Here is a 60948-nt window from a genome sequence, read left to right on the forward strand (position 1 = left end):
AATTTTAGTCTTCTCAAATAATCTTTACCCGTTTTGAATGATCTGGCTCTCGATTCCAGGATAAAAACTCGATGTATCCGGTATTGATAGTTTGAGTCTTCTCAAACATTCTCTACCCGTTTTGTATCCGGTATTGATAGTTTGAGTCTTCTCAAACATTGTCTACCCGTTTTGTAATCCGGTATCGAAAGTTTGAGTCTTCTCAAACATTCTTTACCCATTTTGAACTCCGGTATTGAAAGTTTGAGTCTTCTCAAACATTCTCTACCTGTTTTGTAATCCGGTATCGAAAATTTGAGTCTTCTCAAATAATCTTTACCCGTCTTGAATGATCTGGCTCTCGATTCCAGGATAAAAACTCGATGTATCTGGTATTGATAGTTTGAGTCTTCTCAAACATTCTCTACCCATTTTGTAATCCGGTATCGAAAGTTTGTGTAGACACCCCATTTTGACCGGACCCAAGTTCGCTATGCTTGGGAGAAACCCCATCCGATCATTTCCGCCATGTTTCGCATTTTTCCGTTTAGTGTTGAGAGGTTGAGAGAGATTATTCATAAGAATCCAAGCGAGGGAGAATTTGGACCCGTTTGGTGGGCCCGCATTGAACATTTGTTTAAAATTCGAATCAACCGAGGGCCCACATTGTGGGGCCCACGTTGTGGGGCCCGCGTTGTGGGGCCCACATTGTGGGGCCTCAGTAGGGCCTCTTGTGAGGCCTCTTATGAAGAACAATAATGATGGATTCTCCACTAAAGAAACATGATGGGCCCTCCACTAAGAAGAATGATGATGGATTCTCCACTAAGAAACATGATGGGCCCTCCACTAAGAAGAATGATGATGGATTCTCCACTAAGAAACATGATGGGCCCTCCACTAAGAAGAATGATGATGGATTCTCCACTAAGAAACATGATGGGCCCTCCACTAAGAAGAATGATGATGGATTCTCCACTAAGAAACATGATGGGCCCTCCACTAAGAAGAATGATGATGGATTCTCCACTAAGAAACATGATGGGCCCTCCACTAAGAAGAATGATGATGGATTCTCCACTAAGAGGGACAACATGATGAGCTCTCCACCAACACATCTCTCTCTCTCTCTTTCTCTCCCTATATATATCTTCCTTCCCATCCATAAGAAAAGAGGAGAAAGAGGAGGAGATTTACCTTCCATTATCTCTTTCTCTTCCATTATCTCTTCCAATCACTCCCTCAAATCCCTTTCCCTATATTCTTCTTCCATTATCTCTCCCAATCACCTCCCAATCCTTCCCTCTAAGAGAAAGCGAAAGACGGCGGATCGGATCGGCGGCGGCAAGATCTTCACCACAGGTAGGTGCATTTTTCTCAAAATATTTCTGTATTTTTCCGAATTTTTCTGATTTTTTCCGCAAATTGTGTTTTAAAAATAGAAAACTCTTCAAAAAAACATCTTTTGACGAAGAAAAATTAAATTATATACCAAACAGATTCCAAATTTAATGCAATTTCGTGGGAAATTAATATGGTACTGATTCATTTTACCATGAATTTTTAAGGATTTTTGGAGTTTATTTGGTATATTATTTAATGCTTTCTTTGAAAATTATCAGATTTTGTGAGACTTGTTACTGACATCAAATCACCCTTAAAATACTTAAAATTTTTACAGTAGTCTTATCTTCCATATTTCTTGTTACTGTAAAATTTTCGAGTGATTTGGATCTGTTTTCATATGGGATGTAGTGTTAATTCTTAATCTGGTCTGAAAATTGTAAAATCCGAAATCGGTAGTAAATAGTCTTTATAATTTATGAAATTCTCACCGTATGCTCATTTTATTGATATCTTATTTCTGTAGAAATTTCATAGAATTTATATGTCTATTTCTTGTAGTTTCTGTGTTAATTTGGCAATCTGGTCATTTAATTGTTAAATCAAGATTAAATATGAATTTAATGTAAAAATCTGCAAAACTCATCTATTAAGCTACATACATTCCCATCTTGCTGCTGTAGAAATTTCAACTCATTTCGAATTCGTTTGCAATAATTTCACTTGTAAAATCATTCATATGCTTAAAATTGATACAATCCATTGAAAATTTGAAATTAATTACTACCAAGTGATTTTCAACATTCGAAATTCGAAATTAAAATTGATAAAATCCATTGATAAAATCACATTTACTCAAACTTAATCTAACAAAACCTGAAGGTATCATAGATTGCGCGAACTTATTGCACACACTTACATCACTTGCATCTAAACCCCTGCATCTCACATGCACACACGTCCTATTTTAGGAACCCGGAGTGTTATCTAGCATGGTTGACTGGGATTTCATCACCTGGTGCCTCTGTGCTAGAGAAGCATTCCACCCTTAGCCTAGTACCTTTATGGTACGTAAACGGATCTCTTGTTCACGTACTGATACGCCGGACACTGGTACAGTATATCGAACATGGATTCGCGCTAAGGGAACTCTTGGCCTTACCCCTAGATTAACCCACACATGCATGTAGTATACGAACACATGTGCATCACGTGTGTGAGCCTAGTTTAGGATATCCTACCCATTTGTGTCTAGATTAGGCCGTAGTCCATCTTCCAATGGCTACGATCGGTCCTAGGTACACAAACAAAGTCATGAGTCGAGATCCTTTCTCCACTCCGCTAGATTAGGGTTAGGGTTGATGCCTTCAGGTAACACTGATAAAATGTGCGAAGATTAAAAAACTTTTCCTTTGGGGTTAGGATGTAAATCCCATTCATTTCCAAAGATCTCATAGGATTAGTCATTCATGATCCATCCGTTGAAAGCAATCTTATGCTATCTCATTTCATCTTGATCACAGATTTTCAAGCTTATATTATCTGATTTGACTCGTGTTTTCATTTCCTTTAGAGAGTCTTTGACTCATTTATCCTTTAGTTGGTGTTAGTGGAGTCTTTGACTCGTGTTTCTTTTCCTTTAGAGAGTCTTTGACTCATATATCCTTTAGTTGGTGTTAGTAGAGTCTTTGACTCGTGTTTTCATCTCTTTTAGAGAGTCTTTGACTCATTTATCCTTTAGTTGGTGTTAGTAGAGTCGTTGACTCATGTTTCTTTTCCTTTAGAGAGTCTTTGACTCATTTAGCCTTTAGTTGGTGTTAGTAGAGTCTTTGACTCGTGTTTCTTTTCCTTTAGAGAGTCTTTGACTCATATATCCTTTAGTTGGTGTTAGTGGAGTCTTTGACTCGTATTTTCATCTCTTTTAGAGAGTCTTTGACTCATTTATCCTTTAGTTGGTGTTAGTGGAGTCTTTGACTCGTATTTCTTTTCCTTTAGAGAGTCTTTGACTCATATATCCTTTAGTTGGTGTTAGTGGAGTCTTTGACTCGTATTTTCATCTCTTTTAGAGAGTCTTTGACTCATTTATCCTTTAGTTGGTGTTAGTGGAGTCTTTGACTCGTATTTCTTTTCCTTTAGAGAGTCTTTGACTCATATATCCTTTAGTTGGTGTTAGTGGAGTCTTTGACTCGTGTTTTTCATCTCTTTTAGAGAGTCTTTACTCATTAATCCTTTAGTTAATGTTAGTGGAGTCTTTGACTCGTATTTCTTTTCCTTTAGAGAGTCTTTGACTCATTTATCTTTTAGTCGGTGTCATTGGAGTCTTTGACTCGTGTTTCCGTTTTTAGAGAGTCTTTGACTCATCTGTTTTATTTGCAGTATTATTAGAGAGTCTTTGACTTCGTTATCTCATTTCAGTGTTATCAGTTGCTCTTATTAGAGAGTCTTTGACTCGTTTATCCTTTAGTCGCTTTTATTAGAGAGTCTTTGACTCATTTATTCTCCAGTTACTGTCATTAGAGAGTCTTTGACTCATTTGCTCTTATAATAGTATTATTAGAGCATAGTTGATTTGCCGTAAGTGTTTGATAGGTAGAGAGTTCGTTTCGAACTACGTTGGCTTGATCCTCTTCCACGAGGTACGTAGTGCAGCTTGGGATCCACATCCCAAGTCCAGCCAAACTTTTAAAAATAAACATTTTAAACCTTTGAAAATTACAAAAATATTCAAACCATTTTCGAAAAGATCTTCCTTTAGAGTTAGGAGTGTGTCCTAGCTGTTTAGGTTGTGTTCTAGAGTTAGGAGTTTGTCTTGATTTGTATTGATATGGTATGTCCTGTCGTGTGAGTGTCCCTAGAGTTAGGAGGCCTCGAGTCGATCGGTTAGACATTTAGTCGAACCGATGGCTAGACTAGGCATATAGTCAGCCCGTGGTTTTCATTAGGTTGCACAGCCTAGTTACACATAGGATTGTAGGAACCACCTGCATTAGCCTAAGGCTAATCAACTTGCATTAGTTAGGGCATATAGGGTGTCCTAAAATCCACAATTCACTGGAATTTTAATAATCATACAAGAAGCTTTAATAACTGGTTCGGTCTTTTAGATCGAGTCTAGGATAGAGGGCTAGATGTCTTAGGCATCATAATTTAGAATAGGGCATCGAACTACGTGGGCTCCGATTCTTCCCGAGGCCGGGATACGTAGCGCAGCTAGAATGGATGGTCATTCTGGTCCGAGTCCAGTCCTGCATTAGAGTTAGGACTTGTCTTGTCCCGTCATACATAGCATAGATTTGTGTCTCATGTTTTGATATGTTTTCTTACTTTCTTGTACTGATACTATACCTTTGGTTGTAGCTTGCATGTGCGTGTCCACCAGAAACTTAGACACCCATTAGGCATGTCACTCATAACCTAGCTTTGCTTAGGTGACACATTTTTCATTTCATTTTACGTGTTTATTTCTCCATTCTCAGGAAATGCATGCTTAGGTAGACGATTCCTGAGGATTGTTCCCATTTCACATGATTTTTACTCAAACTTCTTTGGAATTAATGAAAATGGCATAAGAGACCAAGTGCTTGCACTCGGGCGAATTGGGGGTGCTCTCAGACCTTCCCCATTCGTAACCAGGCACGAACCCATATATATTTCTGGTTATCCATTGCACAGAGGATTTGATTTTAGGGTTCCATGGCCTATCCATGGATGGCGACTCTGAGTTCTTTTTAGGTACATCTCGGTTTCGAGCCCCGGCTCCTGATCAGGATGTATCTCATTCGTTTTGTATCGCCACTCGTGCTATGCTGTGAGGGTGGCATCCGTTTCGAGAGTTCCTTGGCAGAGCTCTCCTTCACATTGTGGAGATCTTAGAGGATTGCTGTGGGGACCTCGCGTCCCTCGCCGCACTCGTCCTCTCCGGATCGGGGTCCACAGGCTGGCGACTCTGCTGGGGAGTTCTTGAAACATTGCCTAACTCTTTAAAAATGCCATTTTTATTAACTTTGGAGAAATTTGAGCTAAAATCATTTTAAATGGGAACTCTATCGTTAGAATCCAGGGGCACCAGGTAGGTGCGTAATTAAAACAAAGGATTCACACACTGCACATCATGCATTGTCATATTTTTTTATTTCTTTTATTGTTTTTCATTGTTTTTCATTATTGGCTCCATGGGATAGATTCAATGCGTGCCTGACTGGGATGTTATTACATCCTGATGGTACTGTTGAATCTATTTCCAAGCTATGCGCCAGCGCTACATATTAAGTATGTTTCATATGCATAGCACCCATTAGATTGAGTCCGGAGCCCTACTTTGTTTTATATATATATACTTACTGACCTAGTGAAGCCCAACTAGGGAGTACCCGTGTGTATATTGCATTCATATAGGGTCGAACATGTGTTGCTTACACATGTGAAGCCTAGAGTTAGGAGCTTTGCCCCATTTGTAGACTAGGGTAGTTCATTTTACATGACTACAGTACGGTCCTAGTACACTCATTAGTCTGTCTTGAGTCGAGATTTTCTCGACTCCGCTAAATTAGAATTAGGGCTGGTGCCCCTGGTTAGGATTTGTGTGTATGTGTATTTACTTATATATACTGATTATGTATATTATGGTTCTCCTCTTAGTCAGAGATTCCTTATTCCTTTCAGTCGGTTATATCCATTCCGAATTTAGATCTAGATCTAGTCAGTGGATTTTGACCGTCATTACCTTGGCCGGGTTTAGCCCTTGATCTGTTGATTATAGGGTTTGACCCATTGTTGTATATTCTCACCTTTGGTTAGTCCATCTGTTGATCACCCTTCTCTAGTAACCGTTATTCATACCTTTCGATTGAGCTAGGGTGATCCCTTGTATAGTCGTTATGCTGCCGGATTTTATCCAGAACATTTTGAGCATGACGGCTACTCTTTAGAGTCAGTTTACTTAGTCTGGACCTTGACCTCCTCGTATAGCCGTTATGCTGCTGGATTTTATCCAAAAGCATGTTAAGCATGATTGCTATCCTTTGGAGTCAGTCTGCCTTATCTTGATTCTCATATATACATCACTCAGTGGGATTAGATCCTTGTCTTTGTCTACCTGTTTTATCTTGAGACCTGGCCGATGGCTCTTTTGCTGTCCTTATGACCATGGTCTATCATTTCTGATCATATTGATCGTACAGTTGTTGATATCCATCATTCAGATTTTAGATCTGGTCTTTGACCCTACTTTTGTCATTCTTATGGCCATGGTCTATTATCTGAACCATTGATTTTCCATTTGATCCATGTTCATCTATCATGTATCCTTTTACCCTTGGATCATATCGAAAGCATTAATGGGAAAGTTTGATCTTACCTGTATTCTTTGAGTGCATGATCATTGCTGAGATCGAAATTTATTTTGATTAGGGATGTTTATCGTTCCTGACTCTTTCATTCCCAAAAAGAAGAGCAGTTATACTCAAATGAGACTTCAAGGTGTGGATTGAGAATTCATTGAAACCCTGTTGATGTAGGTCATATTATCACTGTCTATTTTTCCTTGACCTTCATAGACAATATTTCTTTGATTTTCATAATAAAATACCCTTTGGTGTATTTCAAGATTACTCTTTTCTCTATTTGTTCAGAATCTTTATCCCATGACTATTGATCTAGTGTGTGTGCTTCCAAGTCAAGAGTCTGTGTTTAGCGAAAGGCCATTCTTTCTAAAGACTGACAATTTCCAATCATACTTGATCTAGGCAGTCTATTATTTTACCCACATTGTCAACATAAGCCTTTTGTTGCCCCATTTAACCAAGACCTTGTGGAGTTGCTTTTTCTGGGATTTCTACTCCGGGATTGAACTTTATAGTTATCATTATCATGAGGAAAGGTGTATCACCTATAAGCTTTCAGTGTCAGTTCACTACCTTTGAAGAAGTGTCCTGTATCTTTAGATTTGTCTTTGAGCGTACATCAACTTTCTTCTCTCTAAGTTGAAAAAGTTCAGTCATGTGGATGTTAAAAGAAAAAAAAAGAAGTCATGTCTGTCAATCTTTCTTATATGGAGTCAGTATTCTGTTTTCTATCAGAACTGATGAAGAGCCCAATGAGGTGTGTCAAAAATCATCAATGTACTTACAGTCTTCAATTCAATAAAATTGTTGATTTCATATCTTTGATACTCTATGATTCACTCTTAGATCTAATGTTTAAACAACTAAAGACCCCCTTCTCAGATGAGAATGCAAACGAAATTCACCTCGAGATCTGAAAGATGGTCGAACGAGAGGAAGCGCGTCGAGCATAGCCACTTAAAGAAGAAATCAAAGCCATTGATAGTGGTATCGAAATCCGAAACTCGGGATGGATGGATTGGAAAAACTTTATCTCCTAAGGAGCGCAAAGAATTGATAAACCTGTTTAGAGGGATTTGAGGTAGTTTTGCTTGATCCTATAAGGATAAACCAGGGGACTGCCCTGTCGTTGAGCAAAGCAAGACTTCATCTGCTTTAGACATCCAGTTGAAGAGTAAAATTTTAAAGAGATACGCGTCAGGCATCCTGTGGAGCTGATGAGATATTGAGAGAAGATTTTCAGACAGAGTTGTGGAATCTTGAGCATAAATTCAAGATCTTTGAGACGGGAGTGGAGCACAGTGGTTGAAGTTTTGCCAGAAAACCACCAGACTCCTCAAAAAAAAAAAAAAATTCAAAGGCTTTGAACCTTAAACAAAAGGGCTTGTACATCAAATACATCAGGAGGCCATCCTTGATCGTTTGAGCTTTTATAGCCAAAATCCTAATATTTTAAAATCCATTTGTAAACCCTTTGGGCCAAAAGCAAAATTAAAACAACTTCTTTTCAAACACATTATAAACCCGGGGCATTTATGCACCCGAACTACGTCGGACCTGATCCCCACCTCTTCAGGGGTACGTAGGCAACTTGATTAATTCAAGTTCGGTCAAACATTGGGATAAAATCCCCTTTGAAAATTTTGAAGCTAAATGCTAAACCATTCTTTGAAAAATCCCAAAGCGAACTACGCGGATCTGATCCTCCATCTTTGGGGTACGTAGGTAGTCTGGCTAGACCAGATTCGGTTCAAATCTTTAGAACCTTAGGTATTCAACCCTTTCGAACCCAAGCCCACCTAGAAAGTCCTTCTGGTGAAACAAGCAAAGGTTCGAGGCGAATGAAAAGAAAAACAGAAAGAAAAGAATGAGAGTCTGAAGACCCACTAGGTTGAAAACCCGAAAGGGCGGCCTAGAGATATACATTTGCTAAGTTAACAGCCAAAAGAGTTAGCTTATGCAAAAAGTCAGGGTAGTGGTCTGCTGGATTGAAAACTTGAAGAGGTAATCCAGTCAAGGGCAAAGACTTCCCATGAACAGTTGAGTTGAATAGAAGCAGAAGGAGTTCCTCAGTTACGTAGAATTCCCAAGTTTGAGTACAAGCAAAAGTTGAGATAAGTGGTCTTTCAGACTGAAAGCTTAGAAAGCAAAAGTTACGACTTCTTTTGAAGAGAGAAATCAGGGAGACGGAGAAGCCACCTCTGCACAGGGCAGAATCCTGGAATCCGAGTAGTGTCAGCGAGACTTATTTTGACACCTTTTTAAACTAGGGGCATTAAGACCGAGCAATCCGAAAGGGGTAATAACCATGACGGAGATCCCGATGGAGGAAATTAGGCCATCTTGACATAGTTTTTTAGACTACTCTGAGAGTGGCTGACCTTACCATTAAAAAATGATACATTTGATTTAAGAGTGAATCAAAATTTAGTCAAATCATTTGAATATTGTAAGTCTTCTTTGAAAGAGTCTTCAGGAGTCTGTTCCTTGTTTATCATTGTTTTCTTTTAGAATCAAAAGTGTTTGGCACTGGAGAGAATGGGTGTATACCTTCCAAAGTGAAAAGAAAATTCAAAGTAGATCCTGGTTTAAGAATCAAAGAAGGGCAAGAGATTTTTTATTCTGACCTGCCTGAAACATCAAAGCCTCAAACACTGAGCAAAATGAAGAATTCTTACGTTCAGCCTTTGTAGAGTTGGTTTTACCACTATACCAAAGAAAGAACCCATGCAAACTCAAATTTTTTCTACTTACCTTGGTTCTGCCTTCTTAAGACTTTGTCATGGAAGCACATCATACTAGGGGCATCTTTTATGACTTACGTCATAAAAGATATTACACAATGATAACTGGGATATCTATTCTTAGCAAATAGAAAGCAGAGAAGCTTGAACATGCTCTTTGAGTTGAATTCCTTGATCCAATTGTTTCTTTTGGAGTCAGTTTCAGAAACTTTAATTCCCAGCGGAGTATAAAATCTACTCCTGCATCCTTCAAACCTCATCAAAATGCTTCTCACCTGTTAAAGAGAGTCAGCACCTGAAAATCTCATCAATCTATTTGAGTTTTGCTTTCAGCAAAGATCATGCGCTCCTAGTTATTCTTGGTAAGAGATGACTGGCCCATTAGTGAAATCGATCAAAGATGGTAAATTCTTCATTCCTTTTGAAAGATTTTAACAGAGTTTGAAATTACCGAACTTGCGTTACGCGGTTTGGTCTTTTTGAAAGATTTTAACAGAGTTTGAAATTACCGAACCTGTGTTACACAGTTTGGTCGTTTTGAAAGTTTTTAACAGAGATAGAAATTACCGAACCTGTGTTACACGGTTTGGTCCTTTTGAAAGATTTTAATAGAGATGGAAATTATCGAACCTGTGTTACACGGTTTGGTCTTTTTGAAATGTTTTAATAAGGAAAATATTTCCGATCCTGTGTTACACGGATTGGTCTTTTCTTCCTTCTCCCGGGTATTTAGTACCCCGATGATTAGTAGTGTAATGTCAAGTAGTGACTTACCTAATCATCGTTCCGCAATGTGCAGCTTCTTAACGAGTTAGGAGTCATGTGTATCTGCGAAGAGGTTTGTAGGGGACTGTTTAGCAGGACCTACGAATTTGGGTTTATGTGGAACTGTTTAGCAGAACCGCGTGATCCGGAGTGATTCGCTACCTTGAAAGAGAGGAGTCAGAGTTACTCGGATAGTTAAACAGATTTATTTTCAGTAATGATCTGTATAACTATCGCTAGGCTTGAGACTTAGTCTCGCCTCTGGTACTTAGTACCCAGATGATTAGTAGTGTAATGTCAAGTGGTGACTTACCTAATCATCGTCCCGCAATGTGCAGCTTCCTAACGTGTTAGGAGTCATGTGTATCTGCGAAGAGGTTTGTAGGGGACTGTTTAGCAGGACCTACGAATTTGGATTTACGTGGAACTGTTTAGCAGAACCGCATGATCCGGAGTGATTCGCTACCTTGAAAGAGAGGAGTCAGAGTTACTCGGATAGTTACACAGATTTATTTTCAGCAATGATCTGTATAACTATCGCTGGGCTTGAGACTTAGTCTCGCCTCGGGTATTAGAAGTTTGAGTTTAGCTTGAATATTCGATTACCCTAATAATTGGTCGAGTCTTTGACTGATCGGCATGATTTAAAAAAAAAAAAAAAACTCTTTGAGTGTTTGGTTTTGAACTTGTTTTGGACGAGTTTCAATACATTGGTCTTTGGCCTATTTTTGCAGGTTTCTAAAAAGAAAAAAAAACTCTTTGAGTGTTTGGTTTTGAACTTGTTTTGGACGAGTTTCAATACATTGGTCTTTGGCCTATTTTTGCAGGTTTCTAAAAAGGAAAAACTCTTTGAGTGTTTGGTTTTGAACTTGTTTTGGACGAGTTTCAATACATTGGTCTTTGGCCTATTTTTGCAGGTTTCTAAAAAGGAAAAACTCTTTGAGTGTTTGGTTTTGAACTTGTTTTGGACGAGTTTCAATACATTGGTCTTTGGCCTATTTTTGCAGGTTTCTAAAAAGGAAAAACTCTTTAAGTGTTTGAGTTTGTGCTTGTCTTAGACAAATTGCAACGTGGTTTCTAAGAAAAAAAAATGAAAGCTCTTTGAGTAATTGAAGTGATTGGTTTGTTTGTTTGGTTTGTGCTCTTTGAGCAATTGTTATGTGTACTTTGGCTTAGCCTGATATATAAAAAAAAAGAAAAAGAAAAAATGTTTGTGTTTTTGTAATCGTTCGTTCGTTTTTTATTAATTAGTCGAGTCATGAGTATTAGGGAGAGACTATCTCTTTGAGATGTCTTAGTTGCCGAGTTAAGAGTCGGTGAGAGACTATCTCCCTATTGTTAGTAGAGTTTTATCTTTGTGAATATCGTTTTAAAACTGAAAACCCAAAAATTTGCTTTGTTTTGGTTTCGGGTCAGTCAAAATGTGTCGTCTGTTCAGCTTTGCCATTCGCGTGTTACACACGCTCTGCCAAAGAGGGGCATCTGTAGACACCCCATTTTGACCGGACCCAAGTTCGCTATGCTTGGGAGAAACCCCATCCGATCATTTCCGCCATGTTTCGCATTTTTCCGTTTAGTGTTGAGAGGTTGAGAGAGATTATTCATAAGAATCCAAGCGAGGGAGAATTTGGACCCGTTTGGTGGGCCCGCATTGAACATTTGTTTAAAATTCGAATCAACCGAGGGCCCACATTGTGGGGCCCACGTTGTGGGGCCCGCGTTGTGGGGCCCACATTGTGGGGCCTCAGTAGGGCCTCTTGTGAGGCCTCTTATGAAGAACAATAATGATGGATTCTCCACTAAAGAAACATGATGGGCCCTCCACTAAGAAGAATGATGATGGATTCTCCACTAAGAAACATGATGGGCCCTCCACTAAGAAGAATGATGATGGATTCTCCACTAAGAAACATGATGGGCCCTCCACTAAGAAGAATGATGATGGATTCTCCACTAAGAAACATGATGGGCCCTCCACTAAGAAGAATGATGATGGATTCTCCACTAAGAAACATGATGGGCCCTCCACTAAGAAGAATGATGATGGATTCTCCACTAAGAAACATGATGGGCCCTCCACTAAGAAGAATGATGATGGATTCTCCACTAAGAGGGACAACATGATGAGCTCTCCACCAACACATCTCTCTCTCTCTCTTTCTCTCCCTATATATATCTTCCTTCCCATCCATAAGAAAAGAGGAGAAAGAGGAGGAGATTTACCTTCCATTATCTCTTTCTCTTCCATTATCTCTTCCAATCACTCCCTCAAATCCCTTTCCCTATATTCTTCTTCCATTATCTCTCCCAATCACCTCCCAATCCTTCCCTCTAAGAGAAAGCGAAAGACGGCGGATCGGATCGGCGGCGGCAAGATCTTCACCACAGGTAGGTGCATTTTTCTCAAAATATTTCTGTATTTTTCCGAATTTTTCTGATTTTTTCCGCAAATTGTGTTTTAAAAATAGAAAACTCTTCAAAAAAACATCTTTTGACGAAGAAAAATTAAATTATATACCAAACAGATTCCAAATTTAATGCAATTTCGTGGGAAATTAATATGGTACTGATTCATTTTACCATGAATTTTTAAGGATTTTTGGAGTTTATTTGGTATATTATTTAATGCTTTCTTTGAAAATTATCAGATTGTGTGAGACTTGTTACTGACATCAAATCACCCTTAAAATTCTTAAAATTTTTACAGTAGTCTTATCTTCCATATTTCTTGTTACTGTAAAATTTTCGAGTGATTTGGATCTGTTTTCATATGGGATGTAGTGTTAATTCTTAATCTGGTCTGAAAATTGTAAAATCCGAAATCGGTAGTAAATAGTCTTTATAATTTATGAAATTCTCACCGTATGCTCATTTTATTGATATCTTATTTCTGTAGAAATTTCATAGAATTTATATGTCTATTTCTTGTAGTTTCTGTGTTAATTTGGCAATCTGGTCATTTAATTGTTAAATCAAGATTAAATATGAATTTAATGTAAAAATCTGCAAAACTCATCTATTAAGCTACATACATTCCCATCTTGCTGCTGTAGAAATTTCAACTCATTTCGAATTCGTTTGCAATAATTTCACTTGTAAAATCATTCATATGCTTAAAATTGATACAATCCATTGAAAATTTGAAATTAATTACTACCAAGTGATTTTCAACATTCGAAATTCGAAATTAAAATTGATAAAATCCATTGATAAAATCACATTTACTCAAACTTAATCTAACAAAACCTGAAGGTATCATAGATTGCGCGAACTTATTGCACACACTTACATCACTTGCATCTAAACCCCTGCATCTCACATGCACACACGTCCTATTTTAGGAACCCGGAGTGTTATCTAGCATGGTTGACTGGGATTTCATCACCTGGTGCCTCTGTGCTAGAGAAGCATTCCACCCTTAGCCTAGTACCTTTATGGTACGTAAACGGATCTCTTGTTCACGTACTGATACGCCGGACACTGGTACAGTATATCGAACATGGATTCGCGCTAAGGGAACTCTTGGCCTTACCCCTAGATTAACCCACACATGCATGTAGTATACGAACACATGTGCATCACGTGTGTGAGCCTAGTTTAGGATATCCTACCCATTTGTGTCTAGATTAGGCCGTAGTCCATCTTCCAATGGCTACGATCGGTCCTAGGTACACAAACAAAGTCATGAGTCGAGATCCTTTCTCCACTCCGCTAGATTAGGGTTAGGGTTGATGCCTTCAGGTAACACTGATAAAATGTGCGAAGATTAAAAAACTTTTCCTTTGGGGTTAGGATGTAAATCCCATTCATTTCCAAAGATCTCATAGGATTAGTCATTCATGATCCATCCGTTGAAAGCAATCTTATGCTATCTCATTTCATCTTGATCACAGATTTTCAAGCTTATATTATCTGATTTGACTCGTGTTTTCATTTCCTTTAGAGAGTCTTTGACTCATTTATCCTTTAGTTGGTGTTAGTGGAGTCTTTGACTCGTGTTTCTTTTCCTTTAGAGAGTCTTTGACTCATATATCCTTTAGTTGGTGTTAGTAGAGTCTTTGACTCGTGTTTTCATCTCTTTTAGAGAGTCTTTGACTCATTTATCCTTTAGTTGGTGTTAGTAGAGTCGTTGACTCATGTTTCTTTTCCTTTAGAGAGTCTTTGACTCATTTAGCCTTTAGTTGGTGTTAGTAGAGTCTTTGACTCGTGTTTCTTTTCCTTTAGAGAGTCTTTGACTCATATATCCTTTAGTTGGTGTTAGTGGAGTCTTTGACTCGTATTTTCATCTCTTTTAGAGAGTCTTTGACTCATTTATCCTTTAGTTGGTGTTAGTGGAGTCTTTGACTCGTATTTCTTTTCCTTTAGAGAGTCTTTGACTCATATATCCTTTAGTTGGTGTTAGTGGAGTCTTTGACTCGTATTTTCATCTCTTTTAGAGAGTCTTTGACTCATTTATCCTTTAGTTGGTGTTAGTGGAGTCTTTGACTCGTATTTCTTTTCCTTTAGAGAGTCTTTGACTCATATATCCTTTAGTTGGTGTTAGTGGAGTCTTTGACTCGTGTTTTTCATCTCTTTTAGAGAGTCTTTACTCATTAATCCTTTAGTTAATGTTAGTGGAGTCTTTGACTCGTATTTCTTTTCCTTTAGAGAGTCTTTGACTCATTTATCTTTTAGTCGGTGTCATTGGAGTCTTTGACTCGTGTTTCCGTTTTTAGAGAGTCTTTGACTCATCTGTTTTATTTGCAGTATTATTAGAGAGTCTTTGACTTCGTTATCTCATTTCAGTGTTATCAGTTGCTCTTATTAGAGAGTCTTTGACTCGTTTATCCTTTAGTCGCTTTTATTAGAGAGTCTTTGACTCATTTATTCTCCAGTTACTGTCATTAGAGAGTCTTTGACTCATTTGCTCTTATAATAGTATTATTAGAGCATAGTTGATTTGCCGTAAGTGTTTGATAGGTAGAGAGTTCGTTTCGAACTACGTTGGCTTGATCCTCTTCCACGAGGTACGTAGTGCAGCTTGGGATCCACATCCCAAGTCCAGCCAAACTTTTAAAAATAAACATTTTAAACCTTTGAAAATTACAAAAATATTCAAACCATTTTCGAAAAGATCTTCCTTTAGAGTTAGGAGTGTGTCCTAGCTGTTTAGGTTGTGTTCTAGAGTTAGGAGTTTGTCTTGATTTGTATTGATATGGTATGTCCTGTCGTGTGAGTGTCCCTAGAGTTAGGAGGCCTCGAGTCGATCGGTTAGACATTTAGTCGAACCGATGGCTAGACTAGGCATATAGTCAGCCCGTGGTTTTCATTAGGTTGCACAGCCTAGTTACACATAGGATTGTAGGAACCACCTGCATTAGCCTAAGGCTAATCAACTTGCATTAGTTAGGGCATATAGGGTGTCCTAAAATCCACAATTCACTGGAATTTTAATAATCATACAAGAAGCTTTAATAACTGGTTCGGTCTTTTAGATCGAGTCTAGGATAGAGGGCTAGATGTCTTAGGCATCATAATTTAGAATAGGGCATCGAACTACGTGGGCTCCGATTCTTCCCGAGGCCGGGATACGTAGCGCAGCTAGAATGGATGGTCATTCTGGTCCGAGTCCAGTCCTGCATTAGAGTTAGGACTTGTCTTGTCCCGTCATACATAGCATAGATTTGTGTCTCATGTTTTGATATGTTTTCTTACTTTCTTGTACTGATACTATACCTTTGGTTGTAGCTTGCATGTGCGTGTCCACCAGAAACTTAGACACCCATTAGGCATGTCACTCATAACCTAGCTTTGCTTAGGTGACACATTTTTCATTTCATTTTACGTGTTTATTTCTCCATTCTCAGGAAATGCATGCTTAGGTAGACGATTCCTGAGGATTGTTCCCATTTCACATGATTTTTACTCAAACTTCTTTGGAATTAATGAAAATGGCATAAGAGACCAAGTGCTTGCACTCGGGCGAATTGGGGGTGCTCTCAGACCTTCCCCATTCGTAACCAGGCACGAACCCATATATATTTCTGGTTATCCATTGCACAGAGGATTTGATTTTAGGGTTCCATGGCCTATCCATGGATGGCGACTCTGAGTTCTTTTTAGGTACATCTCGGTTTCGAGCCCCGGCTCCTGATCAGGATGTATCTCATTCGTTTTGTATCGCCACTCGTGCTATGCTGTGAGGGTGGCATCCGTTTCGAGAGTTCCTTGGCAGAGCTCTCCTTCACATTGTGGAGATCTTAGAGGATTGCTGTGGGGACCTCGCGTCCCTCGCCGCACTCGTCCTCTCCGGATCGGGGTCCACAGGCTGGCGACTCTGCTGGGGAGTTCTTGAAACATTGCCTAACTCTTTAAAAATGCCATTTTTATTAACTTTGGAGAAATTTGAGCTAAAATCATTTTAAATGGGAACTCTATTGTTAGAATCCAGGGGCACCAGGTAGGTGCGTAATTAAAACAAAGGATTCACACACTGCACATCATGCATTGTCATATTTTTTTATTTCTTTTATTGTTTTTCATTGTTTTTCATTATTGGCTCCATGGGATAGATTCAATGCGTGCCTGACTGGGATGTTATTACATCCTGATGGTACTGTTGAATCTATTTCCAAGCTATGCGCCAGCGCTACATATTAAGTATGTTTCATATGCATAGCACCCATTAGATTGAGTCCGGAGCCCTACTTTGTTTTATATATATATACTTACTGACCTAGTGAAGCCCAACTAGGGAGTACCCGTGTGTATATTGCATTCATATAGGGTCGAACATGTGTTGCTTACACATGTGAAGCCTAGAGTTAGGAGCTTTGCCCCATTTGTAGACTAGGGTAGTTCATTTTACATGACTACAGTACGGTCCTAGTACACTCATTAGTCTGTCTTGAGTCGAGATTTTCTCGACTCCGCTAAATTAGAATTAGGGCTGGTGCCCCTGGTTAGGATTTGTGTGTATGTGTATTTACTTATATATACTGATTATGTATATTATGGTTCTCCTCTTAGTCAGAGATTCCTTATTCCTTTCAGTCGGTTATATCCATTCCGAATTTAGATCTAGATCTAGTCAGTGGATTTTGACCGTCATTACCTTGGCCGGGTTTAGCCCTTGATCTGTTGATTATAGGGTTTGACCCATTGTTGTATATTCTCACCTTTGGTTAGTCCATCTGTTGATCACCCTTCTCTAGTAACCGTTATTCATACCTTTCGATTGAGCTAGGGTGATCCCTTGTATAGTCGTTATGCTGCCGGATTTTATCCAGAACATTTTGAGCATGACGGCTACTCTTTAGAGTCAGTTTACTTAGTCTGGACCTTGACCTCCTCGTATAGCCGTTATGCTGCTGGATTTTATCCAAAAGCATGTTAAGCATGATTGCTATCCTTTGGAGTCAGTCTGCCTTATCTTGATTCTCATATATACATCACTCAGTGGGATTAGATCCTTGTCTTTGTCTACCTGTTTTATCTTGAGACCTGGCCGATGGCTCTTTTGCTGTCCTTATGACCATGGTCTATCATTTCTGATCATATTGATCGTACAGTTGTTGATATCCATCATTCAGATTTTAGATCTGGTCTTTGACCCTACTTTTGTCATTCTTATGGCCATGGTCTATTATCTGAACCATTGATTTTCCATTTGATCCATGTTCATCTATCATGTATCCTTTTACCCTTGGATCATATCGAAAGCATTAATGGGAAAGTTTGATCTTACCTGTATTCTTTGAGTGCATGATCATTGCTGAGATCGAAATTTATTTTGATTAGGGATGTTTATCGTTCCTGACTCTTTCATTCCCAAAAAGAAGAGCAGTTATACTCAAATGAGACTTCAAGGTGTGGATTGAGAATTCATTGAAACCCTGTTGATGTAGGTCATATTATCACTGTCTATTTTTCCTTGACCTTCATAGACAATATTTCTTTGATTTTCAGAATAAAATACCCTTTGGTGTATTTCAAGATTACTCTTTTCTCTATTTGTTCAGAATCTTTATCCCATGACTATTGATCTAGTGTGTGTGCTTCCAAGTCAAGAGTCTGTGTTTAGCGAAAGGCCATTCTTTCTAAAGACTGACAATTTCCAATCATACTTGATCTAGGCAGTCTATTATTTTACCCACATTGTCAACATAAGCCTTTTGTTGCCCCATTTAACCAAGACCTTGTGGAGTTGCTTTTTCTGGGATTTCTACTCCGGGATTGAACTTTATAGTTATCATTATCATGAGGAAAGGTGTATCACCTATAAGCTTTCAGTGTCAGTTCACTACCTTTGAAGAAGTGTCCTGTATCTTTAGATTTGTCTTTGAGCGTACATCAACTTTCTTCTCTCTAAGTTGAAAAAGTTCAGTCATGTGGATGTTAAAAGAAAAAAAAAGAAGTCATGTCTGTCAATCTTTCTTATATGGAGTCAGTATTCTGTTTTCTATCAGAACTGATGAAGAGCCCAATGAGGTGTGTCAAAAATCATCAATGTACTTACAGTCTTCAATTCAATAAAATTGTTGATTTCATATCTTTGATACTCTATGATTCACTCTTAGATCTAATGTTTAAACAACTAAAGACCCCCTTCTCAGATGAGAATGCAAACGAAATTCACCTCGAGATCTGAAAGATGGTCGAACGAGAGGAAGCGCGTCGAGCATAGCCACTTAAAGAAGAAATCAAAGCCATTGATAGTGGTATCGAAATCCGAAACTCGGGATGGATGGATTGGAAAAACTTTATCTCCTAAGGAGCGCAAAGAATTGATAAACCTGTTTAGAGGGATTTGAGGTAGTTTTGCTTGATCCTATAAGGATAAACCAGGGGACTGCCCTGTCGTTGAGCAAAGCAAGACTTCATCTGCTTTAGACATCCAGTTGAAGAGTAAAATTTTAAAGAGATACGCGTCAGGCATCCTGTGGAGCTGATGAGATATTGAGAGAAGATTTTCAGACAGAGTTGTGGAATCTTGAGCATAAATTCAAGATCTTTGAGACGGGAGTGGAGCACAGTGGTTGAAGTTTTGCCAGAAAACCACCAGACTCCTCAAAAAAAAAAAAAAATTCAAAGGCTTTGAACCTTAAACAAAAGGGCTTGTACATCAAATACATCAGGAGGCCATCCTTGATCGTTTGAGCTTTTATAGCCAAAATCCTAATATTTTAAAATCCATTTGTAAACCCTTTGGGCCAAAAGCAAAATTAAAACAACTTCTTTTCAAACACATTATAAACCCGGGGCATTTATGCACCCGAACTACGTCGGACCTGATCCCCACCTCTTCAGGGGTACGTAGGCAACTTGATTAATTCAAGTTCGGTCAAACATTGGGATAAAATCCCCTTTGAAAATTTTGAAGCTAAATGCTAAACCATTCTTTGAAAAATCCCAAAGCGAACTACGCGGATCTGATCCTCCATCTTTGGGGTACGTAGGTAGTCTGGCTAGACCAGATTCGGTTCAAATCTTTAGAACCTTAGGTATTCAACCCTTTCGAACCCAAGCCCACCTAGAAAGTCCTTCTGGTGAAACAAGCAAAGGTTCGAGGCGAATGAAAAGAAAAACAGAAAGAAAAGAATGAGAGTCTGAAGACCCACTAGGTTGAAAACCCGAAAGGGCGGCCTAGAGATATACATTTGCTAAGTTAACAGCCAAAAGAGTTAGCTTATGCAAAAAGTCAGGGTAGTGGTCTGCTGGATTGAAAACTTGAAGAGGTAATCCAGTCAAGGGCAAAGACTTCCCATGAACAGTTGAGTTGAATAGAAGCAGAAGGAGTTCCTCAGTTACGTAGAATTCCCAAGTTTGAGTACAAGCAAAAGTTGAGATAAGTGGTCTTTCAGACTGAAAGCTTAGAAAGCAAAAGTTACGACTTCTTTTGAAGAGAGAAATCAGGGAGACGGAGAAGCCACCTCTGCACAGGGCAGAATCCTGGAATCCGAGTAGTGTCAGCGAGACTTATTTTGACACCTTTTTAAACTAGGGGCATTAAGACCGAGCAATCCGAAAGGGGTAATAACCATGACGGAGATCCCGATGGAGGAAATTAGGCCATCTTGACATAGTTTTTTAGACTACTCTGAGAGTGGCTGACCTTACCATTAAAAAATGATACATTTGATTTAAGAGTGAATCAAAATTTAGTCAAATCATTTGAATATTGTAAGTCTTCTTTGAAAGAGTCTTCAGGAGTCTGTTCCTTGTTTATCATTGTTTTCTTTTAGAATCAAAAGTGTTTGGCACTGGAGAGAATGGGTGTATACCTTCCAAAGTGAAAAGAAAATTCAAAGTAGATCCTGGTTTAAGAATCAAAGAAGGGCAAGAGATTTTTTATTCTGACCTGCCTGAAACATCAAAGCCTCAAACACTGAGCAAAATGAAGAATTCTTACGTTCAGCCTTTGTAGAGTTGGTTTTACCACTATACCAAAGAAAGAACCCATGCAAACTCAAATTTTTTCTACTTACCTTGGTTCTGCCTTCTTAAGACTTTGTCATGGAAGCACATCATACTAGGGGCATCTTTTATGACTTACGTCATAAAAGATATTACACAATGATAACTGGGATATCTATTCTTAGCAAATAGAAAGCAGAGAAGCTTGAACATGCTCTTTGAGTTGAATTCCTTGATCCAATTGTTTCTTTTGGAGTCAGTTTCAGAAACTTTAATTCCCAGCGGAGTATAAAATCTACTCCTGCATCCTTCAAACCTCATCAAAATGCTTCTCACCTGTTAAAGAGAGTCAGCACCTGAAAATCTCATCAATCTATTTGAGTTTTGCTTTCAGCAAAGATCATGCGCTCCTAGTTATTCTTGGTAAGAGATGACTGGCCCATTAGTGAAATCGATCAAAGATGGTAAATTCTTCATTCCTTTTGAAAGATTTTAACAGAGTTTGAAATTACCGAACTTGCGTTACGCGGTTTGGTCTTTTTGAAAGATTTTAACAGAGTTTGAAATTACCGAACCTGTGTTACACAGTTTGGTCGTTTTGAAAGTTTTTAACAGAGATAGAAATTACCGAACCTGTGTTACACGGTTTGGTCCTTTTGAAAGATTTTAATAGAGATGGAAATTATCGAACCTGTGTTACACGGTTTGGTCTTTTTGAAATGTTTTAATAAGGAAAATATTTCCGATCCTGTGTTACACGGATTGGTCTTTTCTTCCTTCTCCCGGGTATTTAGTACCCCGATGATTAGTAGTGTAATGTCAAGTAGTGACTTACCTAATCATCGTTCCGCAATGTGCAGCTTCTTAACGAGTTAGGAGTCATGTGTATCTGCGAAGAGGTTTGTAGGGGACTGTTTAGCAGGACCTACGAATTTGGGTTTATGTGGAACTGTTTAGCAGAACCGCGTGATCCGGAGTGATTCGCTACCTTGAAAGAGAGGAGTCAGAGTTACTCGGATAGTTAAACAGATTTATTTTCAGTAATGATCTGTATAACTATCGCTAGGCTTGAGACTTAGTCTCGCCTCTGGTACTTAGTACCCAGATGATTAGTAGTGTAATGTCAAGTGGTGACTTACCTAATCATCGTCCCGCAATGTGCAGCTTCCTAACGTGTTAGGAGTCATGTGTATCTGCGAAGAGGTTTGTAGGGGACTGTTTAGCAGGACCTACGAATTTGGATTTACGTGGAACTGTTTAGCAGAACCGCATGATCCGGAGTGATTCGCTACCTTGAAAGAGAGGAGTCAGAGTTACTCGGATAGTTACACAGATTTATTTTCAGCAATGATCTGTATAACTATCGCTGGGCTTGAGACTTAGTCTCGCCTCGGGTATTAGAAGTTTGAGTTTAGCTTGAATATTCGATTACCCTAATAATTGGTCGAGTCTTTGACTGATCGGCATGATTTAAAAAAAAAAAAAAAACTCTTTGAGTGTTTGGTTTTGAACTTGTTTTGGACGAGTTTCAATACATTGGTCTTTGGCCTATTTTTGCAGGTTTCTAAAAAGAAAAAAAACTCTTTGAGTGTTTGGTTTTGAACTTGTTTTGGACGAGTTTCAATACATTGGTCTTTGGCCTATTTTTGCAGGTTTCTAAAAAGGAAAAACTCTTTGAGTGTTTGGTTTTGAACTTGTTTTGGACGAGTTTCAATACATTGGTCTTTGGCCTATTTTTGCAGGTTTCTAAAAAGGAAAAACTCTTTGAGTGTTTGGTTTTGAACTTGTTTTGGACGAGTTTCAATACATTGGTCTTTGGCCTATTTTTGCAGGTTTCTAAAAAGGAAAAACTCTTTAAGTGTTTGAGTTTGTGCTTGTCTTAGACAAATTGCAACGTGGTTTCTAAGAAAAAAAAATGAAAGCTCTTTGAGTAATTGAAGTGATTGGTTTGTTTGTTTGGTTTGTGCTCTTTGAGCAATTGTTATGTGTACTTTGGCTTAGCCTGATATATAAAAAAAAAGAAAAAGAAAAAATGTTTGTGTTTTTGTAATCGTTCGTTCGTTTTTTATTAATTAGTCGAGTCATGAGTATTAGGGAGAGACTATCTCTTTGAGATGTCTTAGTTGCCGAGTTAAGAGTCGGTGAGAGACTATCTCCCTATTGTTAGTAGAGTTTTATCTTTGTGAATATCGTTTTAAAACTGAAAACCCAAAAATTTGCTTTGTTTTGGTTTCGGGTCAGTCAAAATGTGTCGTCTGTTCAGCTTTGCCATTCGCGTGTTACACACGCTCTGCCAAAGAGGGGCATCTGTAGACACCCCATTTTGACCGGACCCAAGTTCGCTATGCTTGGGAGAAACCCCATCCGATCATTTCCGCCATGTTTCGCATTTTTCCGTTTAGTGTTGAGAGGTTGAGAGAGATTATTCATAAGAATCCAAGCGAGGGAGAATTTGGACCCGTTTGGTGGGCCCGCATTGAACATTTGTTTAAAATTCGAATCAACCGAGGGCCCACATTGTGGGGCCCACGTTGTGGGGCCCGCGTTGTGGGGCCCACATTGTGGGGCCTCAGTAGGGCCTCTTGTGAGGCCTCTTATGAAGAACAATAATGATGGATTCTCCACTAAAGAAACATGATGGGCCCTCCACTAAGAAGAATGATGATGGATTCTCCACTAAGAAACATGATGGGCCCTCCACTAAGAAGAATGATGATGGATTCTCCACTAAGAAACATGATGGGCCCTCCACTAAGAAGAATGATGATGGATTCTCCACTAAGAAACATGATGGGCCCTCCACTAAGAAGAATGATGATGGATTCTCCACTAAGAAACATGATGGGCCCTCCACTAAGAAGAATGATGATGGATTCTCCACTAAGAAACATGATGGGCCCTCCACTAAGAAGAATGATGATGGATTCTCCACTAAGAGGGACAACATGATGAGCTCTCCACCAACACATCTCTCTCTCTCTCTTTCTCTCCCTATATATATCTTCCTTCCCATCCATAAGAAAAGAGGAGAAAGAGGAGGAGATTTACCTTCCATTATCTCTTTCTCTTCCATTATCTCTTCCAATCACTCCCTCAAATCCCTTTCCCTATATTCTTCTTCCATTATCTCTCCCAATCACCTCCCAATCCTTCCCTCTAAGAGAAAGCGAAAGACGGCGGATCGGATCGGCGGCGGCAAGATCTTCACCACAGGTAGGTGCATTTTTCTCAAAATATTTCTGTATTTTTCCGAATTTTTCTGATTTTTTCCGCAAATTGTGTTTTAAAAATAGAAAACTCTTCAAAAAAACATCTTTTGACGAAGAAAAATTAAATTATATACCAAACAGATTCCAAATTTAATGCAATTTCGTGGGAAATTAATATGGTACTGATTCATTTTACCATGAATTTTTAAGGATTTTTGGAGTTTATTTGGTATATTATTTAATGCTTTCTTTGAAAATTATCAGATTGTGTGAGACTTGTTACTGACATCAAATCACCCTTAAAATTCTTAAAATTTTTACAGTAGTCTTATCTTCCATATTTCTTGTTACTGTAAAATTTTCGAGTGATTTGGATCTGTTTTCATATGGGATGTAGTGTTAATTCTTAATCTGGTCTGAAAATTGTAAAATCCGAAATCGGTAGTAAATAGTCTTTATAATTTATGAAATTCTCACCGTATGCTCATTTTATTGATATCTTATTTCTGTAGAAATTTCATAGAATTTATATGTCTATTTCTTGTAGTTTCTGTGTTAATTTGGCAATCTGGTCATTTAATTGTTAAATCAAGATTAAATATGAATTTAATGTAAAAATCTGCAAAACTCATCTATTAAGCTACATACATTCCCATCTTGCTGCTGTAGAAATTTCAACTCATTTCGAATTCGTTTGCAATAATTTCACTTGTAAAATCATTCATATGCTTAAAATTGATACAATCCATTGAAAATTTGAAATTAATTACTACCAAGTGATTTTCAACATTCGAAATTCGAAATTAAAATTGATAAAATCCATTGATAAAATCACATTTACTCAAACTTAATCTAACAAAACCTGAAGGTATCATAGATTGCGCGAACTTATTGCACACACTTACATCACTTGCATCTAAACCCCTGCATCTCACATGCACACACGTCCTATTTTAGGAACCCGGAGTGTTATCTAGCATGGTTGACTGGGATTTCATCACCTGGTGCCTCTGTGCTAGAGAAGCATTCCACCCTTAGCCTAGTACCTTTATGGTACGTAAACGGATCTCTTGTTCACGTACTGATACGCCGGACACTGGTACAGTATATCGAACATGGATTCGCGCTAAGGGAACTCTTGGCCTTACCCCTAGATTAACCCACACATGCATGTAGTATACGAACACATGTGCATCACGTGTGTGAGCCTAGTTTAGGATATCCTACCCATTTGTGTCTAGATTAGGCCGTAGTCCATCTTCCAATGGCTACGATCGGTCCTAGGTACACAAACAAAGTCATGAGTCGAGATCCTTTCTCCACTCCGCTAGATTAGGGTTAGGGTTGATGCCTTCAGGTAACACTGATAAAATGTGCGAAGATTAAAAAACTTTTCCTTTGGGGTTAGGATGTAAATCCCATTCATTTCCAAAGATCTCATAGGATTAGTCATTCATGATCCATCCGTTGAAAGCAATCTTATGCTATCTCATTTCATCTTGATCACAGATTTTCAAGCTTATATTATCTGATTTGACTCGTGTTTTCATTTCCTTTAGAGAGTCTTTGACTCATTTATCCTTTAGTTGGTGTTAGTGGAGTCTTTGACTCGTGTTTCTTTTCCTTTAGAGAGTCTTTGACTCATATATCCTTTAGTTGGTGTTAGTAGAGTCTTTGACTCGTGTTTTCATCTCTTTTAGAGAGTCTTTGACTCATTTATCCTTTAGTTGGTGTTAGTAGAGTCGTTGACTCATGTTTCTTTTCCTTTAGAGAGTCTTTGACTCATTTAGCCTTTAGTTGGTGTTAGTAGAGTCTTTGACTCGTGTTTCTTTTCCTTTAGAGAGTCTTTGACTCATATATCCTTTAGTTGGTGTTAGTGGAGTCTTTGACTCGTATTTTCATCTCTTTTAGAGAGTCTTTGACTCATTTATCCTTTAGTTGGTGTTAGTGGAGTCTTTGACTCGTATTTCTTTTCCTTTAGAGAGTCTTTGACTCATATATCCTTTAGTTGGTGTTAGTGGAGTCTTTGACTCGTATTTTCATCTCTTTTAGAGAGTCTTTGACTCATTTATCCTTTAGTTGGTGTTAGTGGAGTCTTTGACTCGTATTTCTTTTCCTTTAGAGAGTCTTTGACTCATATATCCTTTAGTTGGTGTTAGTGGAGTCTTTGACTCGTGTTTTTCATCTCTTTTAGAGAGTCTTTACTCATTAATCCTTTAGTTAATGTTAGTGGAGTCTTTGACTCGTATTTCTTTTCCTTTAGAGAGTCTTTGACTCATTTATCTTTTAGTCGGTGTCATTGGAGTCTTTGACTCGTGTTTCCGTTTTTAGAGAGTCTTTGACTCATCTGTTTTATTTGCAGTATTATTAGAGAGTCTTTGACTTCGTTATCTCATTTCAGTGTTATCAGTTGCTCTTATTAGAGAGTCTTTGACTCGTTTATCCTTTAGTCGCTTTTATTAGAGAGTCTTTGACTCATTTATTCTCCAGTTACTGTCATTAGAGAGTCTTTGACTCATTTGCTCTTATAATAGTATTATTAGAGCATAGTTGATTTGCCGTAAGTGTTTGATAGGTAGAGAGTTCGTTCCGAACTACGTTGGCTTGATCCTCTTCCACGAGGTACGTAGTGCAGCTTGGGATCCACATCCCAAGTCCAGCCAAACTTTTAAAAATAAACATTTTAAACCTTTGAAAATTACAAAAATATTCAAACCATTTTCGAAAAGATCTTCCTTTAGAGTTAGGAGTGTGTCCTAGCTGTTTAGGTTGTGTTCTAGAGTTAGGAGTTTGTCTTGATTTGTATTGATATGGTATGTCCTGTCGTGTGAGTGTCCCTAGAGTTAGGAGGCCTCGAGTCGATCGGTTAGACATTTAGTCGAACCGATGGCTAGACTAGGCATATAGTCAGCCCGTGGTTTTCATTAGGTTGCACAGCCTAGTTACACATAGGATTGTAGGAACCACCTGCATTAGCCTAAGGCTAATCAACTTGCATTAGTTAGGGCATATAGGGTGTCCTAAAATCCACAATTCACTGGAATTTTAATAATCATACAAGAAGCTTTAATAACTGGTTCGGTCTTTTAGATCGAGTCTAGGATAGAGGGCTAGATGTCTTAGGCATCATAATTTAGAATAGGGCATCGAACTACGTGGGCTCCGATTCTTCCCGAGGCCGGGATACGTAGCGCAGCTAGAATGGATGGTCATTCTGGTCCGAGTCCAGTCCTGCATTAGAGTTAGGACTTGTCTTGTCCCGTCATACATAGCATAGATTTGTGTCTCATGTTTTGATATGTTTTCTTACTTTCTTGTACTGATACTATACCTTTGGTTGTAGCTTGCATGTGCGTGTCCACCAGAAACTTAGACACCCATTAGGCATGTCACTCATAACCTAGCTTTGCTTAGGTGACACATTTTTCATTTCATTTTACGTGTTTATTTCTCCATTCTCAGGAAATGCATGCTTAGGTAGACGATTCCTGAGGATTGTTCCCATTTCACATGATTTTTACTCAAACTTCTTTGGAATTAATGAAAATGGCATAAGAGACCAAGTGCTTGCACTCGGGCGAATTGGGGGTGCTCTCAGACCTTCCCCATTCGTAACCAGGCACGAACCCATATATATTTCTGGTTATCCATTGCACAGAGGATTTGATTTTAGGGTTCCATGGCCTATCCATGGATGGCGACTCTGAGTTCTTTTTAGGTACATCTCGGTTTCGAGCCCCGGCTCCTGATCAGGATGTATCTCATTCGTTTTGTATCGCCACTCGTGCTATGCTGTGAGGGTGGCATCCGTTTCGAGAGTTCCTTGGCAGAGCTCTCCTTCACATTGTGGAGATCTTAGAGGATTGCTGTGGGGACCTCGCGTCCCTCGCCGCACTCGTCCTCTCCGGATCGGGGTCCACAGTTTGAGTCTTCTCAAACATTCTTTACCCGTTTTGAAATCCGGTATTGAAAGTTTGAGTCTTCTCAAACATTCTCTACCCGTTTTGTAATCCGGTATCGAAAATTTGAGTCTTCTCAAACATTCTCTACCCATTTTATAATCCGGTAGAGAAAGTTTGAGTCTTCTCAAACATTCTTTACCCGTTTTGAAATCCGATATGGAAAGTTTGAGTCTTCTCAAACATTCTCTACCCGTTTTGTAATCCGGTATCGAAAGTTTGAGTCTTCTCAAACATTCTTTACCCGTTTTGAAATCCGGTATTGAAAGTTTGAGTCTTCTCAAACATTCTCTAGCTGTTTTGTAATCCGGTATCGAAAATTTGTGTCTTCTCAAATAATCTCTACCCGTCTTGAATGATCTGGCTCTCGATTCCAGGATAAAAACTCGATGAATCTGGTATGGATAGTTTGAGTCTTCTCAAACATTCTCAACCCGTTTTGTAATCCGGTATCAAAAGTTTGAGTCTTCTCCAACATTCTTTACCCGTTTTGAAATCCGGTATTGAAAGTTTGAGTCTTCTCAAACATTCTCTACCCGTTTTGTAATCCGGTATCGAAAATTTGAGTTTTCTCAAATAATCTTTACCCGTTTTGAATGATCTGGATCTCGATTCCAGGATAAAAACTTGATGTATCCGGTATTGATAGTTTGAGTCTTCTCAAACATTCTCTACCCGTTTTGTATCCGGTATTGATAGTTTGAGTCTTCTCAAACATTGTCTACCCGTTTTGTAATCCGGTATCGAAAGTTTGAGTCTTCTCAAACATTCTTTACCCGTTTTGAAATCCGGTATTGACAGTTTGAGTCTTCTCAAACATTCTCTACCCATTTTGTAATCCGGTATCGAAAATTTTAGTCTTCTCAAATAATCTTTACCCGTTTTGAATGATCTGGCTCTCGATTCCAGGATAAAAACTCGATGTATCCGGTATTGATAGTTTGAGTCTTCTCAAACATTCTCTACCCGTTTTGTATCCGGTATTGATAGTTTGAGTCTTCTCAAACGTTGTCTACCCGTTTTGTAATCCGGTATCGAAAGTTTGAGTCTTCTCAAACATTCTTTACCCATTTTGAAATCCGGTATTGAAAGTTTGAGTCTTCTCAAACATTCTCTACCTGTTTTGTAATCCGGTATCAAAAATTTGAGTCTTCTCAAATAATCTTTACCCGTCTTGAATGATCTGGCTCTCGATTCCAGGATAAAAACTCGATGTATCTGGTATTGATAGTTTGAGTCTTCTCAAACATTCTCTACCCATTTTGTAATCCGGTATCGAAAGTTTGAGTCTTCTCAAACATTCTTTACCCGTTTTGAAATCCGGTATTGAAAGTTTGAGTCTTCTCAAACATTCTCTACCCGTTTTGTAATCCGGTATCGAAAATTTGAGTCTTCTCAAATAATCTTTACCCGTTTTGAATGATCTGGCTCTCGATTCCAGGATAAAAACTCGATGTATCCGGTATTGATAGTTTGAGTCTTCTCAAACCTTCTCTACTTGTTTTGTATCCGGTATTGATAGTTTGAGTATTCTCAAACATTCTCTACCCATTTTATAATCCGGTAGAGAAAGTTTGAGTCTTCTCAAACATTCTTTACCCGTTTTGAAATCCGATATGGAAAGTTTGAGTCTTCTCAAACATTCTCTACCCGTTTTGTAATCCGGTATCGAAAGTTTGAGTCTTCTCAAACATTCTTTACCCGTTTTGAAATCCGGTATTGAAAATTTGAGTCATCTCAAAATTCTCTACCCGTTTTGTAATCCGGTATCAAAAATTTGAGTCTTCTCAAATAATCTTTACTCGTTTTGAATGATCTGGCTCTCGATTCCAGGATAAAAACTCGATGTATCCGATATTGATAGTTTGAGTCTTCTCAAACATTCTCTACCCGTTTTGTATCCGGTATTGATAGTTTGAGTCTTCTCAAACATTGTCTACCCGTTTAGTAATCCGGTATCGAAAGTTTGAGTCTTCTCAAACATTCTTTACCCGTTTTGAAATCCGATATTGAAAGTTTGAGTCTTCTCAAACATTCTCTACCCGTTTTGTAATCCGGTATCGAAAGTTTGAGTCTTCTCAAACATTCTTTACCCGTTTTGAAATCCGGTATTGAAAGTTTGAGTCTTCTCAAACATTCTCTACCCGTTTTGTAATCCGGTATCGAAAATTTGAGTCTTCTCAAATAATCTTTACCCGTTTTGAATGATCTGGCTCTCGATTCCAGGATAGAAACTCGATGTATCCGGTATTGATAGTTTGAGTCTTCTCAAACATTCTCTACCCATTTTGTATCCGGTATTGATAGTTTGAGTCTTCTCAAACATTGTCTACCCGTTTTGTAAACCGGTATCGAAAGTTTGAGTCTTCTCAAACATTCTTTACCCGTTTTGAATGATCTGGCTCTCGATTCCAGGATAAAAACTCGATGTATCCGGTATTGATAGTTTGAGTCTTCTCAAACCTTCTCTACCTGTTTTGTATCCGGTATTGATAGTTTGAGTCTTCTCAAACCTTCTCTACCTGTTTTGTATCCGGTATTGATAGTTTGAGTCTTCTCAAACATTCTCTACCCATTTTATAATCCGGTATCAAAAATTTGAGTCTTCTCAAATAATCTTTACTCGTTTTGAATGATCTGGCTCTCGATTCCAGGATAAAAACTCGATGTATCCGGTATTGATAGTTTGAATCTTCTCAAACCTTCTCTACCTGTTTTGTATCCGGTATTGATAGTTTGAGTCTTCTCAAACATTCTCTACCCATTTTATAATCCGGTAGAGAAAGTTTGAGTCTTCTCAAACATTCTTTACCCGTTTTGAAATCCGATATTGAAAGTTTGAGTCTTCTCAAACATTCTCTACCCGTTTTGTAATCCGGTATCGAAAGTTTGAGTCTTCTCAAACATTCTTTACCCGTTTTGAAATCCGGTATTGAAAGTTTGAGTCTTCTCAAACATTCTCTACCCGTTTTGTAATCCGGTATCGAAAATTTGAGTCTTCTCAAACATTCTTTACCCGTTTTGAAATCCGGTATTGAAAATTTGAGTCTTCTCAAAATTCTCTACCCGTTTTGTAATCCGGTATCAAAAATTTGAGTCTTCTCAAATAATCTTTACTCGTTTTGAATGATCTGGCTCTCGATTCCAGGATAAAAACTCGATGTATCCGGTATTGATAGTTTGAGTCTTCTCAAACATTCTCTACCCGTTTTGTATCCGGTATTGATAGTTTGAGTCTTCTCAAACATTGTCTACCCGTTTAGTAATCCGGTATCGAAAGTTTGAGTCTTCTCAAACATTCTTTACCCGTTTTGAAATCCGATATTGAAAGTTTGAGTCTTCTCAAACATTCTCTACCCGTTTTGTAATCCGGTATCGAAAGTTTGAGTCTTCTCAAACATTCTTTACCCGTTTTGAAATCCGGTATTGAAAGTTTGAGTCTTCTCAAACATTCTCTACCCGTTTTGTAATCCGGTATCGAAAATTTGAGTCTTCTCAAATAATCTTTACCCGTTTTGAATGATCTGGCTCTCGATTCCAGGATAGAAACTCAATGTATCCGGTATTGATAGTTTGAGTCTTCTCAAACATTCTCTACCTGTTTTGTATCCGGTATTGATAGTTTGAGTCTTCTCAAACATTGTCTACCCGTTTTGTAAACCGGTATCGAAAGTTTGAGTCTTCTCAAACATTCTTTACCCGTTTTGAATGATCTGGCTCTCGATTCCAGGATAAAAACTCGATGTATCCGGTATTGATAGTTTGAGTCTTCTCAAACCTTCTCTACCTGTTTTGTATCCGGTATTGATAGTTTGAGTCTTCTCAAACATTCTCTACCCATTTTATAATCCGGTATCAAAAATTTGAGTCTTCTCAAATAATCTTTACTCGTTTTGAATGATCTGGCTCTCGATTCCAGGATAAAAACTCGATGTATCCGGTATTGATAGTTTGAGTCTTCTCAAACCTTCTCTACCTGTTTTGTATCCGGTATTGATAGTTTGAGTCTTCTCAAACATTCTCTACCCATTTTATAATCCGGTAGAGTAAGTTTGAGTCTTCTCAAACATTCTTTACCCGTTTTGAAATCCGATATTGAAAGTTTGAGTCTTCTCAAACATTCTCTACCCGTTTTGTAATCCGGTATCGAAAGTTTGAGTCTTCTCAAACATTGTTTACCCGTTTTGAAATCCGGTATTGAAAGTTTGAGTCTTCTCAAACATTCTCTACCCGTTTTGTGATCCGGTATCGAAAATTTGAGTCTTCTCAAATAATCTTTACCCGTTTTGAATGATCTGGCTCTCGATTACAGGATAGAAACTCGATGTATCCGGTATTGATAGTTTGAGTCTTCTCAAACATTCTCTACCCGTTTTGTATCCGGTATTGATAGTTTGAGTCTTCTCAACCATTGTCTACCCGTTTTGTAATCCGGTATCGAAAGTTTGAGTCTTCTCAAACATTCTTTACCCGTTTTGAAATTCGGTATTGAAAGTTTGAGTCTTCTCAAACATTCTCTACCTGTTTTGTAATCCGGTATCGAAAATTTGAGTCTTCTCAAATAATCTTTACCCGTCTTGAATGATCTGGCTCTCGATTCCAGGATAAAAACTCGATGTATCTGATATTGATAGTTTGAGTCTTCTCAAACATTCTCTACCCATTTTGTAATCCGGTATCGAAAGTTTGAGTCTTCTCAAACATTCTTTACCCGTTTTGAAATCCGGTATTGAAAGTTTGAGTGTTCTCCAACATTCTCTACCCATTTTGTAATCCGGTATCGAAAATTTGAGTCTTCTCAAATAATCTTTACCCGTTTTGAATGATCTGGCTCTCGATTCCAGGATAAAAACTCGATGTATCCGGTATTGATAGTTTGAGTCTTCTCAAACATTCTCTACCTGTTTTGTATTCGGTATTAATCGTTTGAGTCTTCTCAAACATTCTCTACCCGTTTTATAATCCGGTAGAGAAAGTTTGAGTCTTCTCAAACATTCTTTACCCGTTTTGAAATCCGGTATGGATAGTTTGAGTCTTCTCAAACATTCTCTACCCGTTTTGTAATTCGGTATCGAAAGTTTGATTCTTTTCAAACATTCTTTACCCGTTTTGAAATCCAGTATTGAAAATTTGAGTCTTCTCAAACATTCTCTACCCGTTTTGTATTCCGGTATCAAAAATTTGAGTCTTCTCAAATAATCTTTACCCGTTTTTAATAATCTGGCTCTCGATTCCAGGATAAAAACTCGATGTATCCGGTATTGATAGTTTGAGTCTTCTCAAACATTCTCTACCTGTTTTGTATCCGGTATTGATAGTTTGAGTCTTCTCAAAACATTCTCTACCCGTTTTGAAATCCGGTATCGAAAGTTTGAGTGTTCTCAAACATTCTTTACCCGTTTTGAAATCCGGTATTGAAAGTTTGAGTCTTCTCAAACATTCTCTACCCATTTTGTAATCCGGTATCGAAAATTTGAGTATTCTCAAATAATCTTTACCCGTTTTGAAGGATCTGGCTCTCGATTCCAGGATAAAAACTCGATGTATCCGGTATTAATAGTTTGAGTCTTCTCAAACATTCTCTACCCATTTTGTATCCTGTATTGATAGTTTGAGTCTTCTCAAACATTGTTTACCCGTTTTGTAATCCGGTATCGAAAGTTTGAGTCTTCTCAAACATTCTTTACCCGTTTTGAAATCCGGTATTGAAAGTTTGAGTCTTCTCAAACATTCTCTACCCGTTTTGTAATCCGGTATCGAAAGTTTGAGTCTTCTCAAACATTCTTTACCCGTTTTGAATGATCTGGCTCTCGATTCTAGGATAAAAACTCGATGTATCCGGTATTGATAGTTTGAGTCTTCTCAAACCTTCTCTACCTGTTTTGTATCCGGTATTGATAGTTTGAGTCTTCTCAAACATTCTCTACCCATTTTATAATCCGGTATCAAAAATTTGAGTCTTCTCAAATAATCTTTACTCGTTTTGAATGATCTGGCTCTCGATTCCAGGATAAAAACTCGATGTATCCGGTATTGATAGTTTGAGTCTTCTCAAACCTTCTCTACCTGTTTTGTATCCGGTATTGATAGTTTGAGTCTTCTCAAACATTCTCTACCCATTTTATAATCCGGTAGAGAAAGTTTGAGTCTTCTCAAACATTCTTTACCCGTTTTGAAATCCGATATTGAAAGTTTGAGTCTTCTCAAACATTCTCTACCCGTTTTGTAATCCGGTATCGAAAGTTTGAGTCTTCTCAAACATTCTTTACCCGTTTTGAAATCCGGTATTGAAAGTTTGAGTCTTCTCCAACATTCTCTACCCATTTTCTAATCCGGTATCGAAAATTTGAGTCTTCTCAAATAATCTTTACCCGTTTTGAATGATCTGGCTCTCGATTCCAGGATAAAAACTCGATGTATCCGGTATTGATAGTTTGAGTCTTCTCAAACATTCTCTACCTGTTTTGTATTCGGTATTAATCGTTTCAGTCTTCTCAAACATTCTTTACCCGTTTTATAATCCGGTAGAGAAAGTTTGAGTCTTCTCAAACATTCTTTACCCGTTTTGAAATCCGGTATGGATAGTTTGAGTCTTCTCAAACATTCTCTACCCGTTTTGTAATCCGGTATCGAAAGATTGATTCTTCTCAAACATTCTTTACCCGTTTTGAAATCCGGTATTGAAAATTTGAGTCTTCTCAAACATTCTCTACCCGTTTTGTATTCCGGTATCAAAAATTTGAGTCTTCTCAAATAATCTTTACCCGTTTTTAATGATCTGGCTCTCGATTCCAGGATAAAAACTCGATGTATCCGGTATTGATAGTTTGAGTCTTCTCAAACATTCTCTACCTGTTTTGTATCCGGTATTGATAGTTTGAGTCTTCTCAAACATTCTCTACCCGTTTTGAAATCCGGTATCGAAAGTTTGAGTGTTCTCAAACATTCTTTACCCGTTTTGAAATCCGGTATTGAAAGTTTGAGTCTTCTCAAACATTCTCTACCCATTTTGTAATCCGGTATCGAAAATTTGAGTCTTCTCAAATAATCTTTACCCGTTTTGAAGGATCTGGCTCTCGATTCCAGGATAAAAACTCGATGTATCCGGTATTAATAGTTTGATTCTTCTCGAACATTCTCTACCCATTTTGTATCCTGTATTGATAGTTTGAGTCTTCTCAAACATTGTTTACCCGTTTTGTAATCCGGTATCGAAAGTTTGAGTCTTCTCAAACATTCTTTACCCGTTTTGAAATCCGGTATTGAAAGTTTGAGTCTTCTCAAACATTCTCTACCCGTTTTGTAATCCGGTATCGAAAGTTTGAGTCTTCTCAAACATTCTTTACCCGTTTTGAATGATCTGGCTCTCGATTCCAGGATAAAAACTCGATGTATCCGGTATTGATAGTTTGAGTCTTCTCAAACCTTCTCTACCTGTTTTGTATCCGGTATTGATAGTTTGAGTCTTCTCAAACATTCTCTACCCATTTTATAATCCGGTATCAAAAATTTGAGTCTTCTCAAATAATCTTTACTCGTTTTGAATGATCTGGCTCTCGATTCCAGGATAAAAACTCGATGTATCCGGTATTGATAGTTTGAGCCTTCTCAAACCTTCTCTACCTGTTTTGTATCCGGTATTGATAGTTTGAGTCTTCTCAAACATTCTCTACCCATTTTATAATCCGGTAGAGAAAGTTTGAGTCTTCTCAAACATTCTTTACCCGTTTTGAAATCCGATATTGAAAGTTTGAGTCTTCTCAAACATTCTCTACCCGTTTTGTAATCCGGTATCGAAAGTTTGAGTCTTCTCAAACATTCTTTACCCGTTTTGAAATCCGGTATTGAAAGTTTGAGTCTTCTCCAACATTCTCTACCCATTTTGTAATCCGGTATCGAAAATTTGAGTCTTCTCAAATAATCTTTACCCGTTTTGAATGATCTGGCTCTCGATTCCAGGATAAAAACTCGATGTATCCGGTATTGATAGTTTGAGTCTTCTCAAACATTCTCTACCTGTTTTGTATTCGGTATTAATCGTTTCAGTCTTCTCAAACATTCTCTACCCGTTTTATAATCCGGTAGAGAAAGTTTGAGTCTTCTCAAACATTCTTTACCCGTTTTGAAATCCGGTATGGATAGTTTGAGTCTTCTCAAACATTCTCTACCCGTTTTGTAATCCGGTATCGAAAGTTTGATTCTTCTCAAACATTCTTTACCCGTTTTGAAATCCGGTATTGAAAATTTGAGTCTTCTCAAACATTCTCTACCCGTTTTGTATTCCGGTATAAAAAATTTGAGTCTTCTCAAATAATCTTTACCCGTTTTTAATGATCTGGCTCTCGATTCCAGGATAAAAACTCGATGTATCCGGTATTGATAGTTTGAGTCTTCTCAAGCATTCTCTACCTGTTTTGTATCCGGTATTGATAGTTTGAGTCTTCTCAAACATTCTCTACCCGTTTTGAAATCCGGTATCGAAAGTTTGAGTGTTCTCAAACATTCTTTACCCGTTTTGAAATCCGATATTGAAAGTTTGAGTCTTCTCAAACATTCTCTACCCATTTTGTAATCCGGTATCGAAAATTTGAGTCTTCTCAAATAATCTTTACCCGTTTTGAAGGATCTGGCTCTCGATTCCAGGATAAAAACTCGATGTATCCGGTATTAATAGTTTGAGTCTTCTCAAACATTCTCTACCCATTTTGTATCCTGTATTGATAGTTTGAGTCTTCTCAAACATTGTTTACCCGTTTTGTAATCCGGTATCGAAAGTTTGAGTCTTCTCAAACATTCTTTACCCGTTTTGAAATCCGGTTTGAAAGTTTGAGTCTTCTCAAACATTCTCTACCCGTTTTGTAATCCGGTATCGAAAGTTTGAGTCTTCTCAAACATTCTTTACCCGTTTTGAATGATCTGGCTCTCGATTCCAGGATAAAAACTCGATGTATCCGGTATTGATAGTTTGAGTCTTCTCAAACCTTCTCTACCTGTTTTGTATCCGGTATTGATAGTTTGAGTCTTCTCAAACATTCTCTACCCATTTTATAATCCGGTATCAAAAATTTGAGTCTTCTCAAATAATCTTTACTCGTTTTGAATGATCTGGCTATCGATTCCAGGATAAAAACTCGATGTATCCGGTATTGATAGTTTGAGTCTTCTCAAACCTTCTCTACCTGTTTTGTATCCGGTATTGATAGTTTGAGTCTTCTCAAACATTCTCTACCCATTTTATAATCCGGTAGAGAAAGTTTGAGTCTTCTCAAACATTCTTTACCCGTTTTGAAATCCGATATTGAAAGTTTGAGTCTTCTCAAACATTCTCTACCCGTTTTGTAATCCGGTATCGAAAGTTTGAGTCTTCTCAAACATTCTTTACCCGTTTTGAAATCCGGTATTGAAAGTTTGAGTGTTCTCAAACATTCTCTACCCGTTTTGTAATCCGGTATCGAAAATTTGAGTCTTCTCAAACATTCTTTACCCGTTTTGAAATCCGGTATTGAAAATTTGAGTCTTCTCAAAATTCTCTACCCGTTTTGTAATCCGGTATCAAAAATTTGAGTCTTCTCAAATAATCTTTACTCGTTTTGAATGATCTGGCTCTCGATTCCAGGATAAAAACTCGATGTATCCGGTATTGATAGTTTGAGTCTTCTCAAACATTCTCTACCCGTTTTGTATCCGGTATTGATAGTTTGAGTCTTCTCAAACATTGTCTACCCGTTTAGTAATCCGGTATCGAAAGTTTGAGTCTTCTCAAACATTCTTTACCCGTTTTGAAATCCGATATTGAAAGTTTGAGTCTTCTCAAACATTCTCTACCCGTTTTGTAATCCGGTATCGAAAGTTTGAGTCTTCTCAAACATTCTTTACCCGTTTTGAAATCCGGTATTGAAAGTTTGAGTCTTCTCAAACATTCTCTACCCGTTTTGTAATCCGGTATCGAAAATTTGAGTCTTCTCAAATAATCTTTACCCGTTTTGAATGATCTGGCTCTCGATTCCAGGATAGAAACTCGATGTATCCGGTATTGATAGTTTGAGTCTTCTCAAACATTCTCTACCCGTTTTGTATCCGGTATTGATAGTTTGAGTCTTCTCAAACATTGTCTACCCGTTTTGTAAACCGGTATCGAAAATTTGAGTCTTCTCAAACATTCTTTACCCGTTTTGAATGATCTGGCTCTCGATTCCAGGATAAAAACTCGATGTATCCGGTATTGATAGTTTGAGTCTTCTCAAACCTTCTCTACCTGTTTTGTATCCGGTATTGTTAGTTTGAGTCTTCTCAAACATTCTCTACCCATTTTATAATCCGGTATCAAAAATTTGAGTCTTCTCAAATAATCTTTACTCGTTTTGAATGATCTGGCTCTCGATTCCAGGATAAAAACTCGATGTATCCGGTATTGATAGTTTGAGTCTTCTCAAACCTTCTCTACCTGTTTTGTATCCGGTATTGATAGTTTGAGTCTTCTCAAACATTCTCTACCCATTTTATAATCCGGTAGAGAAAGTTTAAGTCTTCTCAAACATTCTTTACCCGTTTTGAAATCCGATATTGAAAGTTTGAGTCTTCTCAAACATTCTCTACCCGTTTTGTAATCCGGTATCGAAAGTTTGAGTCTTCTCAAACATTCTTTACCCGTTTTGAAATCCGGTATTGAAAGTTTGAGTCTTCTCAAACATTCTCTACCCGTTTTGTAATCCGGTATCGAAAATTTGAGTCTTCTCAAATAATCTTTACCCATTTTGAATGATCTGGCTCTCGATTCCAGGATAGAAACTCGATGTATCCGGTATTGATAGTTTGAGTCTTCTCAAACATTCTCTACCCGTTTTGTATCCGGTATTGATAGTTTGAGTCTTCTCAAACATTGTCTACCCGTTTTGTAATCCGGTATCGAAAGTTTGAGTCTTCTCAAACATTCTTTACCCGTTTTGAAATTCGGTATTGAAAGTTTGAGTCTTCTCAAACATTCTCGACCTGTTTTGTAATCCGGTATCGAAAATTTGAGTCTTCTCAAATAATCTTTACCCGTCTTGAATGATCTGGCTCTCGATTCCAGGATAAAAACTCGATGTATCTGGTATTGATAGTTTGAGTCTTCTCAAACATTCTCTACCCATTTTGTAATCCGGTATCGAAAGTTTGAGTCTTCTCAAACATTCTTTACCCGTTTTGAAATCCGGTATTGAAAGTTTGAGTCTTCTCCAACATTCTCTACCCATTTTGTAATCCGGTATCGAAAATTTGAGTCTTCTCAGATAATCTTTACCCGTTTTGAATGATCTGGCTCTCGATTCCAGGATAAAAACTCGATGTATCCGGTATTGATAGTTTGAGTCTTCTCAAACATTCTCTACCTGTTTTGTATTCGGTATTAATCGTTTGAGTCTTCTCAAACATTCTCTACCCGTTTTATAATCCGGTAGAGAAAGTTTGAGTCTTCTCAAACATTCTTTACCCGTTTTGAAATCCGGTATGGATAGTTTGAGTCTTCTCAAACATTCTCTACCCGTTTTGTAATCCGGTATCGAAAGTTTGATTCTTTTCAAACATTCTTTACCCGTTTTGAAATCCAGTATTGAAAATTTGAGTCTTCTCAAACATTCTCTACCCGTTTTGTATTCCGGTATCAAAAATTTGAGTCTTCTCAAATAATCTTTACCCGTTTTTAATGATCTGGCTCTCGATTCCAGGATAAAAACTCGATGTATCCGGTATTGATAGTTTGAGTCTTCTCAAACATTCTCTACCTGTTTTGTATCCGGTATTGATAGTTTGAGTCTTCTCAAACGTTCTCTACCCGTTTTGTAATCCGGTATCGAAAGTTTGAGTGTTCTCAAACATTCTTTACCCGTTTTGAAATCTGGTATTGAAAGTTTGAGTCTTCTCAAACATTCTCTACCCATTTTGTAATCCGGTATCGAAAATTTGAGTCTTCTCAAATAATCTTTACCCGTTTTGAAGGATCTGGCTCTCGATTCCAGGATAAAAACTCGATGTATCCGGTATTAATAGTTTGAGTCTTCTCAAACATTCTCTACCCATTTTGTATCCTGTATTGATAGTTTGAGTCTTCTCAAACATTGTTTACCCGTTTTGTAATCCGGTATCGAAAGTTTGAGTCTTCTCAAACATTCTTTACCCGTTTTGAAATCCGGTATTGAAAGTTTGAGTCTTCTCAAACATTCTCTACCTGTTTTGTAATCCGGTATTGAAAATTTGAGTCTTCTCAAATAATCTTTACCCGTCTTGAATGATCTGGCTCTCGATTCTGTAGACACCCCATTTTGACCGGGCCCTAAAGTCCGTAAAATAGAGTTGAGGCCTCAGAGTTAAAAAAAAAAAATTTCCAGAGAGAGTGGGCCCAAAATGAGAGGAAAGCTTTAGTTTCCATCAGCTTATGGCCCACATTTGTGGGTACAAATTCCCCAGGAAGTCGCTAGTGATCCCAAGGATCCCCCTGCAAAATTTCAAGTGATGGGGTTGAGAAATGGAAAATAAGACAATCGGAGTGTGTGCAATAATCAAAGATGGATGTGTTGGGATGAATTGTCAAAGCTTGGGTGTGCAAATATCCCCCCCCTTTTACCATAAAAGTCAAAGGCTTTGTAGGGATTTGCTATGTTTAGAAGGGTGTTTGAGTAATCCCCATGTTGCTTTTGCTTTAAGCAACCCCTAATAACCCTTGGATCGAATCAGGGGTTGGGATCATTTAGAGAGAAGAGATTCTTTGCCCCCTTTTTTTACATGGACCACCCCATATATGCCAAATGAACAACCATATATACCCTAAGAGGGGCTGTCCCAGTAAATAAAAGGGTTGGAATATATCACTTCCCTTAGAATAAAAGGGCTAGGCTAGGATTTTCCCGAAGGAGAAAAGAAAAACCACTTTCACAAGAGAGAGAGAGAGAGACCCACCTCCTCCGGCCGGCCAACCACCTTCTCCGGCATCCTCCTGGCCAGCCACCTTCTCCGGCTACTCCCCTCGCCGCCGGCCAACCATCATCTCCACCATCGACCTCCAGCCACCATTTCTAACACCCAATCCACCATCCTCTATCTTCTTCAAACCCCATCTCCTCATCACCTTGCCGGAATCCGGCCAAAACCCCACCGGAATCCGAGCCACCACCTCCCTCATCTCTTCTTCTCCACCGGAACTCCACCTCCTACCTCCCATCTCCACTACAACCGAAACCCATTATCATCTCCACTGTTTGTTTCCTTCTCCACCTTTCCCTTCCCACCACCATCTTCTCCGGTGAGAAATCCCCAACTCCGGCCGGCCATCTCTCTCCACCACTACCACAGCCACACCAAAAACCCCTTTCTCCTAACAGCCACCTCCTCCGACCACCATTACCACCAACACCACCACCACCACCTCCCTTTTTCACAAACCCCCCAAATCCAAAACCATCTCAGCCATCGGCCAATATCCCCATTTCCGGCTGATATCTCCTCCACCTCAATCCCATCTCTCTCTCCATCGCCAATCCCATCTTCTCCGGCCGGATTGCCGGAATCCGGCTGGCCACCTTCCATCACAACCACCAAACCCACCTCTGGCCTTTCCACCACCCAAACCCATTTTATTTCTACATCTCCATCTCAGATCTAACCTAAACCCTCAGCCACTATCTCTGCACATACCACTAAACCCCTTCCTAATTTTCTCAAACCCACTTGGATTCTCCTCCATTTTCAGCCACCATCACCCTATCCCCTGTTTCTGCCCTTAATCCAACCCATTGCTAACCCGAATCCGACCCTACCACCACCATTGCTTTTATCTTCTCCAGGTATCTGGCCGGAATCTGGCGAAAACCCCCAAAAAAAATCTGACCCAAACCCACTTCATCTCATCTTCTATCTCCACCTCCAAGCCATCCACCTCTGTAATTTCGCTCGAACCCTCCTCCATAGAAGACCATTTCGTTTTCTTGACCAAAATCCATTTTCAACTCCACCCTCACCACCACTCCTTCGTCTTCTCCGGCTGGAATCGCCGGAGCTCCGGCCAGCACCACTATCCTTCCATTTGCAGGTAATCTCAATCTCTCTCTCTTTATTCAATTCGTAATTTGAATGGAAATTTTGCTTGTCATGAGGGTGATGGACTTGCAATTCATCTTTATGGCCTTCAATATGAATTTCTTTGTATCTAAGTTTTCATGGCAAAAATTCCAAGGGTCGAAAGTTTGAACATTTTTTTTTCTTGTATGTATGTCAGCTTGCTCGGCTCCATTTTGTCCTTCAAAATCCCATCTATTTTTTACAAAATGAAGGCAAGCTTCGGTTTTAAAGTTTGATTTTCATATGGGCCTTTTTACTTTTCATCTGCATGCCAATGAGGGGAATTTCTGCTGTTGATGTTGGTTGTGGTTGTAGATATTTTTCCTGAGATTTGGGTTCCCTCTCGGATTCATTTGCTTCTCTATAGTGATTGGTATTTGTGGCAGGCCATGGTTATTTCATAAATAAAATAGGTACAAGGCCTTGATTTCAACCCTTATTTAGTTTTAATCTTGCGTTTCGAAATGTGCTGAAATGATAGTTTAATATTGTTTGGTCTTTATCTTACACCCATCCCATTTCAGTTGGCGTGTCATTACTGTTGTGCAAAAAGGAAAAAAAAGGAAAGAAGAAATAGGAGAATCATAAGATATGCTCCTTTTCATTTAGAGGATGAACTCTCGGGCATGATGTGATTTGGATGAGCAATGAGTTCTTATGAAAATTTTGCCAGAATATGACCACCATTGCCTTGATGTTTCATTTTCTTATTCTTTGGCAGTGGTATCATGGGCGATGAAGGCGCTAGCCCAAGCCCATCTTTAGGGGACTCGCTCAATCCAAGTAGCGCTCCCTTCTTTTGTTTAGTAGGCCTACCCAACCTTTTGGATTTCTTTTAACCATTTTTTAAAAAAAAAAAACCCTTCTTTGGGCAATGATAAGGTTACTTGGAGCCCGTCTTTATGTTTTATGGCTCACCGCTTCACACTTGGATCTGCACAAGTTGATGTCCCATGTATGCACTGAAATTTTTAATAAATTGGAATTATCATAATCTTTTGATATTTTTTTTATATTCTTCTCTTGTACTAATCTTTGAGTTAGGTTTTGAAGATGATAATAAATGGACCGCTCAGGTGAGACTCTCTTGAGGTTCATAAACTTGTCTTTTATTTAAATAAATTGTTTTAGGAAAGAAGGAGATCAGATGACTACTCTATTCGATATTATCGACATGAGTACTGTCTGATCTCAAGGCGGGCTTAGAAATATTATCCTGTGTATTTGTGATATCAGATGATTACTTTAGCATCATCTGATTTCACCCCCATATTGGGGCAGTGGTACTTGTGGTTGGGCATAGAAGTGTTTAATGTTGTTTCTTGCTTTATTAGGCTATCCAGCGGCTGGTCTGGACTAATTAATGTTGTTTACCATTTTATGGTTGATATTCTTACAGATTGTGCACTCTTTAGTTGTAAATCATACTTTGCGGATATTTGTTTTGTTTTTATAATAATTGATTGAAAATTTGAGATTATCTGGTAGCCTTTTCTTCTCTCTTTGATAGACTAACACAGTCTTATAGATTTCTGTTAATTTTCTTTAGATACTAGAATCCCCTCTCATTGCGAGGGCGATGAAGGCGCTAGCCCAAGCCCTTCCTTAGGGGACTTGCTCAGTCCGAGTAGCATACCCCTTCTTTGTATATAGGAGACTTGCCCAGTCTCATTCTCTTGCTAAACCTCCTCTTTGTGCGTCGTTTGGTTTTGGGAGAACACCCTACTCGGCTTGGCAGCATACCCCTACCCTTATGGGTATTGGGTTGCACATTTGTTGCACCCTAGGGCTAGGTAGCTGTCCGGCCCGGCTGGGTGTTTTACCTTTGCCAAATATGCACAGGGTCTCTTTTTTTCCTTTTTACGTCATTTGTGTCTCGGAGACAAGCCTTGTCTCATGTAGAGAGTTTCCCCTTTAGGAGGCTTACCTAGCCTCATGATAGAGTGGCCTCCTCTTTTAGAGTGAGTCTTTGACTCGGTAGTGTTGACTCATTTGTTCTCCCATCTTTAGTGTTTTTAGTTCGGAGTTTCTCCTTTAGAGTTGTTGTTATTTCATTTTGATTAGAGACTAACTCAGTCTTATTAGAGCTTTGCTTGCTTGGGATCTTGGATCGTTTTCTCTCTTCTTGGAGCGCTATCTTTCTTGTTGTGGATCGTCTCTTTGAGACCTTTGTTGCTTGTTTGGGGTTTCCCCTTTTTGCTTTAAGGCTTTGCCTTAGTTTATGGTATTACTTGCGTGTCCCCTTTAAGATTGAAAACATTTAAAGGTCCTGAGCATTGGAAAAGCTTTAAAATCCAAAAACATTAGAAATTTAAAACTCAAAAACATTTGAAAACTTTAAAAATATCAAAAACATTTGAAAATATAAGAAAACCTTAAAAAAAATCTGAAGTGTTGAGTGTTTCTTTTAGAAGCGTAGTTTGAGAGTTCGTTTCGAACTACGTTGGCTTGATCCTCTTCCACGAGGTACGTAGTGCAGCTTGGGATCTTCATCCCAAGTCCAGCCAAACTTTGTAAATAAAAAATGCTTTAACCCTTCAACTTTAAAACCTTGTTTTTAACAAAAATCTTCCTCTAGAGTTAGGAGTTTGTCCTAGATAGAGAGTTTTTAGAGTTAGGAGTTCGTCTTTGATGTGTTGTGTGCTTGTTTTTGTTTATTTTAGAGTTAGGGGTTTGTCCTAGAGTTATAGGAGCGCCTCCGTCCGATCAGTTGGCGATTCACATCGCCGACTGATGACTAGGTCTAGGATGCGTTAGTGATCCCATTGTTTTTCTTATTACACACAGCCTAGTTACACATAGGTTGTAGGAACCACCTGCATTAGCTTAGGGCTAACCTGCATTTAGCTAGGACATATAGGGTGTCTTAAAATCTACAATCCATTTGGAATTTAAATAATCGCGCAAGAAGCTTTAAGAACTAGTCCGGTCTTTTAGATCGAGTCTAAGATAGAGGTCTAGGTGTCTTAGGCATCCTAGTTTAGAATAGGTGCGAAGAACTACGTTGCCTTGATTCTCGTGGAGGCGGGGATACGTAGGCTTCTTTGGATGAATACCAGACCATCCGAGGACTCGGGCTAATGTTTTAGAGTCTTAGGTTTTATTGTGTTGTTATTATATGTTTTGATGTGTTCTCTTACTTTCTTGTGCAAACCTATACCTTTAGCTGTAGCATGCATGTGTTTGTCCACCAGAACTTAGACACCAGTTAGGTATATCACTCATAACCTAGTTGTCATTGGGTGACACATCTTTTATCTTACTTTATGTGTGTTTATTATTTCATCCCCGAGTCATGCATGATTAGGTAGACGTTCACGCGGGGATATCTGTTCCCATTTCACATGATTTTTACCCAAACTTCTTCGAAGTTAATGAAAAATGGCATAAGAGACCAAGTGTTCGCACTCGGGCGAATTGGGGGCGCTCTTCGGACCTTCTCCATTCGTCATCAGGCACGGACCTTCTGTATCTCTGGTTATCCATTGCAAACAGAGCATTTGTTTTGATTCCATGGCGTGTCCATGGATGGCGACTCTGAGTTATTTTTATATATATCTTGGTTTCGAGCCCTGGCTCCGGATCAGGATGTATCTCTTTCTTTTTATAGCGCCACTCATGATATGCTGTGAGGGTGGCAACAGTTTCGAGAGTTCCTTGGCAGAGCTCTCCTTCACGTAGTGGAGATCTTAGAGGATTGCAGGAGGGATCTCGCGTCCCTCGGCACCGTCCTCAGGATCGGGGTCCACAGATTCCAGGATAAAAACTCGATGTATCTGGTATTGATAGTTTGAGTCTTCTCAAACATTCTCTACCCGTTTTGTAATCCGGTATCGAAAGTTTGAGTCTTTTCAAACATTCTTTACCCGTTTTGAAATCCGGAATTGAAAGTTTGAGTCTTCTCAAACATTCTCTACCCGTTTTGTAATCCGGTATCGAAAATTTGAGTCTTCTCAAATAATCTTTACCCGTTTTGAATGATCTCGCTCTCGATTCCAGGATAAAAACTCGATGCATCCGGTATTGATAGTTTGAGTCTTCTCAAACATTCTCTACCCATTTTGTATCCGGTATTGATAGTTTGAGTCTTCTCAAACATTGTCTACCCGTTTTGTAATCCGGTATCGAAAGTTTGAGTCTTCTCAAACATTCTTTACCCGTTTTGAAATCCGGTATTGAAAGTTTGAGTCTTCTCAAACATTCTCTACCCATTTTGTAATCCGGTATCGAAAATTTGAGTCTTCTCAAATAATCTTTACCCGTTTTGAATGATCTGGCTCTCGATTCCAGGATAAAAACTCGATGTATCCGGTATTGATAGTTTGAGTCTTCTCAAACATTCTCTACCCGTTTTGTATCCGGTATTGATTGTTTGAGTCTTCTCAAACATTGTCTACCCGTTTTGTAATCCGGTATCGAAAGTTTGAGTCTTCTCAAACATTCTTTACCCGTTTTGAAATTCGGTATTGAAAGTTTGAGTCTTCTCAAACATTCTCTACCTGTTTTGTAATCCGGTATCGAAAATTTGAGTCTTCTCAAATAATCTTTACCCGTCTTGAATGATCTGGCTCTCGATTCCAGGATAAAAACTCGATGTATCTGGTATTGATAGTTTGAGTCTTCTCAAACATTCTCTACCCGTTTTGTAATCCGGTATCGAAAGTTTGAGTCTTCTCAAACATTCTTTACCCGTTTTGAAATCCGGTATTAAAAGTTTGAGTCTTCTCAAACATTCTCTACCCATTTTGTAATCCGGTATCGAAAATTTGAGTCTTCTCAAATAATCTTTACCCGTTTTGAATGATCTGGCTCTCAATTCCAGGATAAAAACTCGATCTATCCGGTATTGATAGTTTGAGTCTTCTCAAACATTCTCTACCTGTTTTGTATCCGGTATTGATAGTTTGAGTCTTCTCAAACATTCTCTACCCGTTTTATAATCCGGTAGAGAAAGTTTGAGTCTTCTCAAACATTCTTTACCCGTTTTGAAATCCGGTATTGAAAGTTTGAGTCTTCTCAAACATTCTCTACCCGTTTTGTAATCCGGTATCGAAAGTTTGAGTCTTCTCAAACATTCTTTACCCGTTTTGAAATCCGGTATTGAAAATTTGAGTCTTCTCAAACATTCTCTAGCCGTTTTGTAATCCGGTATCAAAAATTTGAGTCTTCTCAAATAATCTTTACCCGTTTTGAATGATCTGGCTCTCGATTCCAGGATAAAAACTCGATGTATCCGGTATTGATAGTTTGAGTCTTCTCAAACATTCTCTACCCGTTTTGTATCCGGTATTGATAGTTTGAGTCTTCTCAAACATTGTCTACCCGTTTTGTAATCCGGTATCGAAAGTTTGAGTCTTCTCAAACATTCTTTACCCGTGTTGAAATCCGGTATTGAAAGTTTGAGTCTTCTCAAACATTCTCTACCCATTTTGTAATCCGGTATCAAAAATTTGAGTCTTCTCAAATAATCTTTACCCGTTTTGAATGATCTGGCTCTCGATTCCAGGAAAAAACTCGATGTATCCGATATTGATAGTTTGAGTCTTCTCAAACATTCTCTACCCGTTTTGTATCCGGTATTGATAGTTTGAGTCTTCTCAAACATTGTTTACCCGTTTTGTAATCCGGTATCGAAAGTTTGAGTCTTCTCAAACATTCTTTACCCGTTTTGAAATCCGGTATTGAAAGTTTGAGTCTTCTCAAACATTCTCTACCTGTTTTGTAATCCGGTATCATAAATTTGAGTCTTCTCAAATAATCTTTACCCGTCTTGAATGATCTAGCTCTCGATTCCAGGATAAAAACTCGATGTATCTGGTATTGATAGTTTAAGTCTTCTTAAACATTCTCTACCCGTTTTGTAATCCGGTATCGAAAGTTTGAGTCTTCTCAAACATTCTTTACCCGTTTTGAAATCCGGTATTGAAAGTTTGAGTCTTCTCAAACATTCTCTACCCGTTTTGTAATCCGGTATCGAAAATTTGAGTCTTCTCAAATAATCTTTACCCGTTTTGAATGATCTGGCTCTCGATTCCAGGATAAAAACTCGATGTATCCGGTATTGATAGTTTGAGTCTTCTCAAACATTCTCTACCCGTTTTGTATCCGGTATTGATAGTTTGAGTTTTCTCAAACATTCTCTACCCGTTTTATAATCCGGTAGAGAAAGTTTGAGTCTTCTCAAACATTCTTTACCCGTTTTGAAATCCGATATTGAAAGTTTGAGTCTTCTCAAACATTCTCTACCCGTTTTGTAATCCGGTATCGAAAGTTTGAGTCTTCTCAAACATTCTTTACCCGTTTTGAAATCCGGTATTGAAAGTTTGAGTCTTCTCAAACATTCTCTACCCGTTTTGTAATCCGATATCAAAAATTTGAGTCTTCTCAAATAATCTTTACCCGTTTTGAATGATCTGGCTCTCGATTCCAGGATAAAAACTCGATGTATCCGGTATTGATAGTTTGAGTCTTCTCAAACATTCTCTACCTGTTTTGTATCCGGTATTGATAGTTTGAGTCTTCTCAAACATTGTCTACCCGTTTTATAATCCGGTGTCGAAAGTTTGAGTCTTCTCAAACATTCTTTACCCGTTTTGAAATCCGGTATTGAAAGTTTGAGTCTTCTCAAACATTCTCTACCCGTTTTGTAATCCGGTATCGAAAATTTGAGTCTTCTCAAATAATCTTTACCCGTTTTGAATGATCTGGCTCTCGATTCCATGATAAAAACTCGATGTATCCAGTATTGATAGTTTGAGTCTTCTCTAACATTCTCTACCCGTTTTGTATCCGGTATTGGTAGTTTGAGTCTTCTCAAACATTGTCTACCCGTTTTGTAATATGGTATCGAAAGTTTGAGTCTTCTCAAACATTCTTTACCCGTTTTGAAATCCGGTATTGAAAGTTTGAGTCTTCTCAAACATTCTCTACCTGTTTTGTAATCCGGTATCGAAAATTTGAGTCTTCTCAAATAATCTTTACCCGTCTTGAATGATCTGGCTCTCGATTCCAGGATAAAAACTCGATGTATCTGGTATTGATAGTTTGAGTCTTCTCAAACATTCTCTACCCGTTTTGTAATCTGGTATCGAAAGTTTGAGTCTTCTCAAACATTCTTTACCAATTTTGAAATCCGGTATTGAAAGTTTGAGTCTTCTCAAACATTCTCTACCCATTTTGTAATCCGGTATCAAAAACTTGAGTCTTCTCAAATAATCTTTACCCGTTTTGAATGATCTGGCTCTCGATTCCAGGATAAAAACTCGATGTATCCGGTATTGATAGTTTGAGTCTTCTCAAACATTCTCTACCCGTTTTGTATCCGGTATTGATAGTTTGAGTCTTCTCAAACATTCTCTACCCGTTTTATAATCTGGTATCGAAAGTTTGAGTCTTCTCAAACATTCTTTACCCGTTTTGAAATCCGGTATTGAAAGTTTGAGTCTTCTCAAACATTCTCTACCCGTTTTGTAATCCGGTATAAAAAATTTGGGTCTTCTAAAATAATCTTTACCCGTTTTGAATGATCTGGCTCTCGATTCTAGGATAAAAACTCGATGTATTCCGGTATTGATAGTTTGAGTCTCCTCAAACGTTCTCTACCCGTCTTATATTCCGGTATTGATAGTTTGAGTCTTCTCAAACACTCTCTACCCGTCTTGTAGTCCGGTATGGAAAGTTGAGTTTTCTCAAATACTTCTTTACCCAGTTTCGTAATTTCATAATCCGGTTTTGAGTCCTCTCAAGTATTCTTTACTCGTGTTAGCCCCGATAATTAGCCAAGTGATTCTTGGTTGAAATTGTCAATCCAAATCTTCATTCTTCAATGCAAACACCGAGTTAAGAGTTGGTGAGAGGTTATCTCCCATTTGCTTTCAGTCTTTGAGTCTCATAATGTTACTTTGTTATTTTACCTTTGTGAATACCTTTTTAAAATCAAAACCCAAAAATTTGCTTTTCCTTATTTTCGAGCCGGCCAAAATGTGTTGTCTTGTCAGCTGTCTTGTCAGCTTTGCCATTCGTGTGACAAGCACACTCTACCAAAGAGGGGCATCTGTAGACACCCCATTTTGACCGTACCCGAATCCCTCCCTATTGGAGCAAAACCACATCAAATGAATGAGGTAGGACCCCAAATTTCTTACCAAGTTAGATTAGGATCCCACCAAGGTCCCGGTAAAATTTGGTCGCAATCCGAGCCCGTTTGCCTAGCAAACGAGCTAAGGCAGTGTCGTGGGGCAAGTTCAGAAGGGTGGTGCTTTAGCCAGAGCAGAGTTGTGCTGGTATCTGAAAAAAGCAGTTCAAATTAGCCTTTGCGGGCTGTCCAGGAGGATATGTGGGTGCGCAGCTTAGTGTACAACTTAATTGAGGAGTGCATTATCCAGAAGCTAGGCATTTTTGTAAATAAGAAAGATTCTTTTCTTCTTTTTCAAGTAATCATTAGACCCTAATCTAGCTTAAGGTTTTTAATGGTTAGGATTAGTTATGAGAGCATCTTAGGAAGCTTCCTTCCTAGGTGGTTATAAACCCTTAGATCCTCACCATTGAATGAAAAGGTGATTTTAACGGTTGAGATCATTTTTTCAAAGAAGATATTTTTGCAAATTTTTTTCCCCTGTTTTCTGCTTGGGCCGCCTCTTATAGAATAGTAGTTGTCCTAAATTTGCCAAGGGGGCTGTCCGAGAAGGTTTGGGGGAAGCAAATATATCATTTCTGTTTTTCTTCTTGAGCACCCCCCTGCTGGTTGAAGGGTATGAAAAATACATTAGAGGGGCTGTCTCGGAGGAAAAGGGGGGGTTCGAATATATCTTTTCCCTTGTATTTAAAAGCAAAACCCATTTTCGTAACAAAAAAAAAATTTGGCAAAGAAGAACCTCGGCCGTTTTTTTTTTTTTTTCCTTCTTCCCTTCTTCTCCGGCAACTCCCTCTTCTCCGGCCAGCTGCATCCCACCAGTCAGCACCACCACCCCTTTTCTTCTTCTCTTCTTCTTCTTCTTCTTCTTCTTCTTCTCCTTTTCTTCCAATCCGCCACCCCATCTTCTCCGGTGGGTTTGCCGGAATCCGGCGAGGTCCTCACAGCCACCACCACCTCTCTAAAACCCATCTCATTTTCACCTCAAACCCATCTACAACCTCCAATCGATTTTTCACCCAAACCCATCTCAATCTCCCTTTCCACCGTTTCTTACCCAAACCCATTTTCACCCACCTCCTTCTTCTCCGGTCGGATTCTCACCGGAATCCGGCTACAACCCCCATTAAAATCCTCCACTAAACCCATTCCACCACCATCTTCCACCTCAACCCCATATCTACTCTACCATTCATCCCCTCCCAAACCCATTTCATCTTTACTTCTCTGCAACCTTCATTTCCACCTCCATCATCATCTCTCAGCCACCCCTTTTTCATTACCTTTAAAATCCTTAAAACCTTTTTTTATCCCATTCTTCCCCCAACTCCGGCCGGCCATCGTACCCTTCCTCCCTCATTACCATCGTCATCATCCCCACCATCAACACCATTAGCACAAACCCACTTCAACCCTCATCAAAACCACCACCATCTTCTTATTCTTTTTCTTCCTTTTAATCTCCTTATTCTTTTCCTTTTCTTCTTCTCCTTCCCACCACCAGCCGATCCACCCACTTCCACCATTTTCATCTTCTTCCATCCTCTGTTTATTTAAAACCCCCATTACCCCAACCTTCAAAACCCATCATTCCTTAAATCCGATCAGATTCCCAAATCCGACCTCCAGCTTCATCTCGTTCTACCCCCATCTCCATTAACTACGGCCGGCCAACACCATCTTCTCCGGCCGGATTGCCGGAATCCGGTCTAGAAGGGCATCCGAGTGGCTTGCAGCAAGGCTCCAATTGGTTTACAAATTTCCGGTCAAGAGCTCAAGTCCTCATATTGATTTCTACTTCATCAGGTAATTCAATCTAAACCTCATTTTAGATTTATCTTCATGCTTGCAGGGACTGATTTACTTGATTGGATTACATCTTCTCGGTCCATGCATCTGAATTATACGGTTTCTAGCTTTGATTAGCATTTTGAGCTTAATGATCCATCTCTGTTTTCAAAGAGACTTAGTAATGGTCTGTGCAATGAATTGATGTGGGTTTCATGTTTTGAAACCAAGCAGTCCCTAAATGATAATATTCCTGCAATTTGGGTAATTTTCAGATGTTTCAATAAATTTGATGCAAGTATTTCCCCTCTAATGTTTCCATCTCATCTAGAAGTGCGCATTGAATGCTTGGAATTATTTTGTTGTTTTCTCATCTTGAAATCACATGTGGTCTCTCATATTTTACTTATTATTTTTTCAAATGAGACTATAAAGAGCATTGTCTGATAAGAGTTGTGGTACAGCACCAAATAGTTGTTTGGTTCGGCTGTGAGCTTAATTGAGCCCATTGTTAAGGTTTTGAAGGCAAAATCTCATGTAGAACTATATATCTCATGGTTTTGGGATGATGTCAGCCCATAAGAATAGTTTGTAATGTGATGTTGACGATATACAGGTTAGATGACAATTGGCAGCCTATGGTGCGGCTATAGTGGGTTGCTCAATGTGCATGCCTGCTGTAATTGCAGAAATGGTCAATCCATATATCAGCCTCTGTTTTAAATTGTTGAGCATACGAGGGCTGCATGGGAGCTACAAAGTATTCAATGTTTTTTGCAACGAAGAAATGTGATTGTAATGTTATGTCCTTAGATTTTAGGGATTTAATATTCGCAATATCATAATGCTCTCTTTGCATTGCTATCTATCCTTATTTTTCTACTTGAGTTGCCGACCTTGGTAGTGCCTCATCTCAATGGGTGTAATAAATTTGATTTGTTTAGGCCCAAATGCTCATGGCCCATATGCTCTGTCCTCGTCAATTAGATCTATGATCTGTACATGTTTCTCGATGTCAAATGCACAGGTGCGTTAGTTTTGAGTGTGTAGCACTCAATGAGGGATTAAACTAAAGAAGTAGTTATTTGTATTCTTGTCATGTGTTTAGATATACAAATGCTTTAGAATGAATTTAACCAGGTTACTTCTTGGTTCTTGGAAATTAAAGTAGTCGGAAGTTTGTTGTCAATCTTTAAATGATTCAAAAATTGGTTGCATGTTGACATATGCATATCTATTTCACCAGTGGACTTTGAAAGGTTATGCATATGTTCCGGGATTATGATCATTATTGTCTACTAGTAGGTGTGAATATCATGTAGGTGTATTCCCGTGAAGAGCTGACATTGGCAAATCCGATGCTCATAATTGGAGTCTGAGAGATCTCGCAGAGCAGCAGGGCGATGAAGGCGCTAGCCCAAGCCCATCTTTAGGGGACTCGCTCAATCCAAGTAGCGCTCCCCTCTTTTGTTTAGTAGGCCTACCCAACCTTTTGGATTTCTTTTAACCATTTTTTTTTAAAAAGAACCCTTCTCTGGGCAATGATAAGGTTACTTGGAGCCCGTCTTTGTGTTTTGTGGCTCACCGTTTTTTTTTGCACTTGAATCTGCACAAGTTGATGCCCCCTGTTATGCACCAAAATTTATAAAAATCAGAAATATCATTGCATGCATTTGTATAATTTGTTGAAAATTTAAGATTCTTCTTTTATGTTAAGTTTTGAGTTAGTTCTGAAGATGAATGGACTGTTCAGGTGAGACTATCTTGAAAGCTTATCATACTTATTTTTTATTTAAATAAATTGTTTAATTGAAGAAGGAAATCAGATGACTACTCTATTCGATGTTATCGACATGAGTACTGTTTGATTTCAAGGCGGTTTGTAGAAATATTATATGTGTATGAAGTCAGATGATTACTTTGGCATCATCTGATTTCGTTGGAGTCCCCGTATTGGGGTTTGTGGTTGGCTTTGAAGCGTTTAATATCATTTTTTTATTTCATTAGGCTACCCAGCGGCTGGTCTGGGCTAATTAATTTTATTTTAAATAAATTGTTTAATTGAAGAAGGAAATCAGATGACTACTCTATTCGATGTTATCGACATGAGTACTGTTTGATTTCAAGGCGGTTTGTAGAAATATTATATGTGTATGAAGTCAGATGATTACTTTGGCATCATCTGATTTCATTGGAGTCCCCGTATTGGGGTTTGTGGTTGGCTTTGAAGTGTTTGATATTGTTTTTACTTCATTAGGCTACCTAGCGGCTGGTCTGGGCTAATTAATGTTGTTTATCATGCTATGATTGCTATTATTACAGGTTGTGTACTCTTTAGTTATAAGTCTTTCTTTGCTTAGTGCTTGATTTGTTTATATAAGAATTGAATGGAAATTTGAGATTGCCTAGTGGCTCTTTTCTGCTCTCTTGGTGGACTAGCGCAGTCTTTTAGATTTCTTTAGATACTAGAGCCTGTACTAGGATGCATATTCTGTCTCATTAGGAATTCCTCCTTTGGAGGCGAGCCTCATGTTTTTAGTTTAACCTCAAGGAGGTTGCTTTGATTTTGATAAATGGTGTACCCATAAGAGGCATGCCTTGCCTCATTTAGAGAGCCTTTGAATCATTCGTTTGTGTGGTGATGTTATCGGGGGAGTCTTTGACTCATTTGATCTTTATTGATGTTATTAGGGAGTCATCTGTCTTGGCTTTGTAAGTAATTAGCCTTTAGAAGGCCTGCTTGGCCTCATTTGTAGAATCCTCTCTGAGGTTGCACCTCAATTTGTACCTCTGTTAATTAGAGACCAATTTGGTCACTTAGTTGTCTTAGCCTTGCTTACCCCTTGCGGGGGCAATGATAAGGTTACTTGGAGCCCATCTTTGTGTGTGTTTGGGAGACCCGCCCGGTCTCATTCTCTCGCTAGTTCTCCTCTTTGTGCGTCGTTTGGTTTTTGGGAGAACACCCTACTCGGCTTGGCTTCATACTCCTACCCTTATGGGGTACTGGGCGCACATTTGTTGCATCCTAGGGCTAAGTAGCTGTCCGGCCCGGCTGGGTGTTTTACCTCTGCCAAATGTTTCCTTTTCTTTTAGAGAGTCCTCGGCTCATTTATCCTTTTAGTGGGTATTGTTAGAGTCTTTGACTCGTATTCCCTTTCTTCTAGCGAGTCTTTGACTCATTTTTACCCCATTCTTGGTAGTGTTATTAGAGTCTCCGACTCATTTGTACTCCGTCCCTGGTGTCATTAGTTAGGAGTTTTTCCATTCGAGACTAACTCAGTCTTATTAGAGCCTTCCCTGCTTGGGATCTTAGATTATTTTTCTCTGTTCTTGGGGCACTTCTTCGCGTGTTGTGGTTCGTCTCTTTGAGGCGTTTGTTGCTTGTTCGGGATTTCCCCTTAGGATTTAGGGCTTTGCCCTAGTTTGTGGTTGTGCTTGCGTGTTCCCTTTAATATTGAAAGCATTTTAAGGTCCAAAAGTATTGGAATATTTGAAAACTCAAAAAAAAAACATTAGAAATATGAAACTCAAAAACATTTGAAAACTTTTAAAATATCAAAAACATTTGAAAAACATTAAAACCCTTAAATCATTTGAAGTGTTAGGTTTTAGTTAGGAGAGTTCGATTTTCGAACTACGTTGGCTTGATCCTCTTCCACGAGGTACGTAGTGCAGCTTGGGATTCTTATCCCAGGTCCAGCCAAACCTTTGTAAATAAATCTTTTAACCCTTTTAAAAATATATATATAAATCTTCCAAATAATTATTTTTCGAAAAGATCTTCCTCTAGAGTTAGGACTTTGTCCTAGATAGAGAGTTTTAGAGTTAGGAGTTTGTCTTGTGTTGTGTGGTTTGTTTGTGTTTGTGTTAGAGTTAGGGGTTTGTTACGCCTCCGTCCGGTCAGTTGGCGATTCACATTGCCGACTGATGACTAGGTCTAAGATGCGTTAGTGATCCCATTGTTTTTCTTAGGAAATACAGCCTAGTTACACATAGGTTGTAGGAACCACCTGCATTAGCTTAGGGCTAACCTGCATTTAGTTAGGACATATAGGGTGTCCTAAAATCTATAATTCACTGGAATTTAAATAATCGTACAAGAAGCTTTAAGAACTAGTCCGGTCTTTTAGATTGAGTCTAAGATAGAGGTCTAGGTGTCTTAGGCATCATAGTTTAGAATAGGTGCGAGGAACTACGTTGCCTTGATTCTCATGGAGGCGGGGATACGTAGGCTTCTTTGGATGAACATCAGACCATCCGAGGACTCGGGCTAAATCGTTTAGAGTCTTAGGATTTGTTGTGTTGTGTTATATTGTATATTTTGTTGTGTTTTCTTACTTTCTTGTGCAGACCTATACCTTTAGCTGTAGCATGCATGTGTTCGTCCACCAGAACTTAGACACTTGTTAGGCATGTCACTCATAACCTAGTTGTGATTAGGCTACACATCTTTTATCTTACTTTATGTGTATTTATTATTTCATCCCCGAGTCATGCATGATTAGGTAGACGTTCACTCAGGGATATTTGTTCCCATTTCACATGATTTTTACCCAAACTTCTTCGAAGTTAATGAAAAATGGCATAAGAGACCAAGTGTTCGCACTCGGGCGAATTGGGGGCGCTCTTCGGACCTTCTCCATTCGTCATCAAGCACGGACCTTTTGTATCTCTGGTTATCCATTGCAAACAGAGCATTTGTTTTGGTTCCATGGCGTGTCCATGGATGGCGACTCTGAGTTATTTTCAGATATATCTTGGTTTCGAGCTTGGCTCCGGATCAGGATGTATCTCTTTCATTTTTATATCGCCACTCATGCTATGCTGTGAAGGTGGCATCCGTTTTGAGAGTTCCTCGGTAGAGCTCTCCTTCACTTTGTGGAGATCTAGAGGATTGCAGGGACCCGTTCCCTCACTCGTCCTCGGATCGGGGTCCACAGTGAGATATCATTGGTTTAAACCACTAATATTTTATAACACAGTTGAGAAAACCTCTAAATTTTCAAATATCAATGGTTTGAATCAATAATTTCTCACAGATTATTGGTTTACAACCCTAAAGTTTGAACAATCAATTGTTTAAACCAATAATGTGTGAGATATCATTGGTTTAAACCACTAATATTTGATAACACAGTTGAGAAAACTTCTAAATTTTCAAATATCAATAGTTTAAATCAATAATTTCTCACAGATTATTGGTTTACAACCCTAAAGTTTGAACAATCAATTGTTTAAACCAATAATGTGTGAGATATCATTGGTTTAAATGCCTAATAATTTAGAACTCAGTTGAGAAAACCCCTCATTTTTCAAATATGAATGGTTTAAATCAATAATTCCTCACACATTATTTGTTTACACCCCATTCCATTGCTTCCTTTGTAGGGGCATAAACCACCATTCGACCGGTTCACTCCAAAGTACCATTCTATTGCATTGCACCAATACTAACCTCCCTTCCATGGAAAGGTATGTAGTTCCCTTTCCATTCTCATCTCTTTCCATTTTTAGTACATTTAAATTGCATTAAACAACTTCTAATCAGTGTTTAATTTTATCTTTACAGGAGAGAGGAACGAAGGGCTTCTTTTGTCTTACACATCGACGGCACTCTAAAGGATGTGCTATCATTTGAATACGTGGGCGGCAAGATGTTGCCTCTTATTGTTGGTCGGAGAGCAAAATATAGAGATTTTGATAATCTAATTCATAGCAAAATTGGGACCAATAGAAGTGACGTTTCTCTATTTATAAAGTGTCGATATGTTTTCGACCCATCTCATATCATCTTATATGATATTCGAGATGATAACGACCTTGATCTAGTAATGATGCTCTTTGATAGTACGGTCATTAACACTGTGAGCCTATATGTAACTAAAGAGTTCAGATTCGGAGGGAACAATTCTCCAGAGCCTACGATTCCTTCCTCATTTGCAGAGGCTTCGAGGCCGAATATTAGTACTGTCCCCGTGGTTCCTGCATCACCGATTGTAACGGCCGTTGGTCAAAAAGAGAAAAGAACGCTTGGCGGTATTCATACCATACATCGGTAAATTATAGTATTGAACGTTGGGTGCGATTAATATTCATTCCTTTCATTTGTAAATCAATTACTTTAACTTTAATTGGGTACCGATCTGCAGGTATGAAGTGGACTTGAATAAGGATTTTGAAGATCCCACTTTGAATGAGACCGACGCGATTGAGACCGACTTTGAGAAAAGCCAACCAGGCATAAACGATTGGGACTTCTGTAGGGATTTTGGAGGTGATATTCATGCTATTGATTTGGTTCGACCGAACGAAGGCAGTAATGACGACGATGAAGAGGACTTCGGTTATGATGAAGACGACTTCGGTTATGATTAAGAGGACTTCCGTTATGATGAAGAGGACTTCAGTGACGATGATGAATTGGGTCGTGAGTAGGAGGATGAACCTAGTAATTATGTAGGCGATGCTTTGGGAAATACCAATATAAGGCAGCCGATGGAAGCGGATGAAATGGTTATAGGGGGTGATGAAGTAAATGTGATCGTGGGACCTGAGGATTTCACGGTCGGGGCAATCTTCCGAAATCTTAAAGTCTTTTAGAAGAAAGTCACAGAGTACGCAATCCGGCATCGGTTTGTGTTTGTCCCACAAGAGACAAATCCCACAAAGTACGGCGTTAGATGCAAGGATCGTACATGCCCATGGCGTATCACAGGGACCACTTATACATATTATGTTAAGGTAAAAACATTTATCCCTCAGCACACATGCTCAAGCACAATGAAAGGGAACGATCATCCCATGGCCACAGCAAAGTGGGCTGCTGAGTGCTCTCTAGCCTTATTCGAAAGCCCAGAAGATGTTAGGGCTCCTATGATAAGACGGTACATCAAGGCCCACTGGAGTATAACAATGTCGTATCGAAAAGCCCACATGGCAAAGATGATCATACAGGAAATTATGTGTGGGAATGCCGAAGCGTCATATCGCATCCTGCCTGCATATGCTGATGAGTTGGTAAGAAGGAATCCTGGCACAGTAGTGCAGTTGTGCCGAACTCGAGAGCTGCGGCCAAGAGGGGATGATACATTTGGGCGTTTCTTTTGGTCATTTGGCCCTAGCATTAGTGCGTTCAACCGAACAGTTAAGCCCCTCGCCCTAATTGATGGGACCCATCTGCGGGGGAAATACAGGGGGACTCTACTAGCCGCAACTACGATAGATGGCAACAATGGGTTATTCCCACTGGCACTTGCAGTAGTCGAGGCCGAGACGTATGAAAGCTGGGTATGGTTTTTGCATTTGTTCCGTCAGAATTTCATTTCGGCAGGACGAGATGTCATCACGATTGGGTCTGACCGGATGAAGGGGTTGCCTAGAGCCGTAGCGGAAGCTCTCCCAAGGTCGTACCATTTCTATTGCATCCACCACCTCTGTGCCAACTTCCATGGAAAATTTAAGAGTGAAGATCTGCGGAAACTTTTTATGAATGCTGCATATTCCCTAAGGGAGGGTGCTTTTAAGGATGCGATGGAGAGTATTAAAACCATGAGTAAAAGCGCAGAGAAATGGATATCGGAGATTCCTAAACAAAATTGGGCCAGCTCTTATTTTGAAGGTTCTAGATATAACGTGCTGACAACTAACGCGGCTGAGAGCTTCAATGCACTTTTAAAGGGCGCAAGGGAGCTGCCTATTGCAGCACTTGTCGAACAGACAAGATGGAAATTATCTGACTTCTTTCAGTACCGTCAGAAGGCAGGTACGAAGTGGACGACTCGTTTGACCCCAAACGCGGAAGACTGGTTGGCCGAACAATGTATTCTAGCAGGTGCTTATATGGCGCACCAGTGTGGTTGGACCGTATATGAGGTGAAGTCCAAGTACCACGTTGATGAGGTGGACTTAGAAAAGAAAACATGTACGTGTCGTTTGTTTCAAACGATGGGAATGCCGTGCTCCCATGCAATAGCAGCCATGGGACTGGACCAACGAGACCCATACAGTTACTGCGGGGAATGGTATCATGCCGATACGTATCGGAGGACTTACGATGGAGCAATTTATCCCACGTTAGACCGATCGCAATGGCCGAAGTGTACCCATCCTTTGCCGTTGGTATTGCCGCCAAAATCAAGACGACAGCCAGGCCGATCGAAAAAAGTGAGAACGGAGAGAGGGATGCAAAGAGGAGTGCACCATAAGTGCGGTACTTGCGGTCAACTTGGACATAATAAGAGATCGTGCAAGAATCCGCCCATCGTAACTCCTCAGCCAAACGTGGTCCCAATCGGGTCTTCCGCACCAATGGAAAACCGGTATGTAATTTTTGAACTTCTGTTTACTCTTATATTATGATCCTCAATACAATTCGTGCCCCACCTTGAAACTATTTTACTAAATTTGATTGCAGGCCCGTCCTATCCCGCCCGCCTCCGTTCTTTTAAGTAGGATTCTTTTGTTCTATTTTTCGGATCATTTGAATTGAAGGGACTTGGATTTCGTTGATAGAAACTGTTTCGAGGGTCGTCATCTAATGCTTTATCGAAAAATTCTGGTCTAAGGACCAATGAAGCACTGCGCAATTCAGAAGTTTGGATTCATCTGAAGATTATGAAGTTATATGGGAATGGCCTAGAATTCCACTCTTTATGCGCGCCTGGGCCGACTCTCGGAATTCCGCACAATACATTCGGAATTCCGCACAATACATTCGGAATTCCGACACATTTTTTTTTATCATTTCGGTTACTGCGGAATTCCGCGTAACAAATTCGAAATTCCGGCCTCGGAATTCCGAGAAAATTCGCGGAATTCCGCAGTACAAAATTCGAATGTCGACGTTTGGGATATGGGTAATGCGGAATTCCGACAGTAATCGCGGAATTCCGAATTCGGAATTCCGATAATTTTTCGGAATTCCGCAATAAGGTTCCCACTACCATTTTTTTTTCCTTGTTTAATGTTTCCCCAAATTTCTCACTGATTATTGCCCACAATTTGCCATCTGATTTTTGGCCACGGATTCTGGGTTCAAAACTGATTATTGGTCACAAATTTATTACCGACTGAAGTAATCAACTTTCGGCTTACATTGGATCTCAAAATCTAAAACAAATTTATAGAGTAAAAACCATCATCCATGTATTTGATAAGATCCACATATAGAACAACAGAGATGTTTTCGTGTTGGAATGTGTA

General features: G+C 38.9%; 1 protein-coding gene across 2 annotated transcripts; it reads left to right on the forward strand.

Moving 5' to 3' along the window:
* Positions 1-51243: 51243 nt before the first annotated feature.
* LOC143887133 (uncharacterized) lies at positions 51244-60444 on the forward strand. Of its 2 annotated transcripts, XM_077391238.1 has the most exons (5): positions 51244-51765; positions 57136-57219; positions 57317-57802; positions 57897-60065; positions 60161-60444. In XM_077391238.1, the coding sequence occupies exons 2-4, from the start codon at positions 57212-57214 to the stop codon at positions 58120-58122; spliced, it is 720 nt and encodes a 239-aa protein (XP_077247353.1). In that variant the 5' UTR covers positions 51244-51765; positions 57136-57211; the 3' UTR covers positions 58123-60065; positions 60161-60444. The 2 variants fall into 2 exon arrangements, with proteins under 2 accessions (XP_077247353.1, XP_077247352.1); XM_077391237.1 differs by lacking the exons at positions 51244-51765; positions 57136-57219; positions 57317-57802 and having other exon boundaries at positions 58123-60065.
* Positions 60445-60948: the final 504 nt, after the last annotated feature.

This window comes from Tasmannia lanceolata, unplaced genomic scaffold (genome assembly GCF_043159265.1).
Source record: "Tasmannia lanceolata isolate RefF3 unplaced genomic scaffold, GAP_Taslan_0.1 ptg000012l, whole genome shotgun sequence".
Classification (NCBI taxonomy): domain Eukaryota; kingdom Viridiplantae; phylum Streptophyta; class Magnoliopsida; order Canellales; family Winteraceae; genus Tasmannia; species Tasmannia lanceolata.

Bases quoted from the DNA above. Each gene is read 5' to 3' on its own strand.
- LOC143887133 (XM_077391237.1), top strand. From the start codon at position 58,528: ATGAAAGGGAACGATCATCCCATGGCCACAGCAAAGTGGGCTGCTGAG. The intron at 60,066-60,160 runs GTATGTAATTTT...ATTTGATTGCAG, and splicing joins TCCGCACCAATGGAAAACCG to GCCCGTCCTATCCCGCCCGC.